We start from the raw sequence: 63750 nt of genomic DNA, 5'->3' as shown, positions 1-63750 counted from the left end.
GCATAGAAAACCTTACTTCACCTGAATCTTTGTTCGAATATTTTCTTGTAACTCATAAAAGTATTGTTTACTATAACAATTTGCAAATATACAGTATTTCATATTTATGATCATGGCTATGGTTTAATATGCAAAAAAATTATAACGACTTGTGCAGGCCGGGCTCATTTAGTTTATGGGCCTTAAGTTGAGAAATGTTTTTTTTTCTCTCCAAATTATGACTCTGTAATTTTGAATTATGACTTTAATCTATACGTTCTAACAATTTAAGATCCTAGTTTCTAAATAAAATTATAAAAGAAAAGAAAGGACATAATGCTAATGCAAAAGCACTCTGAACACTTGTCTTACGCCGGCACTGGGTTTGGGTATTAACTGCGTAAAGCTCTAAACCAGAAAACATATATGCTTTCCTTTTGTGGAGGGGTGGGGGGTGGGGGGGGGGGATTGGGGTGGGGGTAAATGCTAAACGCTATATGCTAAATGAAAACACATATGCTTCTTTTAGGCCGTGTGAGATGAGATGATCACTGGTTTGACGCCATGACATGGAAGGGATAATATCAATCATAGAATCTGGAATATAAAATTGTCACAGCAACAAATTATCTTTAGGTTTACTGCATTTTCGTGAAGCATTAAGGACGAATTAGATTTTCTAACCCGCATTTAAAGGGTGGGTATATTTTTTGTTTTATATTTTTTTAAAAAATTTAGTTTTCATATTTATGTTTTCTTGTAATTATATTTGTGTTTCTTTTAATCATATTTGTGTATATTTTTTTAATTATTAGTAAGAGATTTTGATAATTGTAATGAATGTGTGATGTTGCATAACTATACACTTGTGTCATAACTATATACTTGTGTCATAGTTATTTCACACATTAATTTTAATTTTTTTCCTAAACAGTTAATTTAATAAGTTAATATATTCATATTTTAGATTTGTAAAGAGTACCTTTTTAATACAAAAAAAATTGTAACCGAATTTTTTATCCAATACCATTAGCATTTGGTATAAACAAAATGAAGAACCAATTATTAATATCTGAAACCGTTGAACCCATGTTCAAATTAGGTTAGGTGTTAGTTGGGTGGTTAGTTTGAGCCTAGTGAGTTAACATGAAGTGGAAACTAATGGGGATTAATCAAAAAATAGTTTTTAAATGTTTCTTAATTTCTGGATAATACATCTATTTCTATATATGATATCGACACATAAGACCAGCTGCAACGCAGGATATTAGCTATTTCTTACCGCTAATCCTTATGCATTAAAAATAAAATAATAATTAAACTTGACGTTACGCTAAGGTTGAATCTTTAATGAAGGTTTTATTTGCGGTTGATCCTTGATGCGCTGGCAACGTCTGATTGGATCGGAAAAGGGATGTGTTTCGTGAGGGGAAAAAAACTCGGTCATTTTCGCGACTCGAGCAGAAAAAAAACCTTTTCACCTCTCCCGGCGAAACAAAAGGCGATTCTGCGATCCACTTTGTTTCAGGTAAATCGGACCATTTTTGTTCTTTATTTTTGCATTTGGAGTTGATGCATGTTGATTCATCAGTGTTTATGGATTCGATTGTGGGGATGAAATAGATTTTGGGTTTAAAATCGAATTAGGGATTAAAATCGAATTAGGGTTTTCGTCTGGTCTTACTATTTTCTTCTTTTCTATTCGCTTCTTTGTTTATGGATTCGATTGTGGGGATCAAATAGATTTTGGGTTTAAAATCGAATTGGGGATTAAAATCGAATTAGGGTTTTCGTCTGGTCTTACTATTTTCTTCTTTTCTATTTGCTTCTTTGTTTATGGATTCGATTGTGGGGATCAAATAGATTTTGGGTTTAAAATCGAATTGGGGATTAAAATCGAATTAGGGTTTTCGTCTGGTCTTACTATTTTCTTCTTTTCTACTAGCTTCTTTGTTGGTTTCATCACGATTAAAGGATTTTGATCCGCTTATATGTTTTTGTTCTTGTAGGTTCTGAAATGGAGGAAGAATTACGAGATATGAAAGCACACAAAGCATACTACAACATGCTTCATTTCGTTGCAAATGCGCAACAGGGGATTCCCAAGCTGTGCCCCTGTGGATCTATCACGAAGGAGGTCGTCGATGAAGAGGATACATATGACTACCTCCCTGGAAAAAGATACTTCATATGCAAAGACTATGAGGTTTGAATTCTTATGTCTATATTTATCGATCTCGTCCTTCCATATTTATTTGTTGTTTGATAAATTCTTTTCTGTTTTCGCAGAATGACGGGATGCATTTCAGGCAACCATGGGTTATGGGAATGCAATAAGAGGTTGAGAGACTCAAAGAACGTTTTCACGAGCAGGAGAAGCTTCTGTGAGAGTGCTAGACACTTAAGGTGAGTTCTCTATGATGATTCACTCTCTTATTAATCATCTTTCTAAGATATTCATTTGTTAATCTGCTGTCTTTTCAGGGCCAGGTGAGGATGCTGCTTATGCGGGTGACTGAACTCGAGAAAAGAAACTTACCGGTTTCTAACTAAGGTTAGTGTTTGAACTTACCAGTTAGAATTCAAATGGAATTTAGTTTGTAGTTAGAAAAGAAACTAGGATTGTGTAACCGTGTCACTTAGTAGTTGAGAATACTTGAAAACAAACTAGGATTGTGTAACCGTTTAATGTTTCTGAGCAAATAACTTTTAGTTTGTAGTTAGGAAACAGACTAGGATTATTAATGCACACCAAACCACCATTTAATTGTGCGTAACTGCACTGCTTCCTTTAAGCCTAAAACCCATTAAATTCTCGTGAGCTGTTCTGATATGACTGTTTTCTACTAGGATTCAATAGAGTTATTATAGAATCCCTTATTTAATCGTCTGTGTTTCTACTAGAGAAACACAGACTTCTTCCTAAATGGCCAAATCCGGTGGTTATGTAAACCTTGTAATGAGTCAAGGGCCAGTTCATCTTGACTCCTGCGAACCTCTTCTCTTTACCGGCCAAAGTTCTGGTGTGTCTACTGTCAAAGAGAGGAGAAAATAGTCATCGAAGAAGGATTTAATCCTCATCGGTGCGTGGCTCAACACCAGCAAAGACCCAATAGTGAGTAATGAACAAAAAGTAGGTGCCTTCTGGAACATGATTGTAGAGTACTACAACTCCAGTCCTCAACTGGTTGGGACAAGCCCACGAGAACTTGGGCCATGCAAGCAAAGATGGGCTAGGATCAACGAGGGAGTTTGTAAGTTTGCTGGCTGTTACGACATGGCACTGAGGGAGCAGAGAAGCGGGCAAAATGAGGACGATGTGATGAAGTCTGCCTTGGATATCTTTGCCAATGACCAGGGATCGAAGTTCAACTTCGAACATGCGTGGAGGGAGCTTCGGCATGATGTGAAATGGTGCTCTACCTATCTAGAGAAGGACAAGCACAAACCAGCGGATTCCCAAGGCGACGGTGAAGGGGCAGTGCCAGAGCCAGAGCCAGAAGAGCGGCCAATAGGGGTTAAGGCTGCGAAGGCTGGTAGCAAGAGGAAGAAAACTGGAAAAGAGGAAGAGTTGGCAAAGCTAGAAAATTTGTTGGAGCTAAAAAAAAATCTCTCAGCAAAGTTTTCTAGAGAGTTTGCTTACAAAGCCCGAGCCTCTCTCTGAGATGGAATCAGCTCTCAAAAACAAACTTATGTCTGAATTGTTGTAGGGTTTGTTAACTCTAACCTTAGTTTCAGATGTTTGCATTATACTAGTTGTCATTTCACAACTAAAACATGTCTATTTACGTTGCTTACACACGCGATTTTCTTCTGTTTCAAGTGAAGTACAAGACCATGTGCTTGTTGAAGACAGAAGCTGGTATCAAGTCACGGGTAGTTTGTATTTTCTGTTTGTATTTTCATGTGAACCACGTCACGGGTTGTTTGTATGTTGCATTTATAAGTCTGTTTGTAGACTAGGATGTTATGCTATTTCCTTTGCTCTTCTACTTCCCTTGTACTGTCTTAAAAACGGATGTAATGATGTTTTAGTGGAATCTATTTCCTTTGCTCTTATTTTCCTTGTACAATCTCCTTTCCACAAACAGAAAGAGTACTTGGTTCTGTTCTGATTTGTGTGTTGTCTAGAACTCATAGTTCTCAAATGGTTCTGTTCTCTTGATATGGTTCATCTAGACGAGCTTCCCACCTACATCTAGATGAGCTTTCCACCTTCATCTCCATCAGCAGTTCCCACCAATCTCGACGAGCAAGGTATATGGATCTATAGCTTAAAAATGATCTCTTCGGTAATGCTAAAGATTTGTCTGGTTCTAATGATACTTTGAGGTGGAAATGACGCTGCCACATGGACCGTCAATATCTAAATCATTGAATTTTGGTTTGTTCTATAAACATTTCATGTTTCTTTCATTAGCCTCTTTGATGAATTCCCAAGTGTTTCGTTTGTTCAATTATCAGTTATTAAAATAATTTGATGAACCATTAGAGTAATTAAAATGATTCGAAACTTTATTATGTAAAAACCTGGTTAAAACACACGTGCTTTTGATGTCTAACACGTCTTTAACTTATGATTATGAAATATATATATGTCGAGATGGGCACAAAAGTAATACCAAAAGAAAGTTTATAAAAACATATGTTTGTTATAATGTTTGAAGGAAGGATAGCCAAATATGGCAGATGAACTCGACCGAAGACTCGATGCGGCTGTCAATGAGGTTTTTGATGAATATTTTGAAGAAACATACAACAACATTGTGGAGAATCGAACTGCAAAAAAGAAGAAACGTGCATATGTCGAAAGAAACCAAGAAGCGGGCCACAACCGTCTATGGAATGACTACTTCAGTGAAGATCCGACATTTCCGCCTCATTTATTCAGACGCCGTTTCCGCATGAACAAGGAAGTATTCATGCGTATTGTCGACACCCTCTCAGCAAATGTTCCATTCTTTCAACAAAGAAGAGATGCAGTTGGAAGGTTAGGTCTATCAACACTACAAAAGTGTACGGCAGCTATTCGTATGCTTGCTTACGGCTCTGCGGCTGACGCCGTTGACGAATATCTCCGACTTGGTGAAAGCACATCACTTTTATGTTTAACCAATTTCACAGAAGGCGTAATACAATTATTTGGAGATGAGTATCTACGAAGACCCACTCCAGAGGATCTTCAACGACTACTCGATATTGGAGAGGTACGCGGCTTTCCGGGGATGATAGGAAGCATCGATTGTATGCATTGGGAGTGGAAGAATTGCCCAACCGCTTGGAAAGGACAGTACACGCGTGGATCAGGAAAGCCGACAATTGTCTTGGAGGCTGTAGCTTCACAAGATCTTTGGATATGGCACGCTTTTTTTTGGTCCTCCAGGTACCTTAAACGATATTAACGTCCTTGATCGGTCACCTGTTTTTGATGAAATTTACCAAGGTCGAGCTCCAAGGGTAACGTACATGGTCAACGGACACCAGTATGATTTGGCTTACTACCTCACGGACGGTATATATCCAAAATGGTCAACATTTATCCAATCTATCACACTCCCTCAAGGTTCTAAATCAGCGTTATTTGCTAAAGTTCAAGAAGCAACCCGAAAAGATGTGGGTGTGCTTTTGGTGTATGTATCATACTACATAATATGATAGTCGAAAATAAATGAGGTGGATACACTCTGTACGATACATCGGAATTTGAAGAAGGCGAGTCGAGCAGAAGTTCACATGTAGAGCATATTAACAACATGCCTTTACATTTCGGTAATATGCTTGGTCTTCGAAATCAGGTTCGAGATAGACGTACACACGAAGCATTGAAAAATGATTTAATCGAAAATATTTGGAACAAGTTTGGTAATGATGAAGATGTATAATTATTGTATGTTTGCTTTTAATCACTGAATAAATAAAAATTTTAAATTTAAATGTTTTACCAATTTAATAATTTTAAATTCTTAAGGACTTCATATTGAGTAACACCATTGGACATACATTTTAGAGTCAAATCCTTAACTATTTAAAAAACAAAAAATATATATATTATATTCTTAAGAACTCCAATGATGGGTAACACCATTGAAGTTGCTCTTACCCAAAGAATTATTGTGGCATACCGGTAATAGTGGCTCTTGTACCAAAAATGACATGGTTGATGGTTCAAATCCAAATCCAATTCTAGTTTTTTGGCTTTTTATTGTTTTTTTTATTAATGGCAAACATGTAAATACTTTGTCTTTTTCTTTAAGAACTTTTTTAACTTTCTGCTAAAAAAATTCCCCAGCACCGCATATCATTTAACGTAATAGATCTACTATTTTGATGTTTCCTTTTCATTTATGCATCAAAATAAAAGATTTATTATTTAACATCCAGTTTTAAACATCTTAACACACAAAATTGAATGATTTTGATAATCTCAATTTGTTGGCCGGGGTTGATTGAATCGCCAACGGACTGTCACTGCCTAAGCGCTCCGCCGTCCTAGAATTGGTTGTTTTCTCCACGTTTTTGAACATGGCCGCAAACAATATATATAAATAGGTAATCAATAATCCAACCATTGCAATTGACTGCTGATATAAAACTTAGACTCATCGGTTTACAAATTGTTGCATGAATAATTTCTGAGAAATATAACTGTTTTTTTCTGGATTCCTGCCACTGAGTTAAATTATGAAGAAACATAATTGTTTCTGAGAAATTGTTGCATGAATAATTTCTGAGAAATTGAATGTTCATAACTCAATAATAATAATCGAATTGATTTCTGTGTGAAGACACATAAGTTAGTAGCAATATTAAAGCATGTGGAGTTATAAAATAATCAGTTTTTTTTAAGAATGGTCGGTATAAAGAAGTAATATTCCAGAACAAAGCAGGGGTAAATAATATCAATGATCCCGAATTAATAATATTGATGTATCGTTGAAATTTTAAGTTGGACATAACTTTTATTAATTGGTTGTTACTTAGAAGAGCGGATATATTTTTTATTTTACATTTTTTTTTTAAATTTAGTTTTTATAATTATATTTTTAGTCATATTTGTGTTTTTCTTTGTATAATATTTATTTTAAATAATTAATAAAAGATTTTAATAATGGTATTAAATTAGTTGGACCACACCTATATTAATAGGTCATGTTCATGTTTTAATAGAACAGATATTTATATAACCGCCAACTAATATATGAATATGAATTACAAATTTATATTTATAATATGATATTTTGATATACATTGTGTTATAATATTAGTTTAAATTTTTTTAGTAGTCATTCAGTTTAAATCCAGATTTTGATTAAAGTTAAAGCGAATTATCTTTTGTAGTTAACATAAAAATGTAGTATATCAAAATATTTTTTTGTTTTTCAATAACAGTTTTACATTCTTTACTGGAGTCGAGCCGTAAAATGATCTAGAGATTTCATATGGATCAAAAACCATTAAACCAACTACTTCTTCTCTTTTTTGGAAAGAGAAAATTCCTTAAAAATACACGGACTAATTTTCATTTGCTAATAAAATACACTAACTATTTTGGATCCCCGTTTAATATACGAACTAATTTTCGTTGCCTATTAAATACACAAACTTTTGAAATTCACATGTTTTACACATCTATTTAGACGGCATTAACTATATTTAACGGCAGTGACAACAACGTTAGTGTTTAATTAACACGTGTTTAAATTTTAAAAATATTTTTTAAAAAATACACAACTATTTTTTATTTGCTAATAAAATACATGAACTATTTTTGGATCCCCGTTTAATACACAAACTAAATTTTGTTTTCTATTAAATATACAAACTTTAAAAATTTGCAGATTTTACACATCGATTTAGATGATGTCAATTATGTTTAACAGAAGTGAAGACAATGTTTTAATTAAACAAGTGGTTTAACTGTGAAAAGCACGCTCATCCTCAGCCTATTGAAATTAATTTGAGTTAGTTTAAATTCGAGTTTGACACTCTAATCTGTTCTAACCTCCTTTATTTTCCAAATTATGTTTATTTTATTCTTCTTTACTTTGATTTCCCTTTATATTGATTCAAAGTGGAGTCGATTTCCATATTGTAAAAAAGACGAAGAAAACTACGTAATTTTAAACGAGTTTCTGATTTTGGAATTAGTTTAGTGTTATGCATTTCTAATTCTTGTTCTTCGTTTTGATAGTAGTGATAACGATTCAAGGTTAATTTACACTATGATAAATAAGTTTAGTGTTATGAATTAAGTTCTACGTATATTATTTTTACTATGATAAAAAAATTGAACTTTCATAAAAAAAAATTACACTAAAGAAGCGTAACGAAGAAGAAAACTAACAATATAATCTATTGGAAGACTTTTAAGGAATTTTTTCTTCACGGGTTTAACCACATGCTCAATTAAACACTAACATTATCTTCACTTCAGCTAAACATAGTTGACATCGTCTAAATCGATGTGTAAAATCTGAAAATTTTAAAAGTTTGTGTATTTAATAGAAAACAAAAATTAGTTTGTGTATTAAACGGGGATCCAAAATAATTTATGTATTTTATTAGCAAATGAAAAATAATTTGTGTATTTTACGGAATTTTTTTTCACAATTTAAACACGTGTTAATTAAACACTAACGCCGTCGTCACTTCTGTTAAATATAGTTAACGCAATCTACAATGATGTGTAAAATATGTAAATTTCAAAAGTTTGTGTATTTAATAGACAACGAAAATTAATTCATGTATTAAACGGAGATCCAAAATAGTTTGTGTATTTTATTAGCAAATGAAAATTAGTATGTATATTTTTAAGGAATTTTCCGTTAACTACTTCATCTATAAGTCAAATAACTGCTTCATGCGTCACTTTTTTATCAATAAATCCAACTTAAAGGTAACTGTTGTTATTAAAGACAAACATAATATGGTTAGTGGTATAACAATTGGATACAGTTATATAAAAGTCAGTTTTTTTTAAAGTAAGTCTAATGGCAAAAAAAGTAATATTTCAAGTTGTGGTAGGAGTAAACAATAAGAGTGATCCTGAATTAATAATATTGATGATGAAAAGGAAGCAATTTGTTTAGAAACTAGCTAAAATGTAGAATGGATTTTCTACAAAAAAATTAGTAATATTGGCATTGCATCAGAGAATATCAGACACTTCATCACAATGAAACAATCCCTTGACTGGATGTAACTTGTAAGTTGTAATCAAGCCCCTCAAATTTAACTCAATCCAATTCTCACTAAACTTTCCTTATTTGTCTTTTTTATTGTTATGTTATTATCACTTACATTTTAATTCTGAAAAATCATTTAAAACACCGTGGTCCTTTTGCGCAAAAAAAAAAAACACCATTGTCCTTATCCATACCGTGTGAAGCGATCCTGATCGCAAATCTACTTCTCTTGATTCATTGTAATACATTTTTGTCAGAAATAAACTAATAAGAGCATCCTTAAGGGGTTTTTAACAAAATGTAGAATGCGTGAGTCCCACAAAAATTTTAAAAACCGATGCCAACAAACACCAAATAAGGATCGGCACTGTTAAGAAAAAAAAAAAAAACCTGAGGATGGCTCATGCGATAGTTATGGTCAACCCTGCATCTTTGGCTTCAAGCCATTTAATGTTATAGAAATAAAAGTGGGGCATCTTAGAACGTATGTATCGACAAACTTTTACAATTGGTCATTTTGTGACATGCGTGTTCAGCGTATGCGAAAGCGATATAACATATTGAATTTCTAGAAACTGCATTTAACAACTTACTATAACAACGACGAAAACAAAAAGATGACTTTGAAAAAATAAGAAAATATAAGCGGTCCATTAGTTTGGCTATGATCGATGACGCGTGGTGAAAGTGACTCTCATAATTATAACTAGATAGTAGCCGCGCTTAATTATTTATGTTTGTTCGCTAATATTACGGAGAACATTGGTTGGGGCCGTAAATGCTCTGGATAGCCAAAATTTAGTCTATAACTATATATGTCAACCAATCGAGTTTTGTTTTTCTTAAAAAACTCACTGCAAAAAAATCTTTACAAAATCAAAATATGGCTGTATAGAGCTTTATTTCGAGAGCAAAAAATTAGTGCTTTAGAAATCTACAACAAGGAAAACTACAGTAAATAAATCTACAGATTAAATTCTACAGCAAAAAATATAAAGTTACAACACTTATCAATCATCCCCTATGTTTAGGCGCTTCAGTTCGCTTTCAGGTTGCATTTTTTATTTTCACTTTGGTCTTGATTCAATTATGGTTTTTAATTTTTGATTCATGAAATATAAGAACCGTTCGGTTATATATGAATTTGAGTTTGGATTTGTTTTAGTTATTTCAGTTTTTAGTTTGTTTTATATAAAAATGTTGGAAATCCGATAAAATTTTGAGTTCAATTCGAACGCTTGGATTTGAATAGGGATATGGAATTTTTGAAAGTAACCAATAGAAGAGTATTGCCTCTTGTTTTCAGATCACCATGATTTAAATTTCTAGTATTTATACAATATGAACATGTCCTTTACTTTCTAAAATAGTAGATAACCGAATATACATTTAATATGGTGTTAGTTTAGTTTTATGTTACCACGTTGGTTTAGTCTAAATAGTTCTGATGATATTTATATAAATAGCGTGTAATTAGATTGTAACATTTTTGGAAATGTCCAAAACTTAAATGACAACGGGTAACAATAGATGAAAAAAATCCTAAATTAATAAATTAGATATACAATTCTCATTCAGATATTGGTATTTGGCAAATGTTTATATGTAATAAAAATTAATTAGCTAATGATGTATATCTTTTTAACAAACCATATATGCTAGTGTATCATTTAATTTTAAAATATTACCAAGAATTTCAGAAGTCTTATTATAAGCATATTTTTTTATCAGTTATAGTATCTACTATCTATGTACAGAATTCCTCTTTACATTGGTTTCTCTATCAGATTAGTTTTGGCGAACTCATAGACAACTTAAAATAAAGCTTCAAGCTAAGAATTATTTCGTATAATTGTATATATGTTTAAAGTAAGTTTGAGATAAAAAAAAACACATTCCAAGCAAGGCGTGTAAGGATTTTGGTTATTATCATTACCTTTCCTATTTAATTTTACACTCAAGTCCACGGTAACAAAAAGCAAACCACAAATGACAACATCTTGTCAGTTATATCGTTTAAGAAATGTAATCTAATAAAGCCTTCTAGTGAGTGATAAACCTCTTTGGCACTGGTTAGTAGATGTGTTGTTCCTTTTATTTGTAAAGAATTTTGCTTCATCATTATCCAAAGCCTCCTCCTGCTTTAAATTAGATTTAGATTTGATATAATTTAGATTTTTCTTTGGCAAAGAAGTTCTCTCTCTTCTTCGGTGATATTCTTTCAAACTGAATCATCAAAATTTCAACCTAATCCAGCGAACCTCTTTGAAACCAAGCTAGACACTATTTTTGCTTGGTGCATTGATTTAACTCCATGCAAAGATAAAGGAACTACATCAAAAAATTTATTCGAGAAAATAATATAATCAGTTTGTATTACAGAATAAATAATAGAACATACAAAACTAATCAAAAGGAAAAGTTAATCGTATAAACAGCATAGAGATTACGTTGACATTAGTTTATTTATATTATATTGACTATATCTATTTGTTTCTATTTATGAAAATATTTTTGATAAGAGGTATATTTCAAGGAATATACGGTAGGTTATTAATCGTGTTTGAATTTATAGTTAGGATTTACTTTCTCAAATGATATGATTTAGATTTCCTATAGCTTATATAGATTTAATATGAAATATGTATTTATATTTAGTCAGAACATGTTTAATAAGTCCAAAATTAAAAATATGCCATGGTAAATTCAAATAGGATTCTAATTTAATAGATTAGATTTATAAATATATTGCTCTACCCTTTTGTTTGTGTGCAATGTTATACTGTTATGTGCCAATCACTGTGTCATTTGCCAGCAGAAAACATAAAAAAACATACCTTGAAATGAACAAATGTGGTCCCTAATCCATAAAATCATACCTTGAAATGAAGGGATGAGAGCATTTGGAAATCGATCATTTATCGACATTTCATATACATACAAGTTGAATTGCAATGATGTCCTTTTGGTTTTAGCCTGCGATTTGTTGGAAAGTATGTATATTTACTTTTATCCGAGATCCGGATTCGATTCGAGATTCGTTCCGGACCCGATCCGAAAATCTGGATATCCGGAGGGGCCGAATCCAGATCTGGATAGTAAAATGTTGGATCCGTCAAAGCCGGATCCGGATCCAGATATCTTAATTTTTAAGTCCGAATATCCGGATCCATAAGTTTTATTAATAAATATTTCAAAAATAGTAATATCTATATATAAAAATTAATTTTATTTAATATATTTTCATTTTTATAATAGTATATATAAATTTTATGTAAATTTTGGAATATTATACATAGAAATAATTAAAGACATTATATATATTTTTATTTTAAATTTATTGTTAATATTTTATATATATATATTAATATTATTTTTTATTTATTTAGGGATCCAAATCCGGATCCGGATATCCGCTGGATATTACAATTTTTAGAAGGATATCCGACACCCGGATATCCGAGAACCCCGGTTCCGGATAAGGATAGTAAAATTATGGATTCGCCAGATAAGGATCTGAATCCGGATACTTTAAAAAATTGCTCAGATACTCGATCCGTCCCAAGCCTAATATTTACTGATTTATCCGGATATTAGAAGGATATCCGACACCCGGATATCCGAGAACCCCGGATCCGGATAAAGATAGTAAAATTATGGATTCACCGGATAAGGATCTGAATTCGGATACCTTAAAATTGTCCGGATACTCGATCCGTCTCAGGCCTAATATTTACTGATGTATCTGTAACATCCAAGTTTCTTAATACTTATATACACACACATATATAATAGCGTATTTAGAAATGTACAAAATAATTTATTTGGTTATATATCATTAAATTACACTTATATTTTCGATTACTCGTCTCAAAAACTTATAAAATTAAACATGATTGAGGTCAATCATTTTAAGGATGTACTAGACCTTGACCCGCGCGCCCGCGCGGGTGTTCGTTTTCGGCTTGAATTGTTATTGTATTTATTATAGATTATGTAATTGTGATATTAAATATCTTATATTATATGATGATATAAAAAAAGTAAATGATGAATTACATTAGTTATTTATATCTAAATGATTGAAACAGATTTTTGTTAATCATATAGTTTGTCTGTGGTAGTTTGTTAATTTTATAGTCAATAAAAAAATATTTGATAAATTTTTATACTCATTCACTTGCATGAGGTAAAATATTATGTTTTAATATTTATAAATGCATAAGTACATATTTGGTTATTAACATTATTTAGTTATAGATCAAATATAGTTTGACGGAATTTATGTATATCAATAAAATCGAATTCCAATTTTTTTTTAAAATATGTACATAGTTAGAACCTAACTTAGATAATATATAGTTAAAGCAATATATATTATTATTAAATGGGTTTTTAAATTGCTGATGATAAACATTTAAGAGAAAAAGTTTAATAACAAAAGCCCAATTAGATATCTAACAACTTTACGCAGGAAAAAAACCAGTTAGACGACCCAAAAAAAAACTATCACACTGAAAGAGAAGCCAAACAGAGGGAGATATTCGGCGAGTTCAACAGGAGAATCTCAGACGGTTTCAATGGGATTTTGAATTAGAAGATGTAATGAATGGATTAATTGACAGTATCAAGGTACCAATTTCTCTGTATACGTTTTTTAAAGATCAATTCGTTATACTCTGTTTGAGATTAACGAATTGCCTTTTGTGTCTCATGTTCATAGTTTTCTTGTTTGAGTACAAAATCGAGACATAGACGAAGCAAAAGTGAACATTCAATACATCAATTGAAGAAACGTCGGATGCGGCTGTGGTGATGTTTCGTGATAAGAGTTGAGTTTTAATTGTGATCGAGATCGAGAGAAGAGCAGATCCGTAAACAACAAAGGGGAAGCCGACATGAAAGAAAAAAAGATAAGTTCTTTATTATTCATACTCAAAATACCTGTGAGTTGTAAAGTACTTAGAGATTGTTTAGATTGCTTGAATGTTTTATAGAAACTTGTAAAGATGATAAGATGATTGATATTAGTAAAATAAACGTCTTCATTGAGATTTTTTTATTTACTTGAACATAATATATCGTATGCAGGTAATAGAATTCAGTTTTTTGATTCTCAAAGTGCACAATGAAGCTGACAACAGAGCGGGTCAAAAACCAAAAGGTTAGTAAATTGTTGCTGAAGTTAAGCTATTAGACACATTAAGTTATAGAATGATCATAAGATTAAATTAATGTAGGACATGTAGTATTGTTCTTGTGATTTGTCAACAGTTATAGTTATTTGTTTTCTTTTAACTTGATCTCACCGCTTGATAAATTGCATGTTGTTTGGATGATTGTGTTATGACCAACTTACTTAATAAGAATAACAACGTTTAAAATAATAGTACAAATAAAACTCATTCTTTGAGCTAAAAAAAACCAGACAATAAGAAGAAAAATGGCTTAGTTTTGACAATGAATAGCAAATACAGAAACTACACCTGTCTTGTTTGTAGACATCTTAAACCTGCATCTTAAACCTGCATTGGCAAAAATAAGTAAAAAAATAACTTATCTGTGTATGTTTAGCTCAAAATAGAAAGATTATAAGTAAATAAAAATATTTACCTTGTCAAGCATATTCTTCCAGATTAGCAAAAACCTCTTTGAATACAACATTTGTAGTTTTCTTTTGAGGTTTACCATCTTTGTCAACAGCTAGAATCTTCAAACCTTTTTTAGAAGTCACCTTAGACACAGCCACGTAGAGTTGTCCGTGTGAAAAAACAGGTCTTGGTAGAAAGATACCAACTTCGGATAGGGATTGCCCTTGGCTTTTGTTTATTGTAATAGCAAACGCCACTGCCAATGGCAATTGCCTCCTGCGCATCTTAAAAGGCAGTCGAGTATCTGATGGTGTTATCAACAATCTAGGAATATCTACTAATTTTCCAACCTTTTCTCCAGTTGTTATCCTAGCTTGAACCATAAAGTCCATTAGTTGAGTGATCTGTAGTCTCGTGCCGTTCATTAACCCAGCAGAAGGCTCAATATTTTGCAGAACCATGACAGGACAACCAATCTTCAGTCTAAGACTATGGTTAGGCAAACCAGCCACCTTAATAGTGTTAAGAAAATCAGGTCCTAGTGCTTCATTGTTGACTCAACCCTTATCTCTTGGGTCTATACTATCGGCACTTAAGTAAATCTTTTCATCACCTGAAAGCAAAACTCAATCATTAGTACATATATTGTATACATAAGTAAGAACGAATAAGAATGTAGAATAAATAAATTTACCATCCAGCATATCTAGCATGTAGTCATTAATCATATTGACATCTTCATTAGTCGGACATAGGATAGCTCTCTCTTGAAAAAACTTGGCCTCTTTCTTTTCATGTAGAGAAGCAGAATCACCATAAATGGCTGTGCTGATTGCTTCTATAGAATTTTTGGAGTCTGTTATAAGAAACTCTGATGGAATTTCGATCTCGGTTTCACCATCATTACGCTCTGCAAGTTTACCATCCCCAATTTTTAATATCCAATCAGAAAAATCCCTAAGATCGGCAGCCTCTTCTGGTGACAAACCATCCGATAACAAACGCATGTTCTTGGTGAGCTTCAGAACTTTGCAGTGCTCCCAAAGATATGACGAATTCAGAGAAGCCAAAACGATCTCAGCCCTACCAGCTCCATTTATAACAGGAAGAACCTGCCTAAAGTCACCCCCAAAGACAATAACTTTTCCACCAAACGGCTGGTTCGCATGCTTCCCAACTATATCAGATAAGCTCCTATCCAAAGCTTCAAAACAATGTTTGCCCATCATTGGCGCTTCGTCCCATATAATGAGTGATGATTCTTTGACTAAATCTGCTTGATCAGTTCCAGGCTGCATAGTACATGATGAAAACTCGTCTGGATTTAATGGGATACCAAATCTTGAATGAGCAGTCCTACCTCCTGGTAGTAACAAAGAAGCAATGCCACTTGATGCAACGTTTAGAACAATATCTCCTTGGCATCTAATAGCTGCAGAAAGTAACTTCCAGAGAAAAGTTTTTCCAGTTCCACCAAATCCATAAACAAAAAACATTCCACCATTTCCTTGATTCACAGCAGCAAGAATCTGATCATAAATTTCCTTTTGCTCCTCTGTCATTTTCGGAACATCTCTATCAAGAGTCTCTAACAATGTTTTTCGATCATAGCTGCGCTCATCTACTATCAAGACATTAAAATCCTGAGTACTTGTCTTTGGCAGTTTTGGGTTCTTCGTTAATCTTGGTAGAGACGTACCGTTACGCCTCAACAGCTTCTCAATCTCTAGTAACGCATACTTTTTTTTTGTCATTGTCGTTCAACACCAATCCTACCAATAAAAAAATTTACGTATAAGATACATGATCAAAATATATTTGCGGCTTCCACATAGGTAGTAAAATTACATAATCACGTCCATAGTAATAAGTTCAAACCTGGTCTATTCAAATATTTCCTTCTGTTATGCTCTATATCTTCAGACAAATACCGCCACGTGTTTTCCCATACGACCTCTGGAAGAGACAGAGTGTTACTCATAAGTATAATAACAAACACTTGTCGTAGATCACTTGCAGAGCATTCATAGCTTCTCCTTACAAGATCATCAATGTACTCCTGATCATCATCTAATAATCCACGAGCAAAACATACATCTTTGTATTCAGGATAGAGAACTCCCTCGTAGGTCTTAATGTCATCATAACTGGTAGGCCCTCTGACAATGTTCAACAATATGCGCAAGAAATAAGCTGCTTCCTGTATCCGAGGAGCATAATTTATTCTTCCTAAACAGAAACCCCTTTTCCGCTTCTTCCACTTCTTAGACCTTTTGTCAAAGATATAGTAGATAGGAATCTGGGCATAAGTTAGTGTTCTTGCAAACTCATTGATTTTATTCAACTCGAACCATGCCAAGAACATTGTCTTTTCAATGAGCTTACGACTGATCACTACTTTCAGCTTGTCTTTTCCTTTAAAAGTGACCACTTGTTTTCCTGGTAGATGAAAACTAAGCTTCTCAACAGCAGTTGATCGATAGTGAATAGGAAATTTGAAAATTCGCCAAGCTGATTCACAAGAAGACACATATCTGCATAAGAGAAATAGACAATTAGAAATGTAAATATGTATCACATCTAAAAATCAGGTACAATGTTCTGTATTAGTTCCATACCTGCAATCGAAAAAGTCCTTAAGTTCGTTTCTTTTCTTTTCCATCTTTTCCACAGTAATGTCTTCATTGCCCAACTCGTTAGCAACAATGTGATCTGGCGGTTCCACAGCAATAGTCACACGATCTTGTCCCTTATTAATGTACTTGAATAAGTACTTGATAGATCCAGCTTGGTTGCACCACTCCACATTAATATGAGCTCGGAAACGTAGAGATAGTCTCTTGTTATATGGAATAACAAACCGATTGTCACATTTGTATCCATTCTTCAGGACAAAGTTCTCTGACTGTTTGCGCCTTCTATAAACCGGAAATCCTTCTTTATTAATAGTGGTCTTCTTAGCAAATGGTTTAGGATACGACTTAGAGCACAAACCATTCTCCATACATGGAGAATTCATATCAGCTGCTCCACAAGGACCATGAATCATCATATCTTTAATAACTTCATAAAGTTCAGGTTCTTCGAGTTTATCAGGAATCTCCGCAGAAATGATATTGTCAATGTGATCGGTTGTAGGAAACTTGTGCGAAGGATCCATAAATAAGAGAATGTGTGCGTGTGGTAAGCCACGTTTCTGGAACTCGACCGTGTACATCGCTGTTAGGGAAAAAAATTATTAGGCTCAACCAAACGAAATAAAGATGTGGGAAGCTAAAATATAACTTTATTCCTAACTTACATGCAATAGTCTTTCCAAGAAGATTTTTTTTGGTTAAGTCATCCATCAATGAATCAAGTTTCATCTTGAAGATCCTACAAACAATGTCTGATCTATCTTCTGCCTTTAGTTTTTGAGACTTAACATATCTTGTGATCTCCGGCCATTTCGGATTACAAGTGAAAGTGATGAAAAGATCTGGAAATCCAAAGTGCTTACATACGGTCATAGCATCCAAGTAAAGATTCTTCATATATCTAGGACTTCCAGTGAAAGAAGCTGGTAAGACGAACTCCGATCCTTGATCACTCATATCAACCTTTCCTGCATTCTCAGACTCTTTGATAGAGTCATAAGTATCTGATCGCAAAGTAGGTTGATTAAATCTCAGATAGCGTAGGCGATTAGACTCTATAGTAGTGTAGGCATCCACCAAGAACTGCTGAAATAGTCTTCTCGAATGCAACAGAGAATGAGACTCATTCTTACGTTCATGAAGGCGAAAAGCAAAGAACTGTCGCATACTGATATTAGGCTTCTTTTGCTTCTTTGTAGCTTTTGTTACACCTTTCTTAATACCAAGTCTGAATCCATCTTCTCCATAAGTAAATAACAGAGGATATTGAAGGGCAAGATAAGAAGCATGTATCTCGTTTATTCGCAGTAGGTTTCCTGATTTCACTACAAGAAAACACACCGAATTCCGACGGAGGTTCCGACGGACACCAAGGTCGTCGGACATTTGTGACGGAATACTGACAAATTTCCGACGAAATCCAAAAAAATTAAGTCGTCGGAATTCCGTCGGCCATTTCCGACGGAATTCCGACGAAATATGGTTCGTCGGAATTTTCCGACGACTTTTCGACGACATTCTGATAAAAAATGTAACCGTTGTAGTCGTCGGAAGTTCGTCGGTATATTCCGACGAATTTCCGACGACATTCCGATTAACAGCAAAGTCGTCGGAATTCCGTCGGTATTTTCCGACGGAATTCCGATGAACCATGTGACCGTTGCCGACAAATATATATGACCGTTGTATAGCCGTTTGGGATTGGACAATTCCGACGGAATTCCGACGGACTGCTTTACATCCGTCGGAATTTCGTCGGAAAGTCGTCGGAGGTCCGTAAGCAATTTCCTATAAGTACAACCCCTCCTCATTCAACTCATTCACACTTCATTCTCTTTAGTCATAACAATTCCGTGAAAATCATGTCTTCAGAAGTTTATTATCGTTCGTGGATGGATAAACCTCATTTGGATCCGAACACCAATTTGCTTACGGAAGAATACGTTCAAGGGATTGGAGAATTCATGAGGCTTGTTCAACAGCAACCGGATGCAAAAAGTGGTATGTTAAGATGTCCCTGCTCTTCTTGCAATAATAATAAGGTTATAAAAGAATTTGATGTTTGGACTCATTTGTATATGAAAGGGTTTTCACGTAATTATAAAGTTTGGTACCTTCATGGGGAAACTGGTTATGAATATGGTAGTACTAGCGAACCTCAGCCTGTTAGTGAACCTCAGCCTGATATTAGGTTAGAAGAATCTAGAACGGATATAGATTATGGTGTAGGTACTGAGCAGATGGTACATGATCATTATAGAGGGGAAGAACCAAACCCCGAGTCTAGGAGATTTTTTGACATGTTGGATGCAGGAAAACAACCTTTGTATCAAAATTGTAGAGATGGTCATTCAGTCTTATCATCTGCAACTAGATTAATGGGTATTAAGACAGACTATAATTTGGCTGAAGAATGTATGGATGCGATTACTGATTTTGTCAAAGGTATTCTACCTGAGGATAACCTTGCACCGGGTTCATACTACGAGGTTCAGAAACTTGTTGCAGGTCTTCAACTACCGTATGAAGTGATAGATGTATGTATTGACAACTGCATGATCTACTGGAGAGCGGATGAGACACGGAATGTATGCAAATTTTGTGGGAAACCTCGTTATCAGGAGACGAGGGGAAGAGTTCCGATCCCATTCAAAAGAATGTGGTATTTGCCTTTGACGGAAAGATTGAAGAGGTTGTATCAGTGTGAGCGCACAGCAAAAGCAATGAGATGGCATGCAGAGCATTCCACAAATGGTGAGATTAGACATCCTTCAGATGCAAAGGCTTGGAAACATTTCCAGTCAACATATCCAGAATTTGCGGAAGAGAGAAGAAATGTTTATCTTGGATTATCTACTGATGGTTTCAGCCCATTTGGAAAGCATGGAAGGCAGTATTCTCTATGGCCAGTTATTGTGACACCGTACAACTTACGGCCGAGCTTGTGCATGCGACGAGAGTTTTTGTTTCTCTCAATTCTCGTCCCCGGGCCAGATCATCCTAAAAGATCACTAGATGTGTTTCTTCAACCACTAATATATGAGTTGCAACAACTATGGGCGCATGGTTTTGAGACATACGATGTTTCGCGCAAAGAAAACTTTCAGATGCGGGCAGTACTTATGTGGACAATAAGTGACTTTCCAGCATATGGTATGTTATCTGGATGGACAACACATGGGAAGCTATCATGTCCATATTGTCAAGATGACACAGATGCTTTCCAACTAAAGAACGGAAGGAAAACGTGTTGGTTTGACTGTCACAGACGATTTCTACCACCTGATCATCCATACCGCAGGAGTAAGACTTCGTTTACGAAGAACAAGCAGGTGTTTGATGGTCCACCTGAGGAAGTTAGTGGGAAAGATTTGTTGAAGCAGTTTAGGTATTTTGATGCAGAAAGGACGCCAGATGTAGGTGGACATGAAAACATTCGAGTCAATGCGGTTGGAGAGCTACATAACTGGCACAAAAAGAGTATTTTCTGGGATCTGCCATATTGGGAGAGTCATCTATTGCGGCATAATTTAGATGTCATGCATATTGAGAAGAACTTCTTCGATAATCTGATGAACACAGTCCTTAACATCCAAGGTAAAACGAAGGATAATTTGAAGTCAAGGTTGGATTTAGTCGATATTTGTGATCGTTCTGAACTTCACGTTGATGAGAACGGTACGGCCCCTTTTCCCATTTATCGGCTAGATGGTGCTAGAAAAGAAGAGTTCTTTGATTGGATTACAGATAAAGTGAAATTTCCTGACGGATATGCATCAAATTTGGGGAACTGCGTTGATAGAAGCGAAGGAAAGTTTACTGGCTTGAAGAGTCATGATTGTCATGTAATTATGCAGCGCCTCCTTCCGTTTGCCTTTTCAGCATTATTGCCACGTAATGTTCATGAAGCAATTGCAGGGATTAGTGTTTTTTTCCGCGACTTATGCAGCAGAGTAGTGACTGAAGAGGGTATTAATAATTTGAAGACAAACGCACCAGTCAGCATGTGCAACCTTGAGAAGATATTTCCTCCATCATTCTTTGATGTAATGGAACATCTTGCTATTCATCTCGCAAGAGAATTGGAACTTGGTGGTCCTGTGCAGTACAGATGGATGTATATTTTTGAGCGTTATATGCATCATCTGAAGAAGATGGTCAAAAATCAAAGCAGGGTGGAAGGATCTATAGTGGCACAGGTGATCAATGAAGAAACTGCAATCTTTGCTGAAAATTATTTTCCACCAGAAGTGCAAACAAAACACCGAAGACCTGCTCGGCATGATGATAGAGGGGAGAGAGCAACATATCATGTTACTGTCCCAAGCATGTTCAAGGAAATAGGACGACTTAGTGGAAAATTCACGAAGCGGAGACTTACGGACACTGAGCACGCTCATTTGCAAACATATTTGCTCACCAACTGTGAAGATGTTCTACAATATGAGAGGTAAAAATATTTATTCATTTATTGTTAGATTAATATTCAATAAATTTATTTCATATTGATAATATTTTTGTATATAGTGTATATATGGCGGAGTTGCGTATGACTCACAGGCATGCAACAGAAGATGAGCTTCGACAACTTAGAGATAACGGATTTGCTGCGTGGCTTCGTAGTTATGTGAGTCATATATCATATTACCCTATGCAAATGATTAGTTTAAATTTAATATATATAAACTAATTAATTTTGCAATCATATATGTTTTTTTTTATAGGTGAATGATGGTTTGGCCAGAGGTCTTGTGTTCGATGATTGGATACGCGAATTTGTGCAGGGACCAAACTATGTGGTCAAATCATATCCTAAATTTTGTACGCGAGGATATGCATTCACAAGGAAAGGTCATTCTAAGACAACATATGATGCTGGTGTTTCATCTTCTTCTGGTGACGATGTCTACTACGGCAACATAAAAGAAATATTGGAAATCCAATTTCCTGGAATGGTTGGATTGCGTTGTGTAGTATTCTATTGTGATTGGTATGACACCACCCCAGATAGAGGAGTGAAGATTGATGCGTTTGGTGTTACATCAGTTCATTCGCGGCGGAAACTTCAATATTATGATCCCTTCATTCTTGGTTCGCAAGCTGATCAGGTATGTCAATCTATTCATAATTTTTTACCAATATAATTAATTAATGTTATATATTGAACTAATACTTGTATAATTGATATGTATAGGTGTGCTACATCAGTTACCCTCGGGTGACGTACAGAGACGATCCATGGGTTACTGTAACGCAAATCAACCCAAGAGGACGAGTGGATGGAACTTCTGATGATGATGAACCATTGCAACCAGAGTCTACCAGCAACGCCCAGGCAGTTGAAGATTTGGAAAATGTTCAACTCGTTGAGAATTTGACTGTGTTTGGACATGATGCTGTCGTACATTCAGAGCCGGAAGCCGAGGTTGGGGAGTTTGATGAAGATTCAGAAGATTCTGATTAGTTTTTTTTTTTTTTTTTTTTTTTAATGGTCCGTCGGAAATCCCTCGCAATATACCGACGACATAGCGACGACAACGGGTTTCATTGAAAATTGGAAAGGTCGTCGGTATTTCGTCGGAAAATACCGACGACATTCCGACGAACTTGTCGAGTTCGTCGGAATGTCGTCAGTATTTTCCGACGAATTACCGACGACATGTGTTTCTAAAAAATTCAATCATAAAAATCTATAAATTTAGATGCCAAAACTATGAAAATAACACATAATAAGTGTTTAGTATAGTATTAGATCGCAACCGTTCAAATATAACAACTCATTAAAATATTTATGTATGCATATCATTGTTTTCATAACATCTCATCTTAACATTATATACTTATACAATCATATTTATATAAGCTTACACTACAAAAAATGTTGTTGTGTAAAATCGTGTTATAAAACATTTTTATTGTTAAATCTTTATGCAAATACTATATATATTATCAAAGGTTTGGATTTTGCATTTAGAAACTTGAAAAGAACACCCTAAACACTAAGTCGTCGGAATTCCGTCGGAATATACCGACGGAATGTGTCCGTCGGAAAATACTGACGGACACGTTCCGTCGGAATTTCAATTAGCCCGGGAGAACCAAACCGCTTGAAAATTTTCGCGAATCGGCATTTGGTATATTTTAAATATACCGACGGAATACCGACGAACCCGTGTCCGTCGGAATCCACGGAAATAAAAACCCTTCTCCTTTCTTCTTCGTTATCTCCGCGGCCTCTCTCTCTCAAAACTCTCCGGCGATTTCGGCGATTTCGGCGACTCTCCGGCGATTCCGGCCTCTCTTCACCGGCGAATCCTCTCCTCACCCTCCTATCTCTTCCCCAAACCCCAAATCATGTAAGAATCATCCCAAACCTTTTTTTTTCAATTGTTTAGGGTTTTGGAAGTTGATCTCGGATTTTAGGTTGTTTGATTGAACATTTTAGGATTGAATGGATAGTTTAGGATATATAAGTTAGGATTGTTGTTTTAGTTTTTTTTGGAACATTTTTTGATTTTTAAAAACGTTTTTTGATTTTTAAAAACGTTTTTTGATTTTTAAAAACGTTTTTTGAAAAAAATATAAATATTTAACACCATTTTTCTTCATTTATAAATTTTAACAACATTTTTCTATATTTATAAATTTTTTATAATTTTGTATACATATATATATATGTAAATCATGTATAGTAAAAATTTTAAAATTTTAAAATTTTTTATATTTTTTTTAAGTTTCCACTAATAAATATTTAACAACATTTTTTTTTTAAAATATAAATATTTAACAACATTTTTCTTCATTTATAAATTTTTAACAACATTTTTCTATATTTATAAATTTTTTATAATTTTGTATACATATATATATATATATATATATATATATATATATATATATAAAAGGTTTAATAGTTTTTTTAAAACGTTTATAAAATCTTTTGTAAATATATAAATGAAAATATGTTTGATGGGTTACTTTTTTTTTTTTAGGGCCGAGGATGAAGCCCGCCCCGCAGCCCGTCTTCGACGTAGTTCGGTGAGCGGTTCCCGTGCATCGGTATCGTCTCATGACTCGGTTCCCGCATATATTCCCGCTCCAGCTCCCTCTGCCCCTCACGCTGCCCCTCACGCTGCTGCTCAACAGGATCCGGGGGTCATGCCGGTTCATCTATTGGTTCAACAACCAGGTCGAGAGCATCTCCCGTTTCTCCAACTCAACCCACGACGAGGCCATAGCACTTGGTTAGTATTTTTTTTTATTTGTACCGTTATATTTTTTGCTTTAATTAACTTGCTAACTTGTATTTTTTTTTAAAGGTTCACCAAGTCGAAAAATGGCATTAGCCGGAGCATCAACCAGATGATGTACTCCATGCTCCGTTTTGGATATCCAAAGTGGAGTGTGATCCCTTCCGACGAACGAGAGTTGTGGTTTCGTCAGTTTGCGGTATAGTAACCCTTCATTTTTTTTAAGTTTTTACATTTTTTTACATATATTTACTTATTAAATTGTGTTTGTTTTGTAGCAAGAGTTCAACTGGCACTCCGATCTTACGGAAACAGTCCGTAAGAAATTCAACGAAAAGGCCATGGACTCTTACACAAAGCAGATAAACGCGTGGAAGACAGTTTGGCAGAAGAACAAGAAGCCACGGTTCATCAACGGGGGGGTGTGGGAGCAGTTGATAGCTCATTGGGAGAGGGAAGACACTGCAGAGACGTCTTCTAGGAACTCCAGGAACCGGAAGAGCGATCGTGGCGGGAAAGGTATGTATGTGCACAACCTCGGCGCTTGCTCCATGTCTACTAAGGAGGATGAACTTGTAAGTTTTTTATTATTATTTATCTTTATATTTTTTAAATAAATATTTTATATATTTTTTGGCTAATAATGGCGGTTTTTTTAGATCGAAGCAAATGACGGTAATCCCGTTGATCGTCTCCAACTCATTAAGGTGGCTCACACTAACAAGACGACGGGTCAAATTCAGGACCCCGTGATCAGAGGTGTAGTTGATTTGGTGGAAGCTGAGATAGTTTCTCAATCTCAGCCTCTCTCTGATGACGGCGACTCCACGGGAGCTTCAACCAACCTGTCTCTATTGCAAATAAATGAGATGGTTGAAAAGGTAATTTTTTTTATTAATATATTTTTTTTATAATGTCGATTACTTACTTGTCCATATTTACTTACTTTAAATATTTTTGTAGGCGGTTCCTAAAAGGAAAGGAGGCCGTTTAGTTGGGTTGGCCCGTCGTGCTTCTTCGTATCCGGCATCTTCTTCGCAAGCTCCGTATGCCGATCCCATGATTCTCGAGGAGCTACATGACAAAGATGAACGGATTGGGGCATTGGAGGAGCAGAACACCACTATCCTTTCGGAGAATGCCACTATCCGTTCGGAGAATGCCACTATCCTTGCTGAGTTGGCATCCCAGAAGAAGTTCAACACCGAGATTATGCAGAAGCTAGATCGTTTGATGTCTTCGAGTTCATCTTAGTTTATTTCGGCTTTATAAAACTTTCGGAATGTTTTTTTTTTCTATTTCGGTTTGTATGAATTTTAAACTTTATGAATGTTTTTTTCCTATTTCGGTTTTTATGAATTTAAATTTTATAATATTATTAGTTTTAAATTTCTAATTTTTTAAATTTATTAATATCAAAAAATATATAAAAATACAAAATTAATTTGTAAAAAAAAAGAGGGTATTTACCGACGGACAACGGTCGTCGGAATATACCGACGGACATATATCCGTCGGAATTTACCGACAAACTCATTTCTGTCGGAATATACCGACGAACGTGGTTCGTCGGTATATTCCGACGACCGATGTCCGTCGGTAAATTCCGACGCCCAAAGTTCGTCGGAATAAACCGAGTAACCACGTTTGTCGGAATTGTAGTTTTCCGATGAACTCTGGTCTCGTGTAGCCGCATCGTAATATCGTCGGAAGTTCGTCAGAATGACGTTTCTCGGTATTCGTCAGAAAGTCGTCGGAATTTCTGACGAAATTCCGACGAATTTTTTTTTTCCGACGAAACGATACCGACGGACGGGTTCGTCGGAAATTCGTCGGAATAGACCGATTCCGACGAATTTCCGACGATTTCGGCCATCAGAATCCCCCTGTTTTCTTGTAGTGTTTCTGTTGTAGAACAATATCCCTTTTATCCATATCTAGATTGAAATCTCCTGGAATGAGCGCAGCAACTTCTGAGGCTGTCGGAGTATTATATGTTCTCCCATCCTTAGATCGATTACTTACAATCCTCATATGAAAAGAATCCTCTGGTGCAATATGAAACCGATCTCTCGCAGTTCTGAACTTTTTGACATATGGATTCACTTCATCCAACATCTTCATCAATTTCTCAATAAGTCTTTCCTCAGATTATCCTTCTTATTGGAATTGAACCCCCTTTTACCAGAGCTGCAATAGAATTTAGAAAATACCATTTACATAGCAAACGGACAGACAAAACGCTTGAGCTGTAAGGCTTAAAAGTATTTGTATAAAAGTACCTCAGACAATTTGCTCTATTTTCAACTTCATTTTCTGTGTCAGCTATGTAAAGCTGTCCGAACTTTGCTTGGCTGTCATTATTAGGAGTTAAACTGCCCATTAGATGATAATTTTCTCCTTGTAGAACCAACATGGGTGGTCCTTTTCCCTTTTGAACAGATCTCTCTACTTTCCCACCAAGTGAAGTAAATGAAAAAATCATGTTATAAGGTCTCATATTCTTCTGGAAATGCTTGCTTTCTGAATCATCACCTTCCATCAACTTTTTTAGAACACTTGGTGGTTCTTTCAATAAAGGCAGTTGCACTTGGCCTTGCATACAGCATAGTGAAAATGTAGGAATCTTAGCATTCCGGCGCTTGTTCAAACGTTCTCCATACCACATCATTGCACCACAATGTGTACATGTGTATTTTGGATCACCTTCATCAGTATATTCTGAATTTACAACATCAGCAAGAACATTAGGCACATACTGATAAATAAAAGAAACACTTTATAATAATTATTTTAAAAAGACAATACCATCTTTGTTTTGTCCTTTTGTAGCTGCTCTAGACTTTTCTGTATTAAGTAAATCATGTTCAGAAGATGGAAGATCAACATCTTCATATTTATACTCTGAATCAGTAGCATCTAGAGAGCTACAGTCGAATTCTAGTTCACAAGTCTCATCTATATTTTCTGTAAAAAAACAAACGAAACAAAGCTTAGATCAAAATATTATCATAGAAAATCAGATGAAAATAGGAATATATAAATTATGACAACAGACCTCCAAATTCAGTATCTGGAAAAACCGTAGATGTTGGTGATTCTTGATTTTCAGTAGCCAAAGAAAAGTCAATATTGGTAATGTCTTTCAAAACTGCTGATGTCCTCTTTCTTTGTCTCTTATCAGGCAACTTCCGAAATGAGTTCTCCTTTCTCTTTTTCTGGATAGATGCTAAAGGCACGAAGAACATGGAAGTCAGGGTTAGTGCCAAGGTGGAAATGAAATAACAGAGGTAATAGTTCAAACTTACATGATGGAGATCTGAAACAATTTTGCTGCTTTGATGTACTTGAAAGTTGTTTTGAACCAAAATCTCTGGCTGGATCAATATATAAACAAAACAATTTGATGTTAGGAATAGAATACAAATCAATTAGATTTAAAGTGTATAAGCATTCACCAAACCAGAAACATTACATGTGTTATTTTTTTTTATATGATCGAATGATAGACCAATTGATTTAGGCATCTGTGGCTGCAGGACTTGAGCTAAACCAAAGACAATAACATGTTTTTGTTTCAATGTCTCAAATCAAGGCAACGTCATTAACCATACAATGCAACAGGTAACTGATTATCACTTACATGTTAAATACGTCAAACAGCTGCTCTGTTTTGGGGAATGTGACGTTTGGTTACGGAAAGTATCAAGTCCTAAAAGGAGTTTAACACCAAGAAGTTGCATGTTAGAACCTGTAGCAAAATTTAATCTATACAAAATGTCAAATCGTCTTAGATGCTACACTCACCAAGTTGCAATCTCCGTATATTTCTTGGTGTCTGGGGTGATAGCATGCTGATTTGCTGATATATGGAATTTGTATTACATGGAACAATCCGATTTTCAAGACCCTCAAACAGTCTGTAATATACTGATCGCAATGGAATGTCTGCGTTTGTGATGGAATTTGTGCAAAACTGACTTGCATTGCTGAATGTTTGCTTATCTTTGCCGGTCTCTGGAGAGATATTGTTATTAGTTCGATCTCCATTGTCGTGAACTGTTTTCTTCCTCTTCATAGTTAGACTTCCTAATAGTGTTTTCAGAACATTTAGGATTTAATCGAGGAATAGGGAGGAAGAAGGAGTCGGCAAAAACGTTTATGTTTTTGGGGATAAAATCCTAAATGTGATTTTTAATAACCTAAGAATTAGGACCTTTGTTATTTTGCCTGCTTATAAATATAGGAAGTAAATATATTAGTTAATATTCTAGAATCCCAATTTTATATAATTGATATATTTATTTGTAAAAATTAATAATAAATATCCATAAAACGTGTTCCTTTGATAAATAGCTATGAACTAATAGTTTATTAATTATTAATTCTAAGATCTGTTGTGATAGATCCTACGTACCAAACTAACATGTTTTACGTTTTTACAAACAGGTGGAAGAACAAAGGACCAAGGAATATATATTTCTGTTTCATCTAGTACCATAAGATTGTTAAGTATCATAAGGTATGTCTTTTTATCATACTATATATATAGTTAGAAAGTGCTAGGACTGACAGGGGAACTGTTTTGTTTTATTGATAGTGAAACTTGGTTAGTTATACGAAGGTTTAGTGTTTTTTTACTTAACATATGAAATTGAAAAACAATTAATATCATCTATTATTTGAGAAAATAACAATACTCTTATTAAAATGTCTGAAATAACAAATAAATAGTAAAATGAATTATTGTTTCTGAATAGAAGAATGCAAAAATAAAGATTAAAACATAGAAAAAATCAACATAAAAAGAAACACAATTCGCAGTGTTACTCTTCCTTCTTCTTTTCCACTTTGATTGAGGCTCGGCACAACTTTTTAGAAGTTGATGTTTTATCTGGGAGATCAGCATCTTCCTCTTTGCGTTTTGTGAAAGGTGTTTTGCATTCTTCTGATTCATTATGGCTTGCAACTTCCAGCATGAGCACCTAAGATACAAAATTAAATCCTCATCAAAATTATAATATAAGATAAATACAAATATTACGATGTATGTATAATATAGGAAAAAAACTCACATCACACGAAAACATGGTAGAAGATGATGTGCCAATCATTGAGTTAGGCTCGGATTGGGATTCCACTTGAAGAATTTTATCTCCAGACCAGACCTCAAGAACTTAAAATGTTTCTGCCCCATTGGTCACATTGTCAGAGCTTACAGAAATGCCAAAACAAAAAGATTTTCCAACTAAATCTCTGATAGGTTCTGGTAGGAGGTCTGGATCTTCAATCTGTGTAGAGGTTACAAAATTAAAATTTGGCGCATATTGTAATCATTTTATGTCAGAGCAAAAACCAAACTTTACCTCATCATAGGAGCCATCCCACAGATCAACAGCTTCATGTCCAACAATGGTCATACCAACAGTGTTAAGCAGCATCAACTTACATGTTTCTGTGTCATCCCTCACAATCAAATGAAGCTTGAATCTATTAGAGTAAACGGATATAAGTTAGAGTGGTCTGAAATATAAAGAAATATGAAATAAACTACTAAGATCAGAAAAAATGTTCTTACACAGGTACCACTTCAGTGATGTTAGCTTGGCATTTCCCACAATGCCAGAGTTGTTTGTTATCATTGTTTGACCTTGAAGGAACAATCTTACCAATTTTAATAGCACGATGTTTGCAACCTTTATGCCCAAAATAGAACCACGACCAATCAGTGTCAATAGCTTCAATTGAACAAATGATTTTACAGTTCTCCACCTACAATTATATATGCACCTTTAGATTAAATCTGTTATGACCATGTTATGTTTAAAAAAGTCGACAGAGACTAAATAACTTTCTAAATAAAAACTCATAATTATGAATATAACCTGATTTGCAACAAAGAGTTCAGAGATCGTTTTGATCTCAAGACCATTCCAGTCCTCTTCTTGTAAAACAACCTCCTTCTTACCATTTCTCTTCTCAATAAGAGAAAGAGGGAGTTTGTCTTCCATCAGCCTATACATAAATGTAGACAATACAAATGTCAAAGTAAATATTAATATAACCAAATCGCAAAGTTAGGTGATGAAAACTTACTTTTCCTTGAACTTTAATGCCTCTTCCATTGTTGGATCAAGATAAACAATGGACGCATCAAATGCATTTGTTATTTGCACCTCACCTATTAACATTTAGATATAATTGAGCACATAAAAGATGTACAATATAAGTGAAGCTCTAATATGAATACACGGTAATAATAATACCTCTATAGAAACTTATTTTGGCGAATCTGATCAAACAGATCAGTGGTTGTTCACGTTCAACATAAGTCTCCAATTGCTCAGCATATTTTCCCCACAAACAACATGCAATGTCCTTACCACTAAAAAAACACAGCAATTAGTGCAAGTAAAAGACAACAGCGTGTATCAGAGCAGAAAACAATTCAAACCAAAACGTACCTTGAGTCAACCAAACGAAACTGAACTTTCTTCCGGTCTTCTCCTTTCACTTGCACGGTTTGAACTGGTTCAAGGCTTACAATTTTCCCCATGACATCTTTAAGAAAAAAACATGTTAGTATACAATTTGAAATTCAAAACCAAAACTGGAATATAGTAGTCAGAAAGATCGACATATAGGCATTACCAATAAGGAAGTGGGTCTTTAAGGTCCCATCAATGATGTCTTCGTATTTGGCAAGAGATAGAAAGATGTCATCTTCAATTATGTCAGAATTTGTAATGACAGTTTCATCACTGATCGTCATCTTGTATGGATGGGTGGTTGGCCGATATTGGCCTGATGCTTGGGAAACGGTAAACGTTGTGAGAACACGCCATTTCCCCAGTGGTAGTTTTCGCTGAACACTTTGAATATGATTCCTTTTGCACGTAGCATGAATCTTTTCACCCTACAAAATAAGCACAACATAATGTAAGTTGGTGATAGCAAGGAACAGAAAAAAAATGATTGATTGTGTTTTGAAACTTACACGTTCATCGGTTAGAACCATTTGAAGAGTCTCTCCACCAAATGAAGTGTTTTGTCGCCAGGAATGTAACAATTTCACTTGGGATCGCCTTTTAGTCTTATATGGCTTCAAGGTTTTGACAGGGTTGAGAATTGCATTGGTCATCATTTTCTTGTAATGGTTTTGATCGCACCGTGAATTAGGTTCTTTAACGTGCAACTCATGGTATATATAGATATATAGGTGAGATACATATGAGAATTAAATCATAATTAGAAATTAGAAATCTTGATGAGCAAGTCGGGTAAATAAGGAATATACTTAATGTTAAGAATATTTTTCAAAGATTTGACATGTTTTATTTTTTGATTACGTAGTTAGTTAGATATTATTGATAGGAATATACTTATTGTAATCAATTCAACTTATAATTTCGTGATTATCAAGTAAGTAAGTAATTAAGATTGTCCAAGATTTTTGGAATGTTTGATTTCTTAACAAATTTGAATTGATATTATCCGATTTATCAATTTAATGATAGGTGGCGATATTTATTCTAAATGTGAAACTTTAAATGTAGGGGATTATTATGTTAAGTAATTAAGATTGTCAAAGATTTAAGGAACGATTATTCAATTTCTTAACAGATTTGATATAATCCGATTAATTGTTTTAATAATTGGTGGTGATATAAATTGGAAAAAAATAAAAATCACTATTTTAACGAAATGGTTTGTAATTTTTTGTCTTATATAAATATGGAGTAATATAATTATTTATAATTTAATAAACAGGCAAAACGAAAATGTTTAAAATCGGAAGTCAAAGTTGCAATTTTTAAACAAACCGAGCCTAAATACCTCATGATATTCACTGTAATACACAAAGTATGATTTAGAAATATTATTATATTTCCTATACTATAGTAATATATTAGTTTTGGTTTTTAGGTTATTAATCAAACTCCGAGAAACCATTTCGTTTAAAGGAATTTTCGTTTTGATTACAAATGGCAGTCCAAAAAACTGTAGACCAAAAACGTAATGGGCTTTTATAGTGAGATTCACGTGAAATATTTAGATTGATTAGCCAAATTGTTTTTAATAAAGCCAGTGGCAAGGATTCGTAATTACTAAGAAAATCTAAGGGTTATTTTACATTTGTACTCCACTTTTAATAGGATAGATAATTTATCGGATAATTAATTCTTGGTGCCATGCAATTGAAGATAAAGTATGAAAAATCAACAGTGTTCTGGATTAGTAAAACAAGTATGGATCGGATCTTCCTAATCATGTGTCGGACCTTCAACTTAAATAAGTCTTTTTTTTTTTAAATTTGGCCGGCATAAAAGGATTTGAAGTTCACCTCTAAGTGGAGTAACTACTTTCCATAGTGTAAGCTAATCTTATACAATAAAACAGACTTGCCTTCTCTTCGTTAAGCCACGTCAGCATGGAGAGAAGGGCATTTTGTGCCACCTGGACGCCTCTCTTTATTCATCAAAAGCTGTTTTCGAGTTATGTTGAATGGGCTGTGAGAATAACAAGTGCACATATCAGGCCTATTACTTGCTTAAAATTTTCTAAAATATTGCAAAACTGGGCTATGTAGTTAGGGCACACTTTCAAATTTGTAGGTTGCTTACCTTTCTAAACCTACCACCGGAGATGATGTATCGTCGCGTAAACAACACTTCCCCTTCACAGTCGAGGGTAACGTTTTTTTTTTTTTTGTAACTTGCAAGGGTAACGTTTTGCTTCGTAGTAATGCCAAGAAATGACAAATACCTACTAACTCCTCTTCAATGGCATTTGAATTCAACCTTCAACGTCTTCATTCAGTATATAAACACACCTCCCGAGAGATCCTTCGATCATGGCGAATTCTCCAAATCAGAGCTCATGTTCTATCTCACAGAAAACCCTCGATCATGGCGAGTTCTCTATTTATTTTTGCGAGTTTAAGACATGCGGATGCAGCCAGACCATTCAGACCAGACTGCGTCGATTTTAGGAGACCCGAAATGTACTGAAAGGGGACGAGCTAATGGATGTTGATATGCTTCTCATTGATGAAAAAGGTGTGCCGGTTCCTTATTCCAATTACTACTTTAAGATTTATGGCTTTTGATGTTGGAGAGCACTCCATGATAATTAAATTTGTTAAGTTGCTGGTGATTTTAGCAGGACTACCATATCTAACCATTAAAATTTATTACTACTCGGGCTGTGTACTTCTGTAGTGGGGGGATCTTTGTCCTCCAGAATATCTTCATTATGGGCTTCCATCTTTTTCTATATACTCATTTTACATCTCCCATATGGAAATATGCTGGTAAGTGAGATTTTGCTCTTTCTTTCCTATTGTTTTTGACCGTTAAATGCTATGTACCTTTGCTTCTTTCTCTGGTTCTAGATGTCTTTGTACATATGTTACTTTCCGTGTGTTAGTGTTTCTGATAGTAAGGCTTTATTATTATCTAGCACTTCGTTTCATACAAAATTTGTTAACTTTCGAGTCTTTTGCAGCATCCTGATTTGGTTTGGAACTTAAGCTCTTGTCCTTTCATATCTAGCACAGCGATTGGGAAAAAATCTCTACAGCTCAACTGTTCGGATGATCATTTCCTTTTGTAACCAGACTTTTTGTATTCTAATTCATAGGAATGCACAGATGGCAAGTGGAGCTTCAGTAGAGTTGCACAATACTTCAGAAACAGTTAGTGATTCTCTATTTTTCCCTGAACCCTACTTGAGTCTGAAGGCATGGACATGTAAACAGACTAAGAGAGAGTTATGTGTATTGATGTTGGAGACCCACATATTCAGAAGCAAGAGCTGTAAAATTAAGATCCAATGTTTTTATAGTATTCGTATCAAAGTACGCTCTTTATTCTTTGCTTATGTCACTACAGATAAAATCTTGGTCTGGACCATCTGCTACTAAGTCTGAGAACCTGTTTTCCGAGTCTAAGAATTCAAGACCTAGACACGGCCGCCACCTCTTTGTTGATGGCCCTTCGACTTTGTAATCAATAGAGGCTAAGAAAGCCATGGTTCCTGACAAACTCGCTGAGCTTTGGGTCGTTGACCCTGAGAGATCTAAAAGGTTTCATCTTTAATCTGTCTTTGCACTTTCTCCAAGTAGTTATTCATGGTTTGTTACGGTGGGGTGATGGATCAGACTCCATAACCTCTTTGTTCTAGAGACATAAGTATTCTGCAGACTAATGTTTCTCATTTAGTTTTGTTTTTATGTCTATATTGGAAATGGTACTCCCTGGATAAAGATATTTTCTGCTCTTTCATTATAACCATGAGTTTTGATAACATAATTTCATCAATGTACGCATCGAGTCAGAATGACCCGCACCAAGTCGTGTGGAACAGCAATCCTACAAAACTTTGTCCCAACTGTCATCACGTCATTGACAACAGTTACGTACGGTTTGCTCTTTCTTCACTTTATTTTCATGTCAATTCTCTTGATATTACATTTATGTGTACAATGTATTTGTCAACACGAGTTTTGTACTTTTTCCAGGAAGTTGATGACTGGCCAGGCTTGCCTCAAGGTGTGAAATTCGATCCCTCTGATCCAGAGATCATCTGCCATTTGCTTGCAAAATCTGGATTGTTGGGTTTAAGCTCCCACCCTTTCATTAATGAGTTAATCACAACTGTCAATCAAGATGATGGAATCTGTTACGCACATCCTAAAAACTTACCAGTCTAGCCATTTCAGTGATCGTACCAGTTCTTCCAAGTTTTATCTTAATCCGATTTTTTTTTAAAAACAAATTGAGGTCTTAAGCACCACGGGACTGCGTCCCACTTTTCAATAGAGCTATCAAAACTTACAGCGCATGAACTAACCAGTTGTATTGGATGGTGCGTTTAGTCACTGCCATGGTATGTTTCATGCGAACCTTTTCTTGGGGCTTGAGGTTGTTATATATGAATGGACTTGTGATCTTTAATTTTGTTGGTATGTAGGTATCCAGTACATGTTGGTCCAACACTACAAAACGTTGATGCCTGCTTTTTAACTTTCCACTCTCTCCAACAACACCTCTTCTCTTTTTCTGCTTACTGCTAGAACCTTATCTCCAGAGTGTCGTTGTGTTTATCTTTTCGTACTCCATTTCTTGAAGGAAAGTGAACGGTGTGCAAAACATGCCTTTAATGTCAATGGAGAAGTCTCACGAGGAAGAGCATTCACACATTTTCTTTCAGGTGGCTATGTTTGACGTTTCAGTAAGTACAAGTATGCTCAGCTAATGATTGCTAGCCGAATGAGTTATTCATTCATTGTTGTGCAGTTTTTTGCCTCAAGTTTTAGTACTTTTTCATGAGCGAAGTGGCCTCAATATTTACAGTTCATAAGAGCAGCTAGATTTAACACCGAAGTGATATTGAATGACAAGGTATCATAGCGAATCATTAGTCTTTCACAAGTATCTCATCATTTAAATCATTATACGTCTGCCATCATCAACCCATAAATAAAATGACTAAACATGCCCACAAATCATAAAAAAATATTTTACAAATCAGAGTAGCTTATAAAATACAAATCCATTGCTAGAGAAATATAAGAGTAGTGAGGGGATCGTCTAACAACAACACGTCTCCATCCTGCATAGCTAAACAAGAACAAGGTGTGTTAAACATTGGAAGTTTTGTTTTTCATGAAATTGATTTGTAAAATTTGTAAACCACAAATATGAGAAATCAATATTAAAGCCCTTTGCGAGTGTTTTATTTTGGCATGAGTGAGGCTCAGGCCTTGTTTAACACATGCTTGGAGACAACTTTCGGTTACGAATACTGATAGATATTAGTTGTGTTTTTCTCTCTTTTCACTCTCTTTATTCTAAAAAGAAAAACTAAAAAGGAGTGTTTTGTACCTTTACTATTTCCTTTCGAAAAAGTATGATATGACCAAAAATGGTCAATAAGACTATAACTAAATAAATAACCAGATATATAAATGAATAAATAATTATTTTACACAAGTTTCATGCATTTAGACTCTTGATTAGTTATTAAAATAACAAACTAATTAACATATATATAATTTTAATAACTCTCACATTGTGGTTGCGAATATTCTCGGTGATACAAAAGAAGATAATAATAGAAAAGTTGTTGCTACGAAAGATGTCAATTGTTGCTTGAAAAAACAGCTCAAATGTCGCTATGAGCCTATGACAAAGTTCCCAGTGTTATATTTTATGCAGTAATGATTTAATTCGAAAAGAATAGAACCTCTTTTTCATCTATAAAAAACGTATATTATTTTGGTATAAAATTTTAGTTTCCAATTTTCACATGTTCTATTAATAATATAACACTAGATTTTGATACGCGTTTTCAAAGCGTGTAATAATTTTGTTGGTTTATATTTTATATAATAATCTTATACTTCGTTCAAAGTTACCTGATTCGAACTTAGGCGTTTGCACTTTGATGAGTATATTTGAGAGTTTAGATATTTTCAAGTATTACATATTGATAATTTTTATAATGTGGTATTAATTTTTTTAAGCAAGATTATGATCCGCGATTTAAACTTAAACATTTGAGTTTTGATGATAACCAAAAGTTTAGATAATGCAACGTATTTTATTACAAACTGATAAATTTTATATTTTGATATGTTTTAACTAATATTTTCAAATTCATATTTTTGATTGCTATTTTTATCTTTTAATAAGTTAGCAGTATAATATAAATAAATTTCAAACACTAATATATTTTCAAAAAAAATTAAATGAAATATAGATCATATTTAACAATTTAATTTAATTGGGCTTGAATAAAACAAATAAGGAATAAATTTTACCTTTTTAGTGTTACGCACGATATAGTAGATATTGCAAGATACATTAAAAAGTAGTTTATTTGAATAAATTTTTATTTCCTTACTGTTACACACAACTTAATGAATATAATCAATGTGAGTACATAAAATATAATGGAACCCTAAACTTCATATAGTCGTATTTCATATAATATTGTAAAAGAATACATAAATATGATAAACATACATGTGAAGAAGAAGCATTTACATTATTCAGTTCCTAAAATATAAATTACATTGATTGAAACAAAAAAAAACCTAATCAATTATATCATACTTTACACCCAAAAAATTGTATATATACTATAAAGTAACATAGGAAAAGTTGTATTAATGTATTGCTATACATTTGTCCAAAAAAATGTATTGCTATATAAAAACATTCGGTATAAATTTAGGGTCTTAAAGTATAAAATATAATCAAAACCCTAAACCTCATGAACGAAACCCTAAACTTCATATTTCATATAATAATGTAAAGAGTATTTAAATACGATAAACCATGTGAAGAAGAACCATTAATACGAAGACAACTATAAGGTAAAACTAGATTTTCATCCTCTGCGCGTCGTGTATTTTTTTTAAAAATATGAAACTATTTGTTTTTTATGTCACTATTTAGGATTGGGTAAAAACTCAAATTCGAAGAATCGAACCGATCCTAATCCGAATAAGTAGTACCAAATCCGAACCGAAATTGATTAAATATCCAAATTATTCAAAATTTTGGTATTTGAAGAACTGAAACCTAATCCGATCCGAACCGAAGTATTTTGGGTATCCAAAATAGATTTATATACTTATATATATTAATTATTTTCAGATTTAATATATATAAAAACATCCAGAATATATATGATACTTTAAGTTCGTTTAAATACTTGAAAATATATACAAATAATCAAACGTAAATAATAAAATAGTTAAAATACACTCAAAACTCCAAAAATACTTAAATAATTATTAATTATCTATCCAAATATTTAAACCAAACTGTAGAACCTAAAATCTACACTAAGTATTTGATAGTGATCGGGAGTTTGATCTAGGGAAGACAAATGATGTAGGCAACGATATCTTTAGAACACAACGATGTAAACAGTTTCCGGTAGGTAAAAATGGACTTTATTGATGAATAAGATCGTATACAATGAGTTGAACTAGATCGAATGATACAAATGAGATCGGTAAAGACATAATATAAGATCGGGATGGAAACAAGATCGATGTATGTGTGTAGGTCTCTCTAGGGTTTTCAACGTGTCTTTCTTCATTCTCATTCTTCTTCCTTTATAGTGAGTCGACCTCGTGACTTTTGTAACTGCTCCGCGATCTCCGTCTCTTGTTCCGCGATCTCCGAGACTCCGTGGCTTCATCTTGAGTTCGTATGTTCGTTATGGACTTCAGTTCCTTACGGCCCATGTCCTTGATCGCGGTCCGTTAATGTACTGACCAATATTGGATCCAACACAAACCAATTTAAATTGGTTATCCAAATCCGAACCGAATCCTCAAAGATCTGAACCGAACATGAAATCCCAAACAAACCTGAAAACGAACCTGAACGCCCACCCCTAATCACTATTACATATCCTATATTTATATCATAGGTTACAAAAATATTTGTTATCATATAATTAATCGTATTTTATACATACCATCAAATAAGTTTTCTTATAATTAATAATATTTTATACGTACAATTATATAAATAATCACATATATTATATTTTTAAATTTCAATGTGAAATATAAAAACCATAACTTTAGTTGGTATTGGAAATTGGGCTTTGTATTGTATTTCTCTTATATATATTGAAAACATTTTTATAATGGTTATTGGAAAATATGTTAGTAAAAATCAAATTTTGAATATATGTATATTTTTGAATGAATTTTTGATATAAATCAATTTTAAATTATTATTTTGATTTGAATATGTATATCAAGTAAAATAAACCCAATACTTTTTAATATAATGTAATGGACTTCCAATTTTTTTTTAATAGCATAAGCCTATTACTTTTTTTCTTGACTTACTGCTATCAATGTTTCCAAACATCACTATTTTTTTAACTGATATTTATGTTACCAAACAAAAATTTAAGATACTAGATCTTGATCCGTGCGTCCGCATAGGTGTTTGTTTTAATTTGTAAGAACATTATAAATTCTTAATTAATTGGTAATTGTTGAGTTTTAAAAAATTTAGTAAAATCAATTTTTGAATATATGTATATTTTTGAATCAATTTTTGATGTAAATCAATTTTAAATTAATATTTTGATTTGAATTATGTATATAATTTTTTTTTTTTATGATTATCTTAGACAAAGATGTTTTTTAGGTAATTAGATTGGGCCAGCCATTTTCGTATATTTTAAAGCTGGCATATATATATAGTTTTCATAATATAATGAATTTTCAATTTTTTTGATAACATAAGTTCATTATTTTTTTCTTTAATATATTGCTATTCATGTTTTCAAACAACACTATATTTTTCTTTAACTGTTAACTATGTTGTCAAACAAAAGCTTAAAGTATTTATAGTTTAATTGGATAGATGATTGAAATGTTCTATTCAAATATTGCCATATAAATTAGGGTCTTTAAATATCTTTACTTAACAAATTATGAATAATCGTTTCATTAAAATACTTACCATAAATAAAGCGAGAATGTAGGCGATATTTTGTTATCAATATAAAGTGCTAGACTAAAGAATAATGTAGTTGGTGTTTTAGTTATATAGTATAGTATTTTTATTTTATTTTACCTAAGCACAAGTTGGAACCAACTTTGTGCTTCTATTTTAATAGTATTAGTTACATTAATAAATTTGCTAATAAATCATTATTAAAATGAGCTTAACTTCGAATGTGATAGAGCATTCGTTAGCATATTGGCATGTTCATCTGCAAATACATGGATGATACATGATCAGCTTTTGGACAAAATGATAGTCAATTCTCATGCATGAATGGAATGATGTATCTGCGCTAAATCTATAATAAATAAAAAATGGTAAAATTGGCATGTTCATCGAGTTAGCCCAGGGGTAAAAGAGTTACAGCTATAATTTCTGATACCTGGGTTTGATTTGCGATAGAAGAGACTATTTATAATGTTTGGGTTTTCGGCAAAAAAATGAAAACACATTTTTTTTTTACCAAAAAAATAAAAAAATAAAAAATCGCAAGTAACTTTTTTATAAAGACTTTACACATCAGTGTAATTCAAAATCTGAGTATTCATATGAAAGTTGAAACTTGAAAATCTAACTTGTGACCATGCCACTGCGAGTGTTTGGTTGACTACAGGACCGGTCCTGAGATTTTTAGAGTCTGTGGCTGTGTGAATAAATTAAATATTTAAAATATATTTATATTATTTCACTTATTTTTTGTTCATCTTGAATTTTATTGACCAATAAAATAGATTATCAAACTTCATATGACGATGATTAATCCGAGAATGATTGGATAACTAAAATTCTCAGATGAGTCATACCTATCAAATTAGATCATCTTTAATTCATTGGTTGAAATTAAAAGAGAAAATAGTCATTTACAAAAAAAAAAAATTCTCTTTTAACTACTTCTCTCTTTGATATCACATTTTATTGGTTTTACAAATATCGAATACCTAAACTAACACGAAAAAGAATACGGCTCTGAATGTTTATAAACCGCACAGTAGCGTTTGTTATAGTAACAAAAATCTCTATATATATGTATCTTTTTATGTTTTTTTTATTTTGAGGACTGCACTCCAGTTGTTCTGCATGTTGTCATTAGGACGGTATAACTTAACCAATTTTTTTATTGTGTGCTGACACCTCGACTTTTGTTTGCTATTTTTAATGGAAAAATGAACATTTTTCTTCACCAAAAATAGCTTATTTCTCAAAAAAAAATTTCTACCTATAGAATTATGGGTTTGATATTTATAGTGGATTCAATGGTAATAAATTCAATTTTAAGACATTAATCATATAGAAAAATACAGACACATCTATTTAGATCATTTCTAAACTTTAATTTTCTTTTGACAGAAAACGATGATCATATAGATCTATAGAATGATTATAACTTTTAATCTAGAGATAAAGAAATATGGGTGATTGCATGTGACGCCTCATATTTTTGATCATTTTAGTGATATGAGTTGTATTTAAGAGTCGCTTGTATGCATTAGGGGTTAGGATCACGATTAAATTTTTTTGAAACCAATCTAAAAAGAAAAGTGCACAATTAGAATGTGTTGGGCGAAGTTAGAGTGCTCTAAAAAAAGAGGACTTAAACATGTAAAAAAACATGGAACACGTGTCACCAAATCTTCTTTCTTCATGTCTACTTTAGATATATAAATTATTATTACTACAACGCTTGGCCAACATTGTTAATGCGAGATTAGGACCATAACTGATTAATCAGTTATATTATGCAGGATCGGTCCTAAATATTTGTGGATTGTTAATTTTTTAACGATTTATCGTGTGAAGTTTGATAATCTATTTTATTGTTTAATAAAATTTAAGATGAATAAAAACTAATTTCTCCATTCCAAGCGGAACAGGAGATGGAAGCTAATTTTTCTGGAAGCTCCTCGACTTCAAGACAAATCAGAAGATAGATGTTGGTGGGAAGTTGATCAAGGGAATACTTCAGAGAAGTGAGACGGCCTAGCCAGACTTCATCTTTTGTACAGTCTGAGCAAAGAGTGAAACCCAAAAACACGAGAGAAGAAAAAACAAAACACGAAATTAACATATTCAGAACTTCTCTCTTGCATGTCTAACATCTGGCGCCGACGAAACTCAACACCCACGGCAGACGAAGCTGATGCAAGTAAACTTCTCATCAATCATGCTTAAAATCAATCTACGTTTTTCAATCTCACAAACTAAGAAACAAGTTTACCTACATGAATCGGGAAATTAGTGCCCACATTCCCAACATAGAGAAAAAGAGGAGTTGAAGTCCTAACAGTTTTCTCAGTATCAGACTAAACCACAGATTCAAGGCCCAGCTATTTTGAAACCCTAACATTTTAAAGTCATGCTTTGAAGAAAAAAATTATATTTGGTTATATTTCAGACTTTTTTGTCAACCCCAAATCATCTATAACAAAGTCCAGAAAAAATATATAAATAAAATAATTTTCAAAAATATATAAATAAAATAATTTTCTAAGTATGTAATTCTAAAAATATTATAATTTTTTTTAAATATATTACAATTCTATTTTTTTTCTAAAAACAATTGGTGAAATAAGAGGAAAATTTTATTTTATTGTTATTTAAATTGTTAAATTTTTAAATCCAAATTTATTATCTTTTTCCATGCCCTATTTGATTTATATACAAACAACTACCTAAGTAAATACTAACAAGTTCCATCATCCTCAACTTTGAACATATAAGATATAAAAATATCAACATATGACTTCGTCATTCATTCTTATATCAAACTCATCAACCTATGTAATTTCCAAAGTCCCATCTATCACATTATAGACAAAAAAATAAACAAACAATAAAATTCTGTAAACAAAACTATGCAATGCATCTATAATGTAGCTGACTCCGCGCTTGTATGGAGACTATGCACCAATTGTGGTATGTAATGGTACACCTACTTCTTTTTTTTTTTTTCGGACGAAGGTACACCTACTTCTTTGAAAAACTAAATGACAATTTATTAAATATCTTTTAGTTTCGTGCATGTGAAAATTGGTTTGATGTCAGTATACTTTCTACTCGATTATAAAAGCGTGCACTAGTATTGAAGTTATTCATACTTAAAACGTGCACCAGCTTTCTACTTTCTAACCATTAAATTAACCGGAAATTTGGTGCAACTAAACAATTAAATAAAAAACCGTTGAACCATCCATGTTTGAACCTTCCGCATACAATGGCTAATTTAGAGCGATATTTTTTTTTTCTCGCTGAGTTCAATAATTTAGTATAATAAATGAAAAGTATTGAAATCTTACAGATAGAATACGAATTAGGCCTGTGCGTTCGGTTTTCGGTTCGGTTCTTTTGGTGTTCGGGTTTTTCGGTTATAAGGATATAGAAATTGTTCGGTTATCTATGAAATTCGGTTCGGATCCGGTTCGGTTCTTTTCGGTTTCGGGTCGGTTTCGATAACTATTATTAGAACCGACTAATATCCGATAAATTTGTGGTTCCAATTCAGTTACGGTTTTGTTTCGGTTTTTTCGGTTAATTTTGGATAATTCAGGGCAAAAACAATTTATTAGAGATTTTTCGGATATCAATCGGGTAATTCAGATAAATTTTAATATTTTGGATAAATTCGCGTAATTCGGTTCTTTAGGATAATTTGAATAATTTAAAATACTCTAGATAAAAAAAATATTAGAGTATTTCGATTTTTTGGATAGTTCGGTATATAAGAAGTAAGTTTTGAATATTTAGTATTTTCAATACTTTATTTAATTAATATTTTTAGGTATATAAATTTTATTTTGGATATTCGGGTATCCATTCGGTTCTCGGTTCGGTTCCGGTTTTTCGGTTATAGAAATATATGAACCGTTCGGTTATTTTTGAATTTTGGTTCGGTTTCGGATTCAGTTTTTCGGTTCGGTTCTGGTTCGGTTTTCGGTTTTCGGTTTTTATACCCATGCCTAGTACGAATGAACATATATACAAGCGGTCAATGAAAACTAAAATAGTATTCTTTCTTGATGAGTATCATAAACAGTGGCGGACCCAGCGTAATATTTAACCGGGGTCATTTATATATACAGTTCTTAAAAAAAAAAAAAGGTGTCAAGGGGCTTTGAACCTTGGTCTTTGGGGGTGTCAATGTGAAGAGAGCAACTAATCTGACTAGAAATTCTTAGACAAACCATATCCAAATTAATGTACTTGATCATTTTAGGGGTGTCATTTGACCCCCCTACAGCCTTAGTGGGTCCGCCACTGATCATAAACACCGAGTTCAATAATTTTATATATTACAATGAAAGGGTAGGCATTTTAGTCTACGTATGATTTATTTCGTCGGGCTCGCGAATAAGCGAAAGTTGTATTTCCTCAAGTGATAATCCTTTCGTTTCCGGAACGAGAAACCAGATAAAAACTAGTGCTGCTCCTCCGACGGCGCCGAATATGTAAAATGTTCCTATTATGTAAATTTTTATTAATCAAAGTTAAATTATAGAATTCTCTATAAAATTTAATTTATTAATATATATATATATATACACTACATAATTTAATAAGAAGAAAATTATACCTTGAGTGCTCCATTCAAACAGAAAGTTGAAAGCGTAAGTGACGATAGAACTACTTGACCATGAGGCCAATGTAACTATACTCCCCGCTGTTACTTTTATATTCATTGGAAATACCTGCACACATTAAAAATCATACAAATGTTACTTAATTTTTTTTTAAAAAAAATTGGCATACTATTTTCTACAAAATAAGTTCATGTACCTCAGACATAATTACCCAAGGGAGGCCTCCCACGCCTATTGCATAGGATGCAATATACAGCTGCCAAAGAAAGAAAATCAAAATTTAATTACGTTTTATTTGTATAAGAAACCAAAAATATTTTTTTGATGACAGTGTGAAAAGTAGAGCAACTGTTTTACCGTAACGCATATAAACGTGAATACTGGAGTTAGTTCCAAAAGCAATTGCATTTTCTGCTCATACCATATACAAAACATTAGTTAATAATAGAATAGATAGTAATATATATTTGATCAAAAAAAAAGATAGTAATATATATATATATATATAAATGTAAAATAACCTGTAAAGTGAAGAAAGCCAGTTAAAAAAAGAACCTGTAATGTGAAGGCGAGCCCAATAAACATGCAAAACAAGCACATCCCAGACGCTGAAGTCTATAATTTTCAGAATAAAAACCAGAATTAAACAACTTTGTAGTTTCTATGATAAATGATTGGCCTAATTTGAAAATTCAGAAACGTGCTCACCAACAACAGGGGCCGTCTCCCCCATTTATCAACAAGAATTAGACCAATCATGGCTTTTGGTACCTGCGAATAGCCACAAAAAAATGGAAATTATGATAATAAAATATTAAATAGAAATTCTTAGTTTATAAAGTTGTTTGAAGAAGTTTGGCCCAACAAAATATCGCAAACATCAAAATAGTTCTGTAGTTGAATAACAACTGATTTATAAGAAGATGGTTTGATTTTCACTTAAATATGGTATAAATGTAGTCAATTAAAATTATGAAAAGACAACTGTATATAGTACTTTTTTCTGAACATTGAACAAGTGTATATACTTACCACGAAGATGCCTAACAGTGTCGATCCAATGGCCACCGAAAAACCTGTTTCAGCCAAAAGCTAATTATTAAAGCAAAAGAGAACTCATGGTAAATATTTAACTTATCTCTCCTCATCATGAAAAATATATAATAATTTGAATATGATAGTGTGTGTATATATATAAACTTAATTATTCTTACCAGCTTTTCTAAAAATGGTGTTTGCATAACATAATACAGCAGTACTCCCTGAGAATTGTTGTATTAACATTAGCCCGATTCCTACCTGAGGAATAACAATGCATGTCCGTGCAAATAAATACAAAAACTATAGTCTAGAAACTAATTTATATACTTAATTTTACAGCATATATTAAAACTATACCACGAGAGTGTGTCTATACTTTCTCTGCAACAAATCACTGAAACTCGACTTCGAATCACTTTCCAGCATTTTGGTCATAACCTTAAAACAAAACAAAACAAAAATCATTCGAGCTCTCGCTCTAGATTACCTTTTGTCGATGAATGAAGATATATTAAAAAGCATATATTATAGTAAAACTCACTTGAATCTCCGAGGCTTCACTTGAGATATCAGCATCTCTCCCTCTAAGCCGGAGCAGTGAATTTTCTAGTTCTTTATCCGTACCAGCTTTTGCCTTTTAAAATTGAGATAATTTAATTAAGGTTCATGGTTAGTGGGTTTCTTACGAAATATACAAAAAAAAAAAACAAAAATTAACCAACCAGCCATCTTGGGGACTCTGGTACGAAGAATAAACCGATTCCTTGAATGAAGCAGGGTAAAGCACCTAAAACGATAAAATATTAGATTTCTACACTCTACTATATACCATTTTCTTTCGTATTTTAACATCACTTCCATGTTGATTATGAAATAATAATTAGTTTTACCTAGTAAAGCCATCATCCTCCAGTTGATGAAATTCCCACAAAAATAAACCATGGCGAGTCCACAGTTTTGAAGAAGCTACAATAATTAGTCACACGAGAATTCAAAAGGGTCAGTCAATATTTGGGATATTTTGATTGAAACTTTCAGGTTATACAGAATCATACTATTATCATATTAAGAGCGTGATTGGTAACTACAAAAGTAACTTGGAGTAATTAATATAGTGAAATTGGGAGTAACATTAGAGAAATAAAATAACAACGAAAGAAAAAGGAAATATCACATCCAGCGCAACACGATTTTTTCTTCACATAGCAAGGAGAACAAAATAAACACTTTTATTCTATTTAAATAGTTATTAGCGAAAAGATAGGTGAAAAGTTTTCATCCTGATTGATATGAATTTAGCTGAGTGAGAATAAATGTATTTCTCGGTAAAAATATAACGCTATTTATGACATTCAGTCGGATCCTAAGTTTCATTAGTTTTACCTGAAGATAATAAAATATTAATAAATATTTTTAAACGAAACATCCTCATTTTTTGGTGAAATATTTTTTGTATTCTTTTAAAACTTTTATATCTTTGAAAAGCGCATATATATTCCCACAATGCCACAATTTGGCTGGTTTTGAGAAAGAAAAGATACCTGATTTGAAAAGGTAAATGTGCCGCGAACATGTTTCGGCGTAATTTCTGCTACGTAGACGGGTACCTGCTTGGTACATCCATCATAAGTGTTATTTTAAAGTGTATATATATATATATATATATATATATATATATATACACTAATAATAGTTGACAAGTTAATTACCACGTAGCTAATCAAACCGAGTCCTATCCCTGATGAGAATCTTCCGATGTTCAGCCACAACACATCCTATTATGTTCCAGTCAAGCATAGCAAAAGATTGGGTTTATTTAACCATAAGATAAATTGTTTGATTATTTTTCAAAAAATAATGATCTTTTTAGCAAAAAAATAAAAATAAAATAATGATCTATGACCCATATGTCTGTGATGAAAAATCTTTTAATACCTTAGCGAAAGCGATGCACAGCCAACCGGTGATGCAGAGTATATCGGAGACCCACATCGTCTTAAAATAAAGAAGAAAAATGTAATTAGTAGCAAATAGAAATATACATTTCTAGTAGGAAATAAGTTTCCTTTCTTTGTATTCTTATAAGATTTTTCTGTTCTTTCTTAAATGGGAAAATTTGATCATAACAATGTTTTAAGATTATGAAAAGAGAAAAATGTAATTACCCCTTTTCTTCCTAGCATGATCGCCATTTTACCGCTGAACAGCGCACCGAATGTTGCTCCCAACGTCGAGAACGAACCAAACGCTGAAAACTGAAAAATTGATTAAAAATACTCAATATTCATCAAAATATAAATTGCACGAGTAGAATTTTTAGTGGGATATTATGTTAAAGCTAGAAAAACTTGTAAGTCATCTATTCATTAAACAGAATGAAATAGAAACAAATGATCGAACGGTACTATAATAAACCAGAAAAGGAATGGTTGATATATTTAGAAATAATTTTGTTTTAGTCGTGAATTCTACCTGATATTATATGAAATATTAAGTAAAAGCATTTAAATATATATATTTTAAAAAATTTCTATTGTCGTAGACGATAGTGTGGCCGGCTGGCCACCAGAGGTAGATCCGTAGATATATTAATAAATGTAACTATCTTTGTATGATTTCATTAACTCCATGTATTAGGGGATATTATTATAAATGATTACATTATTTTAAAGCTAAAAAGGAGGAAGTTAACAAAAAACAAAAGAGGTTTTTAATGGAAGTGAACCACACGTAAAATAAACTTCACCATTTGAGATAACGACAATATTTTTTTTTTCATTAGAGTTGATGGGTTAACTAATTCGGTTTGAATGAATGAAAAAGATATACAAATATATAATACGGAGTTAATTAAATTAGTTGTGACGTGTTAACCTGATCCAGTTGTACTTATATACATAAGTCGAACGATCTCTGCTGCTAATCACAGTTTATGACTGGGCTCACTCTAATATTTGTTTATAGAAACAGTAGAAAATAAGGAATAAAAGAGAGACATACTTCTGCGATAGAGAGACCCATATCTTTCATCATTCCAACCTCAGCACCTGAAGTATAACCAACCTGCAAAGAAAAAACAAACAAACAGACTTTAAGAGTTTACCATAATGGAATTTTGGCTCCATAAACACTGTCAATCTTTCAGTTTTTGCTTAAGTATAGTATATAATATTTATTTTGTAAATATATTTTTGAAAAAAGGAAAAGAGGCAAAGTAAAAGAAACTAACAGAAACTCCAAAGGAGAAGGAGCCACAGATGGCTACGAAAGTGCTGAGGATAACACAGGCAGTAATACGACATCCTGAAGCCTCGTTTTGGTTCTTGAGCTTTAAAAGCCCTTCTTCTAAGTTTTTTTCTTCTTTCACCGCCACCATCGTAAGCACATGCAGCACTAATAAGACACAATTTCTTCCTGGTGAACCAGTGAGAGAGAGTAATAGGAAAGAGTTAGAGAGAGAGTAACGAGAAAAGGAGGAGAGAGAGAATGTGTTCTGTTTTTGTCAAAGTGGGCTTACTATATAAAAGCATGAGCATTGGTGAACATCTTCACCCAATTTTTTTTAATATTTTTTGGTGGGACCATAAATAGTTATGAATCTGTATTTTTTTGTTTTCCGCATTAGTGAATCCGAAGAATGAGTTCATAGGAATAAAATAATAATATAAATTAAAAAAAATTAGAAATAATTCAGAATACATGAATAAAATATTAAAATATATTATAAAATTTTGATATTTTTTTATTCAATACATTAAGAGTAGATTACATAAATAGAGAAATTCAAAAACATACAAAGCTTATTCATCTTCATCACCAAATTTTTGCCAAATATTTTCCACTAAATCAGCTTTCAATCGAGCATGCTTCTCTAAATCTCGAACTTCTCTGCGGATGCCTAACATATCACCGACATGAATACTATCTCTGCTTCTCACCCTTGAACTTCTGCTGGACTCTCCTGACTCAAACTCAGATGTATTAATTTGAGCGTATCCGTGTCGTTCGTTCTCTACTATCATATTGTGCAATATGACACAAGTTTTCATTATCTTTCCTATCTTTGCCTTGTCCCATTGTAGAGCTGGGTTTTTAACAATTGCAAACCTCGATTGCAATATTCCAAAAGCCCGTTCGACATCTTTTCTGGCGGATTCTTGCTTTTCAGCAAATTTCTCGGCTTTACGACCTTGAGGAAGTGGGATAAATTGGATAAATGTTGCCCAATTTGGATAAATTCCGCCAGTAAGATAGTAGGCCATACGATAAGTGTGGTTGTTGACCTTGAACTTAACTTTAGGTGCTCGACCATGTAAGATGTCATCAAAAACACGTGACCGATCTAGAACATTGATATCGTTGAGGGTACCTGGTAAGCTGAAAAATGCGTGCCATATCCAAAGATCTTGTGATGCAACAGCTTCTAAGACAATTGTCGGCTTTCCTGAACCACGTGTGAACTGACCTTTCCAAGCCGTTGGACAGTTTTTCCACTCCCAGTGCATACAGTCGATGCTGCCTATCATCCCCGGAAACCCCCGTACCTCTCCAACATCGAGTAATCGTTGAAGATCCTCGGGTGTAGGTCTTCGTAGATACTCATCTCCAAACAACTGTATTATTGCATCAGTGAAATTTGCCAAACATAAACGTGATGTACTGTCACCAAGTCGGAGATATTCGTCATATGTATCTCCCGACTGACCATATGCGAGCATACGTATAGCTGCCGTACACTTTTGAAGGGGAGAAAGCCCGTACCTTCCCGCAGCATCTCTTGTTTGCTGAAAGTATGGAACTTCACTACTTAGACGCTCGACAATGCGAAGGAACAGTGGTTTGTTCATTCGAAAACGTCTCCTAAACATTTCAGGTGGGTATGTTGGATTTTCCATGAAATAGTCTTTCCATAGTTGATTGTGTCCTCGCTCTCGATCTCTTTCGATATTAGCTCGTTTCTTCCGGTAGTTGGTTTGACCATCAACTACTGTGTCTATGAAATTATCAACAACTTTGTCGACCATTTCATCAAAAGCTTTATCTGCTTCATCGCTTGATGAGGAAGACATTGTTGATTGATATTTTTCTTGCTACAAAAGAAAAACTTATAGTTAATTTTTTTTTCATAGAATTCATTTTTCTTTTCTTTTCTATATGGTATGTTTATCTTTTTTAGAATTGTTTTTTGGATTTAAAAGTTATAGTTCATTTTTTTTTTCATAAACAAAAGGGAGTATAATATTTTTTTCATATAATTCATTTTTTTTCTTTTCTATATGGTATGTTTATCTTTTTTAGAAATGTTTTTTGGATTTTAAAGTTATAGTTCATTTTTTTTTTCATAAACAAAAGGGAGTATAATATTTTTTTCATATAATTCAATTTTTTTTCTTTTCTATATGGTATGTTTATCTTTTTTAGAATTTTTTTTTTGATTTTAAAGTTATAGTTCATTTTTTTTTTCATAAACAAAAGGGATTATAATTTTTTTTAATAGAATTCATTTTTTTTCTTTTCTATATGGTAAATGACATTGTTGCCTCATAAAAACAAAAGAAAAGTTCATATTTTACCTCTATGGATTGGTTTTTGACAAGTAGAGTTGGTGATGTCTATGCAATCGTGGTGAACCCCCGTGGTGATGGATGAAAAGTGTATCAGAGCAAGTGGTGATGGTTGATGAGTGTATCAAAGCAAGTGATGAGTGTATCAAAGCAAGTGTATCAACGAAGTTTACAAGTTTAGAAGTTTTGGTTTTCAAGTTTACAACTATTGTGAAACACTTTGATGCACAAAAATAATAGAAAGACATAGTTTATATATATAGAGATACATGAGTCAAGTTGCTCGGGTACATACACCCGTGAGTTGAAAAGGCAAGTCGTGGGGACATACACCCGTGACTTGAAAACACATCCTGTGGGTACATACACCCATATTAACCGAAGGTCCTAAAACGAGTGTAGAAACATACAAAATACTACACTCTCCCGTGATTCAATCTGACATAATACTACTATAACCATCAACCTTACCAGTGACTTGATATGATACATAAAGAAACCGAGACCTACAACCACGTCCACACGCATCCTCCTCCTTGAACCCGTGACCTACAAAGAAAAACAGATACATATCAATAATCTAGATACCAAAACATATACAAACATTATCAATATACATAAACCAAAACATATTCAAACAATGTGAAAATACAACAGCTAAAACATAAAGCACAAGAGAGTGAAACAAGAAAAATCAAACGATTAACCAACTGATAAATGCACAAAAAAGCTTCCACTCACCACGTTAAAGCATTTCTGAAATGAGTTTGTTTTTTAGAGCTCTTTCTTGATCAGAAAGAGTTTCTGCATTTTTTCCTAGCAACCTATCTAGGAGTTTGTGTTTGGATAAGTTATTCTTTGCCTCTAAAATGCTCTCTATCTGATCAAACGCTGGTTCATTGAAGTATTTCTTGCGTTTTGCTGCTTTGGAAGCCTTCACACCGGGAGGCCTAACATCTTCCTCGCCACCCACCTCCTCCGCAGGTTCCTTCCTCTTCTCCTTTGTACCATCTCGTGTCGAAGTGTGGGATCTCCATTTTTGATCAAACCGAAGCTCCCTCCAACAATGTTCAAGAGTGAACTTGGCATTGTAGTCATTAAAGAAGATGTCATGAGCCGCCTTCATGACATCATTCTCAGTTTGTCCACTGGCTTGCTTCTTCAAAGCAGCTTCGTGACATCTCACGAACTTGCAAACCTGTTCATTAACCCTACCCCACCTCTGCTTACATTGACTCCACTCCCTAGGAACGGAGCCAACGAACAGAGGGCTTGCATTCACACACTCCTCTATGCGCTTCCAAAATGAGCCAGCCTTCTGCTCATTACTCACGATTGGATCCTTGCTGGTGTTCAACCAAGCACTGATCAGCACTACATCTTCTTTGGTTGTCCACTTCCGCCTTTCCGTAGGTTTTGGAACCTCAGAACAACCAATATCTATTGGTTGACTGCTCTGGGAGGCAAGGAGGTTAACGAACCCGTGAGAGTTAAGGGAAATTGGTTCCATTTAGTTTTAGATAGAAGTTTTAAAAGTTTGGTGTGTTTTGAGATGTGGATCATGCCTATGTTTTAATACTAGTTTTAGTGTTAGAAAGTACAACAAATTGATTACGTGTGTGTGTTTGTCTAACTACCAAGCATTGATTAAACTAGTTTAAGTATGGTGTGTGTGTTTGTTTTTTCGTGTGTCTGTTTGTTGTGTGTGTTTTAATTACTCTATACTTGTTTTAGTGTTTGGTGTGTGTGTTTTAATGACTCTATAACAAGTACAACATAGGTATAACTACACAGATATCATTGAATGAACATCAAATAAATTTTAAAAACTCAACTACACCGATTTGATATACAACCATTCACTACCATTGAATACGCAACTACCTATAATTTTTAAAACTCAACTAAGTGTGGTTAAACTCTAGCTAGCTACCACTGTAGTTAACCAGTGTAGAGTAAGGGTTACCTTTTGTTTTAAGTCGAAGCAGAGCTTCTCCAAGACCTCAACCAGCATAGAGAGGTTATAAACCTGCCCAGTGAGGTTATCAACCTCTGCCTGTACATGAAAGAACAATCATACAATGTTAGTCAATGCATAAAAAATTAAGAAATATTTTACAAAATTGAAATCAAATTAGAATCTAGTTACCTCCAGTCTCTGAATGTGGTTATTGACCTCCGGCACCCACTTTATCACCACCTCCACCTCCTCCAGACGCTTAGTGAGGCATTCGATCTGCTCCTCGACACCAATGACCCAAGGCTGACGATAATGAAACCCATCAGCCTTGGTAAGAAGAGAAAAAAAAATTTGAATCAATAATCAATCTCGTTTAAAAAAATAAAAAATTCAAAATACAATTAAGAACAACCGTACCTCGTAGTTTTTGCAGGTGAAGAACCGCTTCCCAGGAATAGTGTCGTAGTCATCCTTCCCACGAACCTCGTGAATGATACTGCCACCACAGGGACACCTCGTCGGAATCCCGTACTCTGAATCAGCCACAGAAGAGAGCATGTTGATGTACTCCTTTGTCCTCTTTGAATCTCTTATCTCTGCTGCGGGATCCATCTGCATCAGAAAAAATGATTCCTTTTAGAACCCTAACTATAAACTAAATCGATTACAAATCCCAAATAAACGTACCCGCATGACGATTTTAAACCAGAAATCTATACCCCCTTTTCGATTTCGAACCCTACGACAAAACCCCCAAAACCATAAATCAAAACCCCCAAATTGATTTTTAACCTAAAACGCTTTCGACCCCAAACGATTGAATCAATCGGTGAAACTAGTGGATACTCACCTCAGATCGTCTACGAGAGAGTATGACGTCGATTAGATCGAAGAAAGAAGAGAAAATGATCCGGCTATCGCGTCGCACGAAAAATCGCCAGGGAGAGAACGAAACCCTAGCTTTAGAAGTGAGAAGTGAAAATGAATGATCTATCGCGAATCCCTTTTTTTCTCCGTCTACACGCGGACTCGCGTGTCCACTCTGCTATCGACGCGTGGCTTGACCCTGTATCATACGGGTTCACCCGCAAGAGACGGATCACGATATTAAACCCAATAAACATTTTCTTTTAATCGAATGGGCCTAGGATCCCGAGCCCGTGATCCGGTTATAAACCGTCGATGCGGAAGCTCTAAGGTGGGGAGGGTGTGGTATTTCTTCCTATATAATAGTAACTATATGTATTTAGATGATTTATCTGGATGCATGGACGAAATGAAGAAACGGACAACATCTGGATAAAACATTTAGATGGACCATCTGAATGTATGTTACGGATGTACAAACGAACATGCCATACTAACTATATTTATTTCTACTCTTAAATGGGCTGGATTAGAACGCTGATGCAATGTGATATTTTTTTCGAAAAAATTCTAAATAAAAATTTCGAGTCTATCCAATTTTCTTTAAGAAAATGATTTAATTCAATTATTCTTATTGGTTTGAAAAATACATATGACCTTTTTGTTTCTTATCATTATATAGTCACCCATGCGTCATATTCCAAAGTATGTGGACGTGTTTGGCTCATATCAAAGAGGTTCCATTATATGTATATATTTAAACAGAACCACGCAGCATAGGCTTTTTTTTTGTTTTCTGTTGGATTAAAATTAAATTGATGAATTCAAAGTCTTACAAACTGATATTCGAAAATGCTAGAGAGCGGGAAGCTGCTCAAGTAAAGTCTGGTTTCAGTTTAAAGCACTGGCACCAGGTCCCGGATGTTGCCTGGACACCTCGGATCTCTCCTGGTCATGTTGTTTGTCACGTCAAGCTCAGGTAATTATGGTATTGGTGTTAATTTTTCAGGTTGTGGAGCTGCTGTTCCTCTAGAGCTGTAAACTGGCCGAGCCCATCTCCATTAGCCAATATCCATTGTCCATTTATTGTTTGCGCACAGAGAGTGACCATGCCCATTAAGAACTATGTTCATTAAGGACCATATCCACTAACACCCATATTTTTATGGGCTGCTATGTGGTCCATAATGACCATATAAAAAAATTTTAATTTTAATTTATAAGCTTACAATTATATATACAAGTTCATAAAATTAAAATTCATCCATAAATTCAAAAGTACAATAATACATAAGTTCATAAGTACAACAATTCCGGTCTTGGCGGGAAAAATCGATTTTGCGGTTTTGGCGGAAAAACTTAATTTTGCAGTTTTGACGGGAAAACTCGATTTTGCAGTTTTGGCGGAAAAACTCATTTTTGCGGTTTTGGCAAAAAATTAGATTTTCTGATTTTGGCAGAGAAACTCGATTTTTCGGTTTTGCCATGGGTCCATAATGACCATATAAGAAAATTTTAATTTATAAGCCTACAATTACATGTACAAGTTTATAAAATTAAAATCCATCCATAAATTCATAAGTATAATAATACATAAGTTCATAAGTACAACAATTTCGGTTTTGGCGAGAAAAATCGATTTTGCGATTTTGGCAGGAAAACTCGATTTTTCGGTTTGGCGGGAAAATTCGATTTTGCGTTTTGAAGAAAAACTTAATTTTGCGGTTCTGACGGAAAAACTCGATTTTCTGGTTCTGGCGGGAAAATTTGATCAAAATTTAAGCGAAAAATCGATTTTATGATTTTAGCGGAAAAACTTAAATTTTAGAAACTTTAGGTTTTGTGACCATTGGACAGTCCACGTCCATAAAGCCCAAGACCAATAAAGACCATTTTTTTAATGGTCTTCCACATTTTGTCCAATAAAAACCAATGAGAAAAATGGGTTTGACACCTCTATGTTCCTGGTGAAGTCCTTGACACCTCTATGTTCCTCCAACCTCTATGTTCCTCCAACCATAAGCGATTCTCGTTACTCTCTCTCTAACTCTATGTTCCTCCAACCATAAGCGATTCTCGTTCTTCTGTATCTTCAGCACTTATGGGTGAAGTCCTTGCTGTTCGTAAGGCAGTCATGATTGCATCTGCGTCAAATGTCTGATCGCTGGTAGTTCTATCGGATTCCAAAGTTCTAATCACCTTGATGAGAGCTAAGGAATCACGCCCGAAACTGTTTGACATCTATCATTTTAGCTATCTTTTGATGTTATTTTTCTTCTTCTACATTCCTCGTTGGTGTAATGGCAAGGCTGACCTGGTTGCTAAGACAGCCCTCCCCAGTCTGAATCCCTCCTCCAGAAATGGAAAGCAAGCGGTTTGACCAAAAAAAGAATTCAATGTTTTACATCTAAGCCAACAAAACACAACACAAGCTTTTCAGAAGTAGAATACATAATCAATCCATCATGGGTTTTGTATATGTGACATACACTTTTGTATAATATATAGAAAAGTAACATGTATATTTTTTTAATGTAATTGTATATCAGTGCCGGATCTGAGATTTTCGTGGTCCAATACGAAATTAAAAAATGAGGCCCTTAAATAATACATAAAAATTTAATCCATAAAAACCTTAAGGTAAAAACAAAAATTACAATATCACTGAAACTAGTAAAACTGTATGAGTTCTTAAAAATAATTTTTCTTGCATTTTTTATGGTTACCAACCGTGCTACTCAGTAGAAATAGGTTTTACAAGGTCCCACCACCTCATTAAACTTTACGACAAATAGCAACAATGTAAAAAAAAAAATATTAGGCGTAATTTTTTTTAAATAAATCAGAGTAGGCATGGGCATTCGGGGTCCCAATCGGGTTTCGGTTTAGTTCAATCGGGTTTTGGTTTTTCGGGTTTATCAAAATCAGCCTCATTTGAGTTATATGAAAATTCGATTCGGGATCGGTTCGGGTTCTATCGGGTTCGGGTCGGGGTTAGTAAATCTTCAAAGAACCAGTACAACCCGATGTACTTTCGGGTTTGGGTCCCAATCGGTTCTTTGGTTTAAATATACATGATTTATATCTACTTTGTAACCAAAAAGTAAGTAAAATGGGTTCTTCGGTTTTAAAATACTTGATTTGTACCTATTTTGTAACCAAAACATAAATAAAATCGGTTCAAAAAAAAGAAAGGGACATCAAATGTGATCATTCAAAATCAAGTGAAAGGCAAACATAGTTATTGATCAGTTATTGATCGAAAGAAAACCAAATAAATGAAAGCATAAAACGAAAACTAAGTTCTCATGAAATGAAAAACATTATTCAATAAAAACAAAACCAAAATCTAAATACTTCAACCTTCAACCGCCACATTCAACCATCAATCTTCATATAATAGATAAATATTTTAGATGTTCAGTGTATTTTGAATACATATTAGGAACCGAGATCATGTTTGGTACAAGTTCTTTTTGGAAATTTTGAATGTTTCGGGTTCTATCGGGTATCCATTTAGGTTCGGGTTCGGTTCGGATAATACCCATAACCCGAAATACCATAAAACAAGATCCATTCGGTATTTATGCCAGGTTCGGATTTATTTTTATCGGATCGGATTCGGTTTGAGTTTTCGGGTTCGGTTTATTTGCGCAGCCCTAAATCAGAGGCCTCATTCAATTGTTTCATCCCATTCAATATGCGGATGTGTTCAACGCTGGCACTGTTGTATACCGATAGATTTTATGATACTACTAAAGTGTCCCGAACCATAGGAGAACCATTGCACTAATCTAGAAGACTATCTTCTTAGATTTGATTAGGCTTCATTTTGCACGCATATCATATGTAACCAAAATCGTTTTGTATATCAACTGCCTCAGGTTGATGATTGCTTTAGATTGTCATTTCACTTAGAATTGAAGAAGGAAAGGGATCCTCTTCTACCTGTCTGTCTCTCTCGGTTTCATCATGATTGAATCACAAACTTGATGTGTCAGTTCAAATTCACTTCCTTCTTTTTTTTTGGTAGGAAATTGGGAGAAAGAACTCCCAATATTTATTCAAAAGCAAACTTCATACTACAAACGAGTTTGTCGTGGCCTTAGAGGTCCATCGACATCCTCTCGCAATAAGCTAACAACATCTGACGGCGCAGCGTCTAATTTATGAAAACCAAACGAAAGAGAGAAAGCAAGGTTAGCTAAACCATCAGCTAAGTGGTTTGCTTCCCTATACACATGAACTATTCGGACCAACCAGTCCCTTGTTAAGAAGCCATGGCACAAACGTACCAGAAAAGATAGCGGGTGAGTGTCCCCAATCCCTTTTGTGAGAAACTCCACCACCATTATAGAATCAACTTCCAACTCCAGCCTACTAATACCTTTTTCCCAACCGATCACAAGCCCATAGTATACTCCCCAAAGCTCTGTCAAGGGGGCAGAGCACCTTCCTATGTTAAGAGCAAAACCACCACACCACTCACCCTCACCATTACGCAACACTCCCCCTGCAGACGCTGGTCCCGGGTTCCCATGAGAGGCCCCGTCGGTATTAAGCTTCATCCAACCCACCCGAGGAGGCGTCCATCCTATCATCCTTGTGACGCTGCTACGACATTCCATACCTCCATTCTCCACTTCATTGGCTGACATCACTTCTTTGGCCAGGTTACGTAGAAATTGTACTCTATCTCTCCACAACCGATTTTCTCCAAAAACATTCCCACATCTCCACTTCCATCTCCACCACGTAGCCAAAGCGAAAATTGTGGCCCAAGGAACTCCACTCCTTGCGTCCTTATCACATGGATTACGGTAAAGCCACTCAAACAAAGGCATCGAGAAGAAAGCTTGTCTCCTCGTAGATGGGACAAATCTATTCCATATTCATGTCATCGCTGGACAATCTCTAAGAACATGCAAGATTTTTTCGATCCCTCCCTTACAGACCTGACACACATCTGTTCCACTAAGATGCCATCTATATCTCTCTGCGTTAGTCATAATTGCCTGATTTCCAACAAGCCAGAGGAACATTCGTACTCTCTCAGGAGCCACCACACGCCACATACTTCTAAAGAAGCTTTCCATATATGGCCCCGGCGTATCTTTACGTGTGATCAGGTTGTAAGCAGACTTTACTGTAAACTACTCATTTGGTGTCTCTCCCTAAGCCAAGCGGTCCTGCACTCCAGAAACATTATCTACCACCACAGCCGCAAGTTCAAGCCGTGTATCCTCTGTAACAAAAGGGGAGATTCTAATTAGATCCCAACCTTCGCCTTCCACCCATAACTCTCTCGCAGTTATATTATCATACCCATCTTGAAGATCCGCAATAGCAATCATCATAAGTGATTGACCTGAAAGCCACCTATTTGTCCAAAACTTGATTCCTCTTCCGTTACCAATGACCCAAGTGTGCCCCTTAGTCACCACTTCCCTGATCCCCATTACTATACTCCTCCAAGTAGATAAGATCTTCTTGCCCACTATCATCCAAGTTGGATCATGAATATCCCTCACTGAATACTTACTACGCAACACCGTAGCCCATAAACTCTCCTTGTCGTTCAACAGACGCCATCCCACTTTAGCTATTAAAGCTTTATTCATCTCTCTGGGCATTCTAATTCCCAGGCTACCCTCAGCTTTTGGTCTGCAGATTTTAACCCAACATACCAGATGTTGTCCACTTCCCCACACGAAGCTTCTTGATAGGCTATCCAGTTTCTCAAGTGTGCTAACAGGCAGGTATATCGTGCTCATCGAATGCACCGGTATTGATGATATCACTGCCTTCGTTAGAGTTACCCTTCCTGCAAGGCTTAGGGTTTGCTTCTTCCAACCTGCTAATTGTGAAGCCACTTTCTCGAGGACATCCCCAAAGGTATCTTTATTTATTCTCTTCTGTAGAATCAGCATACCCAAATATTTTCCAAAGTATCTTGTTGATGCAATGCCACTTTGCCCGGCTTATCCTTTCCCCTCTTTCTCTATTAACATTACTAGAAAAGAAGATCTTGGACTTCGGAAGACTTACTTTCTGCCCAGAAGCTCTACAAAAAGTCTCCAACACTTTCCTTATCACTCGAACTTGCTTCACTGATGCTTCAGCAAACAAGATTAAGTCAACTGCAAAGCAGATATGAGATAATTTCGGTCTCCCTCTCGACAGACTTATGGGTTTCCATTTCTTATCCTCCACCGCTCTGTCTATCAAATGGCAGAGTCTCTCCATACAAAACACAAACAGATATGGGGACAATGGATCTCCTTGTCTAAGCCCTCTCGATGGCTTAAAAGATTCTGACTTTTCTCCATTCCACAAGATACTCATCGATGGGCCAGAAACACATTCCATGATCCTTCCAACCCAATCTTCTGACAGGCCGGCTGCCCTTAGCGTATCTTCCAGAAAATCCCAGCACACCCTGTCGTAAGCTTTCTCAAAGTCTAATTTTAAAAGCATCCAACCTTTTTTTCCTTTCTTTCTTCTCATAGAATGTACAACCTCCTGGACTACCACAATATTATCAGCGCTTAACCTACCCGGGATAAAGCTAGACTGAGCAGGGCCAATCAACTTCTTCATAATCTCCTTCAATCTCCCTACCATAGCCTTTGTGATGACTTTGAACAACACGTTGCAGAGGCTGATGGGGCAAAACTGAGTGGTACTCTCCGGCTTCATTACTTTTGGAATCAAAACAACAAGGGCGTCATTTGTGCCTTCTGGTAACTGCCCCGTTTCAAAGAAGAGGAGGACGAACCTGACCACAGACGCACCTACTGTCAACCAACATCTTTGATAAAAGACTGGCTGAAACCCATCAGGTCCTGGCGCCTTAAAACTTCCCATAGCTCTTACAACTTTCTCCACTTCCTATGCAGAGAAATTTCTGTCCAAGCTAACATGATCTTGGCTAGTGAGACGCACAAATCCCATCGCCGGTAAGCTTTGTGTTACAGTATCAACATTCTCCAGCGAGTATACTTTCTTGAAATAGTTGATTGTGTGTTCCTCAAGCTCACGGGCATCCGATATCCATTTGTTCTCCTCATTCTTCAGCATATCAACTCGGTTACGCCTCCTCCTAATGATTGTCGACGTATGGAAAAAAATTGTGTTTCTATCTCCATGAATAACCCACTTCTCCCGCGATTTCTGAAACCAGATAAGTTCCTCCTGTTCCAGCACTATCTCAAACTTCTTAAGTAGCTCACCCTCTCTCACCAGTAACTCATCTGTGTGGTTCTGCTCAATTCGCTCTTGTATTTCTTCAATCTCCACGACTAAGGTCTCTTTTCTTTTTTGAACATTCCCAAACACTTCTTTATTCCACTTTCTAAGTTTCACTCCCAACTTCTGTAAAGCTTCTCTTGTGTCAATATCACGGTCCCATGAAGCCACTAGTAGGTTTTTAAACTCACTATGCTGTAGCCATGCCGCCTCAAAACAGAAAGGACGTCTGCACGCGTTCCCTTGTACTCTGGCGCGAGCTGTAGATACATAGGGGCATGGTCAGAAGCCAAGAAAGGTAGATGCGAGACTCTTGCCTCCTACCACCTGAGTCTAGAATGAGCGCAGCATAACACTCTGTCCAATCTCTTAGCAACAAATGTACTCTCTGTTTTCCCCCTCTTCCATGTGAACTAGCTTCCGCTGAATCCCATGTCTATGAGCGACATTTCATTAATCCAATCACCAAACGTTAAAGAATCCTCAGACAGTCTCCCATTTCCACCACTTCTTTCATCCAATCTTACAATCGTATTAAAGTCCCCACCAATGATCACCGGATCAAACGCATTGCGAATCATCTCTCCCAATTCAGCCCATAAACCACTCCGACGGCTCGGTGTATGTGGGAACCGAAATTCGCACTGTCGATTTCCGTTAAAATAAGGAAAATAGTAGAACCCTAGTTTCCCAGAGGTCCAGGATATCTGCTAATACCACACACCAAGCAATCAGAACACGAAACGAAAACAAGAATAAAATAAGAAATCAGAAAAGAGAGCAAGATAGTTCTTATTCCTAATCTGCGTTTGAGCGTTTACAACAAAGTAGGTGCCTGGGCTACGAGAGCTGTCGGCGAGATTCCTAGTTCTAAAACCCTAAGACGGCAAAAACCTAATTGAGTCGCAGCTCGAATAACAAAAACGGAAAAATGCCTAAATCGCTCTAAGTGCTAAGTTTGCTCTGAGAAAAGTCCTCCCCCATGCCTCTCGCCTAGAACTCCTTATATACTGGCTCCAAGGTCGGTTCACGCTTTTCCCCTTCTACTCTTAAGCCGTCATAGCATAAAAATGGAGATATTCTATTTTTCTCCGATCTTCGTAATTATCTTCAAATTTTCGTATTTATCCGCGGAAACTTGACATTTATCTTTTCTTGCGAACCAAGCGTAAACCGTCCCGTGGCTTACGGGTCGTTGGTTAAAAAACCGTAAGTTGAGCTCCGAGTCATGTCTTAGGTCCCTTTGGGCCGTTTTCCGACTCAAAGCGTTTATTATGGTTTTTTTCGATAAAGAACGAACTTTCCGCGGTTTTCACGATAAAGTTTGACCGATAACTTAGAATGGCGCGGGATCGCGAAATGGGTTCGCTACGGTCTTCGGGAGACATCATTGAAGGGTAGACGAGAACGCAAGGACTAATGTTGTATCGACGTTCCGAAAGAGCTCGGTCGCTACGTAGCGACCGAGCTCCTGCTCAAGCTTGGTCGCTACGTAGCGACCGAGCTCCTGCTCAAGCTTGGTCGCTACGTAGCGACCGAGCCTTGGTTCGGGCTCGGTCGCTACGTAGCGACCGAGCTTTGGCTCGAACTCGACCGCTACATAGCGACCAAGCGGAACGTGTGTTCTGTTGCTGCATAGCGATCCTTTTCGAGCTCTTGTTCGATGACTCGCGTTTCTTCCGCAGAGCTTTTCGTAAAGAGGAGTCTATTACAAAAAAGTATTTGTCGAAGAAGGTTTCTACGTTTTTCTTCTTCGGGGATTTGGACGTTAACTTCGTCATAACCATTTTCGACCCCAACAGTTAGCCCCCCAGCTCGTTGGGAGTGTGGATTTCTAGCGAGGTTCCAATGGGCGGTATGGCGAGTTTGGATGAGACTGGTGTATTTGGGCGAAGTTTGTGTCCAAAAATCTGCGAGTAAATAGTAACTTCTCATGCCTATAAGAAGGGAGGTAATTTCTTCACAATCTTCATACTTACCCATTCTCATAGAGAGATTTCTCTTGAAAAGTTCATTTTCTTTCTCTCTATCATTTTCTTCTTGATTAAAAAAGAAAAACACGAGATGTCGAGTAAGAAGAAGAGTTCGAAAAAAGGGCCCTTGGCCGCGAACGTTTCCGGAGAGCTTTAAGTGCCGAAGATGGAATTCGTTCCTCACTCGGCAGACCCAGTCGAGAATGAGGCATGGTGGGTGGCGTGTTACGGTTCGATCACGCCCCCCCAAAGAAAAATCGTTCCCAGTCATGAACCATCGCCCGGTGGAGGCAGGTGCGCCGAGTAGGAGTACCAGTGAATTCCTCGA

At 34.8% G+C, this 63750-nt stretch overlaps 8 protein-coding genes and 1 long non-coding RNA gene across 17 annotated transcripts; 3 read left to right on the top strand and 6 right to left on the bottom strand.

Moving 5' to 3' along the window:
• Positions 1–3130: 3130 nt before the first annotated feature.
• LOC125582493 (glutathione S-transferase T2-like) lies at positions 3131–3643 on the top strand. Its single transcript, XM_048749239.1, has one exon. It carries the CDS (start codon positions 3131–3133, stop codon positions 3641–3643), a length of 513 nt encoding a protein of 170 aa, XP_048605196.1.
• Positions 3644–4661: 1018 nt separating this feature from the next.
• LOC125582492 lies at positions 4662–5634 on the top strand. Its single transcript, XM_048749238.1, has 2 exons — positions 4662–5064; positions 5363–5634. The coding sequence occupies exons 1-2, from the start codon at positions 4662–4664 to the stop codon at positions 5632–5634; spliced, it is 675 nt and encodes a 224-aa protein (XP_048605195.1).
• Positions 5635–13256: 7622 nt separating this feature from the next.
• On the bottom strand, positions 13257–16509 carry LOC125582491 (ATP-dependent DNA helicase PIF1-like). Its single transcript, XM_048749237.1, has 2 exons — positions 15450–16509; positions 13257–15311 (listed from the first exon to the last, which is right to left on the bottom strand). Exons 1-2 carry the CDS (start codon positions 16507–16509, stop codon positions 14782–14784), a joined length of 1590 nt encoding a protein of 529 aa, XP_048605194.1. The 3' UTR covers positions 13257–14781.
• Positions 16510–16607: 98 nt separating this feature from the next.
• Positions 16608–18558, bottom strand: LOC125575690. The gene is made up of 3 exons (XM_048749236.1): positions 18057–18558; positions 17374–17974; positions 16608–17289 (listed from the first exon to the last, which is right to left on the bottom strand). Exons 1-3 carry the CDS (start codon positions 18556–18558, stop codon positions 16608–16610), a joined length of 1785 nt encoding a protein of 594 aa, XP_048605193.1.
• A 10909-nt stretch (positions 18559–29467) lies between these two features.
• On the bottom strand, positions 29468–31782 carry LOC111212560 (replication protein A 70 kDa DNA-binding subunit-like). The gene is made up of 9 exons (XM_022714109.2): positions 31639–31782; positions 31293–31557; positions 31106–31202; positions 30908–31026; positions 30738–30822; positions 30527–30656; positions 30220–30413; positions 30008–30131; positions 29468–29626 (listed from the first exon to the last, which is right to left on the bottom strand). Exons 1-9 carry the CDS (start codon positions 31780–31782, stop codon positions 29468–29470), a joined length of 1317 nt encoding a protein of 438 aa, XP_022569830.1.
• A 96-nt stretch (positions 31783–31878) lies between these two features.
• On the top strand, positions 31879–36028 carry LOC111203397. 9 transcript variants are annotated; one of them, XR_007319629.1, is made up of 5 exons: positions 33342–34459; positions 34535–34728; positions 34981–35061; positions 35164–35531; positions 35616–36028. It is a non-coding gene; the product is annotated as an uncharacterized LOC111203397 (long non-coding RNA). The 9 variants fall into 9 exon arrangements; XR_007319627.1 differs by adding an exon at positions 31879–33332 and having other exon boundaries at positions 33462–35056; XR_007319630.1 differs by having other exon boundaries at positions 33342–33700; positions 33804–35056.
• Positions 36029–44345: 8317 nt separating this feature from the next.
• Positions 44346–49271, bottom strand: LOC106363629 (sugar transporter ERD6-like 18). The gene is made up of 18 exons (XM_048747990.1): positions 49040–49271; positions 48811–48873; positions 47976–48065; positions 47746–47805; positions 47520–47585; positions 47352–47417; positions 46701–46776; positions 46533–46597; positions 46352–46444; positions 46168–46248; positions 45984–46068; positions 45802–45845; positions 45478–45540; positions 45325–45384; positions 45127–45180; positions 44966–45025; positions 44763–44877; positions 44346–44648 (listed from the first exon to the last, which is right to left on the bottom strand). The coding sequence occupies exons 1-18, from the start codon at positions 49184–49186 to the stop codon at positions 44509–44511; spliced, it is 1428 nt and encodes a 475-aa protein (XP_048603947.1). The 5' UTR covers positions 49187–49271; the 3' UTR covers positions 44346–44508.
• A 278-nt stretch (positions 49272–49549) lies between these two features.
• Positions 49550–50934, bottom strand: LOC111203248 (putative nuclease HARBI1). The gene has a single exon (XM_022696785.2). It carries the CDS (start codon positions 50877–50879, stop codon positions 49611–49613), a length of 1269 nt encoding a protein of 422 aa, XP_022552506.2. The 5' UTR covers positions 50880–50934; the 3' UTR covers positions 49550–49610.
• Positions 50935–51625: 691 nt separating this feature from the next.
• On the bottom strand, positions 51626–52884 carry LOC125582490 (glutathione S-transferase T3-like). The gene is made up of 3 exons (XM_048749235.1): positions 52237–52884; positions 51846–51923; positions 51626–51727 (listed from the first exon to the last, which is right to left on the bottom strand). The coding sequence occupies exons 1-3, from the start codon at positions 52882–52884 to the stop codon at positions 51626–51628; spliced, it is 828 nt and encodes a 275-aa protein (XP_048605192.1).
• Positions 52885–63750: the final 10866 nt, after the last annotated feature.

This window comes from Brassica napus, chromosome C2, assembly GCF_020379485.1.
Source record: "Brassica napus cultivar Da-Ae chromosome C2, Da-Ae, whole genome shotgun sequence".
Lineage (NCBI taxonomy): Eukaryota > Viridiplantae > Streptophyta > Magnoliopsida > Brassicales > Brassicaceae > Brassica > Brassica napus.
Note: the sequence above shows the minus strand (reverse complement) of the source record. Positions and strands in the feature narration are given on the sequence as shown.

What these genes read in the sequence shown, in the direction of transcription:
- LOC125582493 (XM_048749239.1), top strand. Translation starts at nt 3,131, where the DNA reads ATGATTGTAGAGTACTACAACTCCAGTCCTCAACTGGTTGGGACAAGC.
- LOC125582492 (XM_048749238.1), top strand. Translation starts at nt 4,662, where the DNA reads ATGGCAGATGAACTCGACCGAAGACTCGATGCGGCTGTCAATGAGGTT. An exon ending in TGACGAATATCTCCGACTTG is followed by an intron (nt 5,065 to 5,362) that starts GTGAAAGCACAT and finishes TTGGTCCTCCAG; the next exon opens with GTACCTTAAACGATATTAAC.
- LOC125582491 (XM_048749237.1), bottom strand. Translation starts at nt 16,509, where the DNA reads ATGACAAAAAAAAAGTATGCGTTACTAGAGATTGAGAAGCTGTTGAGG. An exon ending in CATGCTAGATATGCTGGATG is followed by an intron (nt 15,312 to 15,449) that starts GTAAATTTATTT and finishes ATAAGGGTTGAG; the next exon opens with TCAACAATGAAGCACTAGGA.
- LOC125575690 (XM_048749236.1), bottom strand. Translation starts at nt 18,558, where the DNA reads ATGCGACAGTTCTTTGCTTTTCGCCTTCATGAACGTAAGAATGAGTCT. An exon ending in TCTTGGAAAGACTATTGCAT is followed by an intron (nt 17,975 to 18,056) that starts GTAAGTTAGGAA and finishes TTTCCCTAACAG; the next exon opens with CGATGTACACGGTCGAGTTC. An exon ending in AAGGACTTTTTCGATTGCAG is followed by an intron (nt 17,290 to 17,373) that starts GTATGGAACTAA and finishes TCTCTTATGCAG; the next exon opens with ATATGTGTCTTCTTGTGAAT.
- LOC111212560 (XM_022714109.2), bottom strand. Translation starts at nt 31,782, where the DNA reads ATGACCAATGCAATTCTCAACCCTGTCAAAACCTTGAAGCCATATAAG. An exon ending in GCATTAAAGTTCAAGGAAAA is followed by an intron (nt 30,657 to 30,737) that starts GTAAGTTTTCAT and finishes ATTTATGTATAG; the next exon opens with GCTGATGGAAGACAAACTCC. An exon ending in ATCACTGAAGTGGTACCTGT is followed by an intron (nt 30,132 to 30,219) that starts GTAAGAACATTT and finishes TTACTCTAATAG; the next exon opens with ATTCAAGCTTCATTTGATTG.
- LOC106363629 (XM_048747990.1), bottom strand. Translation starts at nt 49,186, where the DNA reads ATGGTGGCGGTGAAAGAAGAAAAAAACTTAGAAGAAGGGCTTTTAAAG. An exon ending in TGGGTCTCTCTATCGCAGAA is followed by an intron (nt 48,066 to 48,810) that starts GTATGTCTCTCT and finishes TCAATTTTTCAG; the next exon opens with TTTTCAGCGTTTGGTTCGTT. An exon ending in GTTTGAATGGAGCACTCAAG is followed by an intron (nt 44,649 to 44,762) that starts GTATAATTTTCT and finishes TTTACATAATAG; the next exon opens with GAACATTTTACATATTCGGC.
- LOC111203248 (XM_022696785.2), bottom strand. Translation starts at nt 50,879, where the DNA reads ATGTCTTCCTCATCAAGCGATGAAGCAGATAAAGCTTTTGATGAAATG.
- LOC125582490 (XM_048749235.1), bottom strand. Translation starts at nt 52,884, where the DNA reads ATGGAACCAATTTCCCTTAACTCTCACGGGTTCGTTAACCTCCTTGCC. An exon ending in AGATAGAGAGCATTTTAGAG is followed by an intron (nt 51,924 to 52,236) that starts GCAAAGAATAAC and finishes TTTTCTTTGTAG; the next exon opens with GTCACGGGTTCAAGGAGGAG. An exon ending in TGTATCATATCAAGTCACTG is followed by an intron (nt 51,728 to 51,845) that starts GTAAGGTTGATG and finishes ATGTACCCACAG; the next exon opens with GATGTGTTTTCAAGTCACGG.